This window comes from Bos taurus, chromosome 1 (genome assembly GCF_002263795.3).
Source record: "Bos taurus isolate L1 Dominette 01449 registration number 42190680 breed Hereford chromosome 1, ARS-UCD2.0, whole genome shotgun sequence".
NCBI lineage: Eukaryota > Metazoa > Chordata > Mammalia > Artiodactyla > Bovidae > Bos > Bos taurus.
In genome coordinates, this window is record NC_037328.1 from 82575742 (window position 1) to 82646344 (window position 70603).

General features: G+C 52.8%; 1 protein-coding gene across 1 annotated transcript; it reads right to left on the bottom strand.

Annotated features, from left to right (window-relative positions):
• Positions 1–35195: 35195 nt before the first annotated feature.
• Positions 35196–55770, bottom strand: EPHB3 (EPH receptor B3). The gene is made up of 16 exons (NM_001192796.2): positions 55656–55770; positions 46281–46345; positions 44514–45186; positions 41824–41979; positions 40701–41042; positions 40412–40536; positions 40093–40252; positions 39903–40011; positions 39480–39532; positions 38008–38130; positions 37647–37894; positions 36966–37181; positions 36705–36854; positions 36420–36613; positions 36174–36329; positions 35196–36069 (listed from the first exon to the last, which is right to left on the bottom strand). Exons 1-16 carry the CDS (start codon positions 55768–55770, stop codon positions 35961–35963), a joined length of 2994 nt encoding a protein of 997 aa, NP_001179725.1. The 3' UTR covers positions 35196–35960.
• Between the last annotated feature and the right edge of the window lie 14833 nt (positions 55771–70603).

The window sequence follows — 70603 nt, forward strand, 5'->3', positions numbered from 1 at the left end:
TAGTTCCCTGATCAGGGATTGAACCCAGACCCCCGGCATTGGGAGTATAGAGTCTTAGCCACTAGACCATCAGGGAAGTCCCTGAAGTGTAGTTCTTAGGAGGGTTCAGCCAAGCCAATAGGAAGTTTGTGAGCTAAAGAGAACTCTCGGGAATAGGCTTGTCTTAGGAACCCTGTCGTGCTCAGCGTTGGGCAAAAGGAGCAGCCCTCGGGAAGTGAGTCCTGAGCAACAACGCACAGCAGCTGGGGCCCTGGGTCAGTCACACTCCCCGAAGTAGGAGATCTAATCAGTGCATTTTCACAGCCACCACCCAAAGCAACGTGGAACTACCACCTACTTCATAGCCCAAGAAAGTCTAGGGTTTGAGGTAAAGACAATGAGTTTGGGCAGAGTTCACTGTGAGGCTCCTTCACTTACTATGTGATGCCAATTAGGTTTCTCACTAGCTTGATTTTCAACTTTTCCCAAAAAATAAGGTAACAACATTTTTCTTGGGTTGTTACAAAGATAATCTAGGACCCAAAACCCTCCCTCCCCAGCTCCAGTCGGGGGAAAACTAGATGGAACTGACTGGCTGAGAGTCTCGGTCAGAAGTCCAGAGGAGGAAAAACATGGAGAGAAAAGAAAGTCACCCTGAGGCCCACTCAAGGTAGACGTGGCACAGTCCCTTGAGGGGAAGCACAGACTGTTCTGCACCGTCTAGACGAGAAGTGCTTCATAATCTCGTAAAAAATGTATAGGTTCTACAATTATCTCCAAAAGTTTGTGGATAAAAAGTGTATTCACAAAATTTATCCGTTAAGAATGTCTTTAGTTGCAGAACACCCAACTAATTGTGTCGTAAGGGAATTCCCTGGCAGTCCAGTGGTTAGGACTTGCTGCTTTTACTGCTATGGCCCAGGTTCAATCCCCGGTCCAGAACTAAGATTACCCCCAAGCCATTATTTATTTAATAATAAATAATTTTGTCTTAAGCAGTAAAGTCATTGAATTACCTCACACAATAAGAAGTTTGAAAGTAGAGAGATCTGGGGTTAGTTTAACGCCAGTTGCTGGATCCCTGTCTCTGTTGTCTTGGCCCTTGCCTTGTGGTCACAAGGTGGATGCCATATCTCCAAACATCACACCCTCATACAAAAGTGTCCCAAAGAAGAAAGAGGAATATATAAAAGTGGGTATTTACCTCTCATTTTTTTCTTTTCAGGGAGAAAAACCTTTCCCAGAAGCCCCCTGAAATGAGTCCTTTAAGTCTCATTGGCCAGAACTAGACCACTCCCCAAGCAGTCACTGCCAGAATGATCTCTGGACACATAGATGCTTGAAAAAGAGCAAGATCTGTTAGCAAAACAGACTGAAGGAATGTCTCTTGAGAAGGCAACAAGAGCATCTTCCGTAGGAAAAATTTCTGGGAAGAGAATGAATCTTTCCATATTTCTGAGCATAGCTAAGGAGTTACACAAGCCCATAAATACATACAGTGTAATGGGAACAATGATAAATAATGTACAAGACACAGGAATCAGGCTAAGAAAGACATGTATTCAATCAATGAAGGGTGGGGACTCAGGGGTGCCTAGATAGTGGACACAGTCCATTATAGTGGAGATGACAGACTCTTTGTCCTGGGGGTGGGAACAGGTCAGAGAAACTGTCACAGAATCTACGTCTGAACGAGTGCTGCCAGATGAGTAGGAGTTCACAGCTAAACTGTTTTGGAGATGAGCAGACTCACCCACGAAGAGCTATGTTTGTGCAGGTGAACAAACGGTTCAGTATTCTGAAAGGCTAAGGTCAAAGGATGGGGAGTATTGGAGAGGAGGTCAGATCACGCCGGGGCCAGGAATTGGATAATGGGTAGCTGTTGAAAAGTTGTAAGCAGGAGACTCAATTAAATAAGTGTTCACTATTGAATGATTACAACATGGAAAGAATTTCAAAAACATGTTGCCAAGCAAAAGAGTACAAACTATATGATTTCACTGATGTGAAGTTTTATAGAATAGGCAGAACTAATCTACGATGAACAGTATCAGAGCAGTACTTCCCCAGGGGAACAGGGATTGACCGAAATGGATCACGAGGAACATTAAGGGATGATGGAAAACGTCTCTCTCTTCATTGGAGTGGTGGTTATGTTTATTAAATGTAATATGTTTATTAAAATTGTAATATTTTATTAAAATTTGTCAGATTGCATACTTAAAATATGTGCTTTCACTATACGCAAACTGTATCTCAAATTTTTACAAAGTATTGGTAAGAAGTATCCTGACGGGTGGACTATGGGAGAATCTGAAGGCGGGGAACCAGTGAGAATGCTGCAGGCACAGTCTAGGAGGAGCATCCCACGGCCTGACCTGGGGCAGGTGCGGAAACAGAGGAGGGATGGGGCTGAAGAAGGGACAAGGCTGGCTTTGGGAAGGAAGGTGAGAGACAGAGAAGACTCAAGATGACTTCTGGCTGGGGTGAATGACATGGGTCACTGAGACAGGAACTCTGAGAGGAGGTATGAGTTGGGAGGAAGGAGAAATGAGCTCAGATGTGGAAACACTGAGTTTGTGATGGAGATGTTTCTTGGGCTATTGAACATGTGGATCTAGATGTCAGGAGAGGGAAAGATGGGCCGGAGAGAGCTTAGTCCTCAAAATATGGAACTAGATGGGTCATCCAAAAGGAACAAACCGAGTGAGAAGAGGTAGGCAGAGGCAGGAGGGGAGAGGGCCCTGGGGGGTTTCAACAACTAAGTGCTGGTCAGAAGAAAAGGCGCCTGCTCAGGAAACTACGAAGGAAAGATAAGACGAGAGAAGAGCCAGGATGTAGGGTGTCCTCACAGGGGACAGAGGAAAGAAAGAGGGCAAGAAGGGGAAAGTGGGGACTTCGCTGATGGTCCAGTGTTGGAGACTCTGTGCTTCCACTTCAGGCAGCATGGGTTCCATCCCTGGTCAAGGAACCGAGATCCCGCATGCCATGCAGTGTGGCCAAAAATAAATCAATGAATGAATAAAAACTAACCAAAAAGAAAAAAATGAGAAAATTCTGAACAGAAAATATTAAAAAGAAGAAGAAAGGATCATGGAGTTCCTACTGTTAGAGACATTAGGAAAGGGAAGGGGTGAGGCCCCAAGCCTCCTGCCAGGGGTGCAGGGACACAGAGAAGCCAGGCTGGATGGAGAAAGTCTTCACTGTGAAGGCAAGTTTAGAGATGATAACACATGACTGGGAGCGCTGGGGCCTCTTGGAGAGGTCTTGAAAAAGGCCTTGGCAGGGCTGCCTGGACATGATTCAACCAGACCAGAGGAGGGTTGGGGAAACCACAGGCTTCATGGAGTCTGGGGGTTCAGCTTGTCCCACGTAGCCCTCTCTGCCCCGAATGCCCTACAACGCTCTTCCTGGCAAATACCTGCCTAACTTTGAACACCCTCAGATATGGCTTTCTTGGAGAAGCCTCCCCTAGCACAGAGGCAGAGCACATCACACACACGCTATTGTCTTCATGCCTTGCAACTGCCACCTTCTATGTCATTAACCTGATTTCAGGTCTGTGTACCTTACCAACTGGTGTGTTCCTCCAGGCCATTATCAACCTGACTGTCAGGAAGACTCACCCGCCCTGTGAGCCCACAGCTGGCAGGGCCCCAAACAAAGAGATTCTAGAGGAGATGAAGGCGTCCAAGAACAGCAAATGGGTCTGTGCATGAAGAGATCCCCACACAATAACCAAACACTCCAGTGAGGACTCCCCTCAGTCCAGTGTGGGCACCAGTGACCAGACCCAGGTGCTAGATGCCTCCCTAGGTGGTCACCCCAGCATGTGTCCTGGGGACCAGGTGCCAACTACGTGTGACAGTCACACACTAAAAGCCCTGGAGAAGGAAGGGTTTTGAGAAAGGGGACCACCACCTGAGAGAAAGGAAGAAAAGCAGGAACTTAAACAAGATTCCGAAATTGGCCTTTCTGAAAGCTTTCTGCACCAAGCTTTGAGAACCAAGATGAAAAGCACAAAAACTGAATTTAAGAATGAAAAGCACCCTCTAAGGAGAATGGGCCATTTCCACATAAGGCAACAAAATTAGGAGAAGAGAATGAAACTCTCCTGATGCATAAAACAGCTCAAAGGGACCCAGAGATTACTCATTAGTTATGCAGAAAGCTTCTCAGAGAACTAAAATGACTACTACGGCCGTGCCAAAGAAAGTGGAAATCAGGCCAGGTTACAAAGGAGGGGTACATACAAAGAAATAACAAAAGGCTGTGAAGATAAAATCAGAAGAGTCGTTCAGAAAAAGAAATGAGATATAACTTGTACAAGGCAGCAAAAGAATGAGAAAAACATTTTCTAACTCTAACAGGCCAACAAAAGGGGATAAGGGGATTGCTGGCTCATTTTGAGTTGGGGAGAGAAAGCCTATAAGCAATGACACTAAAAACGCAGAGGCTTTTAATTTTTTCTTAGCTTAAAAAGGTCAGCTGTGATCTAAAAGCTAAAAGAGGCACCGCATGGGATCATGAGAAGGCAGAAAGCCAAGGGGGAATGAGGGAAGAACTTGTGTATTCACATCCACGGTCCTGATGACTTACATGCTTAGGTACTTAAAGAATTGGCCCAAGGTGGAATCAGATCACTAGCTCTCACTCTAAGGGGATTTATGGGGAACTGGTGAGGGGCCTGGAGACAAGAGGGAGACCCAGGCAGCCTGTTCCTGCCTCTCTTTAAACCTGGGGGAAAGCAGATGCCTCTGCAAGTGCTGGGCCCATCAACCAAGCTGCTATAATAGAAAACTACTGGGACACGTCGTCAAAAAATCAATCTGCAAACACTAGGTCATAAGGAATTAGGTAATAACCAGCACTGCTTTCCAAAGAACACATTTTGTCAGAGTAATCCAATTTCCTTCCAGGACAGAATGATGGGCCTGGTAAATCAGGAACGGCAAGAGACACATAATCTTCCTTAACTTAAAGAGCACGGCATTTAGTTTCACCTTCCATGAGAAGTCTCAAAGGAAAAACTGGGGAAATGGGGTCTATGGTTGGCCTTTCCAAGGTTGGCCAAACGGAAAGAAGCTGAAGGGTTAACCCAAATAGCAGTTCTTTATGGTCTAAGTAGAAGGCAATGGCACCCCACTCCAGTACTCTTGCCTGGAAAATCCCATGGACGGAGGAGCGTGGTAGGCTCCGGTCCATGAGGTCGCTAAGAGTCAGACATGACTGAGCGACTTCACTTTCACTTTTCACTTTTCTACATTGGAGAAAGAAATAGCAACCCACTCCAGTGTTCTTGCCTGGAGAATCCCAGGGATGGGGGAGCCTGGTGGGCTGCCATCTATGGGGTCGCACAGAGTCGGACACGACTGAAGCGACTTCACTTTCACTTTTTACTTTCATGCATTGGAGAAAGAAATGGCAACCCACTCCAGTGTTCTTGCCTGGAGAATCCCAGGGACGGCAGGGCCCGGTGGGCTGCTGTCTATGGGGTCGCACAGAGTCGGACACGACTGAAGCGACTTAGCAGCAGCAGCAGCAGTGTGGATGGTTGAAAATGGGCAGAGGTAGGCATGGGTGGGGTAACTGCACTGGTGGTAACAAGTAACAGAAGAGTTAGGAGAGATGAGAGAGGCGGTGAAGATGGTACTAGTGACAAAGGCAGTGATATTAGTGGAGCCGAGGACGGCAACTATGGAGAAACTGCCAGTGAGGATGGAAGTGGAGCTGGAGGTCCTGGCTGAAATGACGATGACATGGATAACAGTGGCGCAGGTGGAGTTGGTGGTGAGAGTGGAGATGATGGTAAGCAGTGATGGAGATGCTGCTGAGGTGAATGTGAAGGTGTCTGTGGTTATGGGCATGAAGACGGGCGTGGTGCCTGTGGTGGAGATGGAAACAGTGATAATGCTGGAGACGGAAGTAGTGGCACAGGCGGCGGTGGAGATGCTAGCGGCGATAGTGGTGGTGATACTAGCAGAGGGGGGTGATGGCAGAAGCGATGTTGCCACCACGGTTGACGTGGAGATAATAGTGATAAGACTGACAGAGATACTGACACTGGTGGGTGTAGAGGTGGTGAAGACAGAGCTGGTGGAGACAGAGGAGACGGTGGTGGAGATGGAGGAGACTGTGGTGGTGCTGGAGATGGAGGCAGTGGTGGCACGGCGGTCATAGACTAGACCTGGTAAATCTGGCTTTCACAGCTGTCCCTTGTGATGGACACCCTCACTAGCGTGTTCTTTCCTCATCTTTCCTGAGAGAAGTGAGCACAGACTTTGGGTCGTTTGGGGCCCATCCTGATTCTGACCACCTCAGCACTGCCCTGTTAGTCCTTGGGCTAACAAACTGCTTCTCTGTCCAGATAGACTGGACGGCAGCAGACCCCAAGAAGTCTGTGGGATGGGAGGATTTCCTCCAACCCAAAAGGGGTAGGCATGGCATGAGAGCCCTCCCTGGCCAAGGAGAGGGAAAAGCTCCCAGGGCCAAGTGGAGAGACCGGCTGTCTGCGCCCTGTTGACTGAAGGCTATTCCCAGCTCGGGAAGTTTTGCAAGCTGGGGTCTGGGAAGGCCTTTTGCGGGTTCTGGTTTTTACACCTATTTCCAGCCTGAATGACTGCAGCCCATGGACTAGGGTTTCAGAAGGGTGAACTAAAGACTTCCCTCCACCTTGGTTTCCGCCAGGATGTGGCTGTTTTTTTGAGTGGAAATAAAATTAAAATGCCCCCCAGGTGTATGGGCCAGTGTGTCTCAGAAGCCCTGAGGTTGGGAGAGAGGTGGGTCATTGGAGCCTCTGGCAGGCTTCATGGGGTGTGTAGTAGACAAGGGGGCTGCCAGCGTGGGCTGGACTCCCGGAAAACATTCTTGAGACTGGGAACTCAGCTTCAGATTGAAAAATTCTTGCTCAGTTCCTCGCTATCTGCACAGTCCAACTGGCTGTGTGATTGGGGGGAGGTTCTTGAACCAATTTGGGCCTCATGATGTTGCCTTGTGCCCTAGAGAGTTGGATGAGATGATCTCTGAGATCTTGTCCCCTAAACCTGCTTCACACCCCAGCAATGTCCACAAGCCCATCCAACCCAGCCCATTTCACTCATCCTCTCTGCCCATAGGGCCAGGGCCCTTACCCACTGGTCCTGACCAAAGGTCCAGCTCAAAGCCAGTTTACCTACAAAGACCACCTAAGCTGGGCAAGAGGAAGCAACTTCTTCATCTGCTAGATCCCCATGGCCTTTGTCTACCCTTTGAATTGAACTATCAGACAGGAGGGGGCCAGACTCTGCCTTCACCAGTTTGCCTGGACCTCACAGACTTGAACATCATTCACATCCTATCCTTCTTGGCAACCAGCACATGCCTGGCAGAGAGAATGCTAGAAAAGTGGTGAAGAGTGTGTGAATTTTATACCTGGAGGAACCGAGGCCCCAAGTAGTTACGTAATCAAGACTAGAACCCAGATCTCTGGGCTCCCAGTGCATCGGTAGATACGGTCCAGGGCTGGAAGACCTGTCATAACAGAGCTTCCACCTGTCTAATCCTTGCTTCTTCTTCTTGCTGTTTAGTCACTAAGTTGTGTCCGAATCTCTGTGACCCCATGGACTATAGCCTGCCAGGCTTCTCTGTCCATGGGATTTTCCAGGGAAGAATACTGGAGTGGGTTACCATTTCCTCCTCCAGGGGATCTTCCTGACCCAGGGATCGAACCTGTGTCTCCTGCATTGGCAGGTGGATTCTTAAGTCTTCCAAATGCGTATGAACATACCTCTCAATAGGAATTCTCATAGATCCCGTCTATGAGCTCCCAGCAGTTCACAGACCCTGTTTGTGCCATCCCAACTTAAGGAACAGAAGTCCTAGACCATAAAAATGTTTAACTGCAAAGAGTTCTATCTTTATAACTGCTAAATTATTTTCATATATTAATGAAATTTAAATCCAAATTTAAAAAACATTCAGAGAACTTAGGGATTCTGAGAATCATTCACAGGAAGGTGTGAATGACTGACATGTCCTTTTTACTGTGTTGCTAGGTCCCAGGATAATCTGCATTTTCAAACATACCCTTGGAAAGGACAATGCGTTAACTTATCAGGGAGCCTTATAAGGTGAAGTGACTGTCTTTGGGTCAACCAAGATGGTGAGAGGCTCTAGATAGCCTTCAAAATAAGCTCCATCCAAGGATACCAGCTCATGCTGTGCTTAAGTTGGGGGTAGATATGTGTGTGTGTGTGTGTGTGTGTGTATGTGCTAAGAGGAGAATGTACGGGAGAAGAGGTTCCAGGGAAAGGATGACTCTGCTTCCCAGTCAGTCCTGCTGACAAGGGAGGGATTGGCAGACAGCCCCTTTGTCTGCCCTACCCACATACACACATATATACAGCTTCTCCCTTCTGGCTGCACTCACATGCAGAGATGAGGCAAAAATTTCACTCCCTCTAGAACAGCAGGAGCCTGGAAAAGTGCCTGGTTCTGAGATTCACTGAGTAACCTTGGACACGTAACAACTCTGTACCTCTCTTTCTCCATCTAAACGACTTGTTTTTGTTTCGTTTTTTTTTTTTTTTTTTTTTTGAGCCCAGGCCCCAGCATTTGAAGTGCCAAGTCCTAACCATTGGACCAACAGGGAACGCCCCCTTTCTATGTCTATAATGAAAGAGAATTTGGATTAGATGGTTTCAGAGGTCCCTTCCAGTCCTGACCACTCTGTGCTGCGTCATTTCTCCTCTCCTTATGTCATGAAGGTCCTGTGGTGACATGGAAGAGGCTGGGGCTTCAGATTCATATGCAAATTCTTCAGATACAGTGCAAATTCTGACTCTGGTTCTTTTTTAGCTGGGTGATCTTAGCCAAGGTACTCAGCTTCTCTGAACTTCACTTTTCTCATCTTTAGATTAAGGATAACACCTTCTTTTACATAGACTTGTTGTAAGTATTAGAGACAAAAATATAGTGTTCTTGGTTTACTCTCAGTTGCTGCTGCTGCTGTCACTTCAGTCATGTCCGACTCTGTGAGACCCCATAGACGGCAGCCCACCAGGCTCCCCCATCCCTGGGATTCTCCAGGCAAGAACACTGGAGTGGGTTGCCATTTCCTTCTTCAATGCATGAAAGTGAAAAGTGAAAGTGAAGTCGCTCAGTCGTGTCCGACTCTTAGCGACTTCATGGACTGCAGCCTACCAGGCTCCTCTGTCCGTGGGATTTTCCAGGCAAGAGTACTGGAGTGGGGTGTCATTGCCTTCTCCATACTCTCAGTTAATGGTAGTTATTATTATTATACTGGCTGAGGAAGGCTGTGAAAAGCCATGTGTATAATGGCTGGAAGCTTGGCCTCTGAAGCCCCATAACCTGAGTCTGAATTATAGCTTAGCCACTTTTGAGCATCACAACCTTGGGTAAACTCTATGCCTCCATGTCTTCATCTCTAAAATGGGGATAATAATTATACCTATCTCATAGAATTATTGCAGGAAAAAATCATTCAATAAATGGAAACACAAGTCAATGTCATATAATTAGTACTCAAAAATATCAACTATGTTATGAATACCCTAGGGATAGGTATGTACATAGGTGTATGTGTCTGGGGTGGAGGGGTGGTCCCACCATTCCCCACCTCCTCCTGCCCCCACTTTGGCTAAGTCAAGAATCTGAAGTCCTATTCTCTTTCCATCATTCACCTCTTCAGCCTATGGACCTCCCAGTTTCCATTGAGCACTCAGAACCTGGTGACCCTCATCTTCCCTGGCTCCTTCAGGAAGCTGAACTCATTCCTGGGCCTTTCCTGAAACCTGCCTTCCTCTGCCCGTGCAGCCTATTAGCTTGTTCCTGTAGCCTGGGCCCTGGTAGCCAGCCCTCAGGCTTCCTAGGTGGCCCAGTGGTAAAGAATCTACCTGCAATGCAGGAGATGCAGGCTTGATCCCTAGGTCAGGAAGAAACCCTGGAGGAAGGAAATGGCAACCCACTCCAGTATTCTTGCCTGGGAAATCCCACGGACAGAGGAGCTTAGTGGACTACAGTGCATGGGGTCGCAATGAGTCGACATGACTGAACGACTAAACAACACCAAGCCAGCCCTCACTCAGTGCTCAGGAGGCATCTGATCCACCCAGAGTACAGGAATGTGCTCAGAGAAAGGAACTGAGCTGCCTCCCTCATCTGGGTCCTGACAGCATTCACTGACGTTAAGCTCTTCTTCAGCGCTGCCCTACATCTCTGCTACTCATTCTTGAGCTTGTCTTCAGGTTTTCACAAACAATGCCTCCTTCAGCTAAGGGCCTCTGACTGAGCTGCAGAGAGTCAGGGAAACAGACATGAAAACAAAAGTGAAAGACTCTATTTTGCTCATTAGATTGGCAAATATGTATTATATTATATGATACTCAGTGGCAAGCCTGTGAAGGAATGGGGACGCTCATACTTTGATGGAGAGACTGTAAATTGATACAGCCTCTTTGGAGGGATGTTTAGTACTATTCATAAGAACTTAAAACAAGCATATACCTGATCCACTGATGCCACTTCTAGGAATCTATCCTGTGGAAAAAACTCTTTCTGCTCAAAGATATTCTTACAAAGATGGCTGTGCACTAAGCACTCTGATTGCAAAACTGTGGAAACAATAGAAACGTTCAATGGTAAGAAAAAAGTAAATAATAAACCGAATAACCATACAAAGGAGGAGTACACAACTTTAAAACAGGTGTATATACGGAAATACTAAGATAAAATGGCATTTTGCAGAAAAATATACATGGTTCAGTCTCATGTAGGGGGAAAAAAGCCCACTCTCCCCCCCCCACCCCACCCACCCCCCCATCTCAGCGGGGTGGAAGTTTCCTGCAAATTCAGCCAGTCTCAGGACAGACCTCACGAGTCGAAAGCCCAGCCCTTCCTTCCAGCCAAATGGGTCAGTGCCCCAGGATGGCCACACCTGGGGAAGGAAGGACCGCCGAGGCCTCAGGGTCAGAACTCCTGCCCAGTGGAGCAAAATGGAAGCAGCTTCCGGTCTGAGGCAGAAAGACCAGGGTTCAAATCAGGCCTTCATCTCTTACCAGCTATGTGACCCTGGGCAAAGATCCTCATCACTCTCAGCCTCCATTTCCCCGTCTATAAAAGGGGATTAATAACACCTACTGCTCTGTGTGGTAGGGAATTAAATGAAACAATGAACGGAAGGACATAAGGCGATCTCAGGAAACGCCAGTGCTCTCCTCTCTCCTCAAAGATTTACTTTGCTTTCAAATCCTTGTACTCTAACCTCAGCAGCATCCTTGCTCATTAGCCCTTCCACCCTGCCCACTCTACTCCCAATTCTGTCTCCAAGGTAAATTCTTCCCGTGTCCACGCTTACTCCTCACTAGATGACCACATTGAGGCCTCCTCCACCGATGAGCTGAGTAAGGCCAATGAAGCGTGTTCCCTCCAGGTCAAACAGCCTCTCCTCCTCCCACCACCTACCACCCCAAAGTGTCTCCAGTTCCTTCCCACTTGTGGTCTAGCTCCCACCCTTCCACCTGCTTCAGGACACGACCCCATCAGTCAACTCCCCTTTCTCTCCTTGGCATCTTCAATCCATCTCTCCCTTCCACCCCAACCTTGTATTTAAGCTCCAGCGGGTCCTACCATAAAACACCCACTTCTCCCTCCTGCCCAGCCCCCTCTCCCATCTTCTTTTACCACCGACACTCCTCCTTCTGACCTGCTGCCATCAATCCGGGGACCCTTGTTTAGTTTCCTTCCCCGAGGCCTGTCACTTTGACTTGTGAGCACGTTTGACAAGTGGCTAACAGTGGGGACAGTCAGCCACAGGCCCTTGGAAATATGTCTCTGGTTTTTATGACTCCGGATGCTCTGCAACGCCCAAGATTCTGCCCTCTGCCATGTACCTCACACGTCCCGAAACTCGTCCCCTCTCCAGCCTCCACAGCAACCTGAGGGCTGAACTTGTTGCTGAGAATGACCAGCCTGGGAAGAAATTTGACCCATATCCCTTTTTTCAGAAAAGAAAACTGAAGCCCAATAGCATCTTCAAGTAACTTCCCCGAGGCCACTCAGCCGGGTGAGTAGAGCCTTGGAGCCTTTTATCATGGAATCAAGTGCTTCCGGAATTTTCCTCTCTCCGGAACTTCTTCCCTTCTACACTACCTACTTTCTCCGCCCTAGAAAAGCTTAGCCAGGTGCATATTAGCATAAAAACGTCTCTAATTAGACTCCGTTTCCGCCTGAGGGGGTCAGACCCCGCAGCCTGGGTCCCAGCCTCTGGCCCGCGCACCACAACTCCATCCTCCCTTGGGTTGGGAAGCCAGAGTACCTGCCCCGAGAAGGGGCGGGAAGCGTCCATCGAGGCCGGGCCCCAGCCCCACCCTGACCCCCACCTCCGGCCCTTCGCCCCTCGCCGCCCGGCGCATTCAGCGCGAGCCTCCCGAGCCGGGGACGGCTTGATTGACCTTGGCAAGAGGCAGCCAGGCCCTCCAAGGCCCCAGCCCCTCGCGGCCGCCCCGGCGCCGCGGCTCCAGTTTCTTTTACCGCCAGCTCTGTTTCTCGCCCAGCCGGGGCCCGGGGGAGGGGTGCTGAGAGGAGCCCCGTCCGACCCCCGGCAGCAGCGCTCCGCTGCCGGAGACGAGATCTGATGAGAATGTCTTCCTGCAAATTAAGCCTTCTCGGGACTCTCCATCCGGTGCCGGCAGCGAGCCCGGCGCGCGGGCAGCCAGTCCAGCGTCGGCGGCCGGGGCTCAACACTCTTCCCAGCGTCTCCCCCTCCCCGCTGCACCCAGGGCCCGGCGGCTCCGGGTCGGAGGGTGGAGCCCACCTACCAGTGCTTCCCAGAAAGAGTGCCAGCTGTGCCCCTCTGCCCCGCGCGGCCTGCCCAAAGTGTCCCCGCACCTTTCCCTCTTCTGCCGGTGGGGAGACCTCCTCCTGGGCTCTAGAGGATAGACCCCTGGGATCCGGTCTAGTTTCTACTCCGAGATAGCAGTGGTACTTAGAAAATTGCTTCTCTGTCTCCCCGGGTGTAAAAGAGGCTAACAGCACCCTTTTCGGTTGGTTTTCGTGGAGATTCATGATCCTGTAGGCGAGGCACCCGGCTCTGCATCCAGGATTCTGTAAGCCGAGGGTCCTACCCAGAGTCAACCCTAGGGCTCAGGAACTCCTCCCACCCGGGTGTTTGCAAACGCTAACCACCTGAGCTCTTCCCTGAAAAGGATCTGAAGCCTTCTCTCTTATATAGAGGAGTCAGCAAGGGGTGCGAGAGTTTCAAGTGTATTTATAAAAGGAAGTAGAATTCCTGGAAAATGTTATTCTCTTGGAAAAACCATAGACTGCAAGATTTTCTCCAAGAAAATAAAAAGCAAATGTCCTAAAGAAAGAACTTCGCCTTACACTGACTATAGGCAGTTTTATAGGCAAAAAATTTCATTATTGTTTAATAATTATTATTATCCCCATTTTACAGGTGAGGGAACTGAGGCTCAAGTGATTCGCCCAGGATTACAGATTTGTTTAAACAATGGAGTTCCGAGTTGAATCTAGCCTAATTCCAAACCTTATTCTCTTCTTTGCTACCCTACTGCTGTCTCTGGACAGGACTCTTTTGTGCTATTTTTAGTTTCTGCACTTACCACCTTTTTTCCTTAGTGTTGGTGAATTATTTTAAAAGATTCCTGCTTGTTTTAACTGTTCTGAAGGAACACAAAGAGGAAAGTGTGTGTATGCACTTGCATCTGAATTCAAAATACCAACTGTGTTGAGGGTGTTGGGGTTGGGTGGCATTGAGCAAGTGGCAGGGAGGGTGAGATTCCAGAAGCTGGAGTGGCCAGGCATCTTGGGAAGCCCCTAGGGATTCCTCTGGCTCCAACCAAGAAGAGCTAGTGCCTTAAAAAACGGTCCTCCCACACTCCCCACACCCGGGATCCAGGTAAGTCAGCAAGCGCCCAGCCCTAGGCCTGCGCAGCTCTGCAGTCGGAAAGATGCTTGGCCCAGAGCGGGCCCAGCACCAGGCCGGCTCCCCTCAGGAGTGTCTGCCTGGCAGCCAGGGCAGGACGCACCTCTTGGAGGACAGAGAGGCATTCAGCGATTGAGACAGGGACAGACAAAGGTGGGGAGGAAGCAGCAGAATAAGAGAGAGACAGGAACCCAGAGGGGAACAAGGGAGCTATTCAGAGTTAGAAAGAGTGGGAAAGCCGCTGGGGGGAGAGAGAAAAGACAGAGAAAGAGGGGCGAAAAGAGAGACAACCAGGCAAGGGGGTGGTGGACACGAAAAGGGAGAGAGAGTGGAGGAGTGAGGAAATGGGCAGAAGCGGCAAAGCACGGAGATTCGATGAGGCCGGAGGAAGAAGGCGGAGGCAGAGACCAGAGCTGCGAGTGGGAAGACAAGAGAGCCAGCGGCGACGAGGACTGCAGGGTGGTGGGCGGGACCGTGCGCTAAGCCTTTTCTTTCTCTTTTTTTGGGGTGGGCGGCGGATCTCCGCCGAGATAACCCAGCCAAGCCCCCTGCCCCGCGTCCCAGCGAGGGGCCGCAGCTGTATAAATACCAGGGGTGGGGGAGCGGGGCTGCTGCAGAGGGGTCAGCGACACCGGAGAAGGCTTTGCTGTCATTAGCTAATTGAGCCCCAGATGTTAAGAAAAGGTTACGTCCTCCTCCGGAGAGTTTTTCTTTTTAAACACTTTACTCCGATTCCCCGGCCAAAATGGCCGGGAGGCGCCGCGGCCCTTACCCACCCGGTCCCCAGCCCCCTCCCCTCGTCCCGCCCCCCCAGGGCCCCAGCACCCCCCTACCCCAGAGCTCCCGGAAGCCGCTCGCCGCGGCCGCTGCCCCTGTAATCCCAGTGGCCTGCCCGGAGGCGCGGCAGGCAGGAGCGGGGACCACCGGCGGCGGAGCCAGCCCCTAGCCCGGGCCGCCGACTGGGAGGTCAGCCCGGAGGGAGGGCGGCGGCGGGGAGTGGGGGACCCCGGGGAGAGGGGCTCTCAGGCTCTTAATCCCCCTGAAGGTTGCAGATCAAAGACGCTAGCACGGAGGCAGAGGCGGTGCGGGTGGGGGTTGGGGGGCCGGCTCTGGCCGCAGCCTACCCCCTTGAGCTGCGGGCTGGGGCTCCCCGGCCCCGGACCCCAGGCTGGCAGCCCAGGGGGAGGGGGCTCAGCCTGCGGGGTGAGGTCCGCAGGCCCACTGGAAAGTCGCCCCAGCGCCCGCATATGCCTTCAAGAAACTTCCCCCTCCCCAGGGGCTGAGGAAAGGATGTGTGAGCCTTCCACACCCCCACCCCCGAGAACAAAACTCCAGAATACCAGTCACTTGACATGTATTCTTATTTAATCTCACAGCAATCCAATGGGGTTGTAGAAATTGTTATTATTATTGGTTCATAAATGAGGAAACAGGCTTCTGAGAAGTTACAGCCAATTGCCCAAGGACCCACACGACTAGAAAGTGGCGGCGCTGGAATGAACTCCACAGGGTTCAAGGCCCTGCCCTAGCCCTCACTACATTCCTCCAGCCAGGTTACCCTTCCCTCTTCTCTCCCGTCCTCTTCCTCTGTCCTCCTGGGCTCCTACCATCCGCCAGCAATGGAGCCACCCAGCTGTGGCCTTGGCAAGGAGGGCGGGGTCGGGGAACAGCCTGGTGCCAAGGGCGCGGCCAACGTGGCAACAGCTCCAGGCTAAATGTGCGGGATGGGGCTGGGCAGGCATGTGCCTGGGTTGAATCTGAGCTGAAAGAATGTTCCTGTTGCCCCTGCCCCAGAGGTGGGGCTCCCTGCTCAGAATAGAACCAAGCAAGTTAGAGCTGGAAGGGGCCTTCCAGATGATCTGATCCAACCCTCCCGTTTGACAGATGCAGCTGAGCACGAGAGGTGGTGTGTCCTCCCCAAGATCACATGGCTCGTTGGTGGCAGAGCAAGAATGAGAGTCTGGAAATTGCCCTTCACGGAGTGCCTCCTTGGTGTCGCACACTGGAATAGGTCTGTACACACGATCTTCAGCAACACTTATAGTGGAGATTATCACCTCCCTTCTGGAGATGGGGAAGCTAAGGGTGCTCGAGGTCTCCCATCTAGAACTTGCCAGAGCTGGTTTTGAACCCAGATCTTCCTAAAAACTTCCCCTTCCACACTCCCAGAATATTGGGGCTAAGGAGTGGGGATTGAGGGCTAGAGAGGGTGTTATGAGCTCAACATTTCTAGGGACACAGGGGAATGGGACACAGGCTGGGAAAAGTCCCTTCCTGTGACTTTAGTCTTGATTGGCACTCCATACCTCCCTGAGTGGCCCAAATACTGAGGTCCTTCAAGAATTCCCTTTTGAGTGTCCGTGGAAGGGGGGGAAACTTTGGCTGGTGGCCTTTCTGGGTTCTGAGGGTCTGGAGATGTAAGACAGGCTTGCATCCACAGATTCCCCCTGATTTCCTGCCCCAGGAGGAGGGGGTCAGGGGACACACAGTTTGAGTACAGGCAAGTGATGATGCCCCAGAGTTTAGCCACCACATGCCAGAGCCACACCTGGCTTCTCAGGGGCCAATAATGCCATCCCACCCAGCTCCATAGACAGACTGCAAAGCTTCATCCTCATACCTCTCTCCCTTCCTAGCCTCCTTCTGTGGCCTGCCTTACCTATTCTTAGCTTTCCACTGCCTCCAATTCACTCATTCGTCCATAAATATCTTCAACAAAAATTTGTCAAGTGTGGACTATGTGCCAGCATTGTGCCGGGCACTGGGGCGAAAGCAGAAAGCAGACTACCCTTTGGAGCTTGCAGTCTAGCCGGAAGACAGAATTAACCAAAGAGACATGTAAATAAATTTAAAATTACAAATTGGTGTTAGGAAGGAAAGTACAGGGTGTTTTGAGAAGTTATAACAATAAGAGGTATGGGAAGATTATTGAGACAATAGAAACTCAATGATTATTACTAATAACTATCCAAACAGGAGGGCTGAGGTAGTATCATGCCCCCAGAGCACCTGCAGTCCTAGGGTGGGTCTCCAGTCCTCCCCCAGCAATGACTACCCAGTCTGTCCCTGAGGGCCCAGCTAATGTGGGCGGAAGTGGAATGATTACACGGTGGTCCCAATACTGAGCGTCCCCTCTGCCGCCCAGCTTACACTGAGGGAGTGCCCAGTCCAGAGGTGAGGGGGTGAGGCAGCTGGGGGCAGGGGTGGGCTGAGTCTGGACAAGGGGACAGTGTGCCCAGCTGATGGGGGTGTAAGCTTCTGGCATCACTCCAGGGAAAAGTCCCTGCACTACCTTCTAACCTGGTTCCAAATAGGAAAAGGAGTACGTCAAGGCTGTATATTGTCACTCTGCTTATTTAACTTATATGCAGAGTACATCATGAGAAACACTGGGCTGAATGAAGCACAAGCTGGAATCAAGATTGCTGGGAGAAATATCAATAACCTCAGATATGCAGATGACACCACCTTTATGGCAGAAAGCGAAGAACTAAAGAGCCTCTTGGTGAAAGAGGAGAGTGAAAAAGTTGGCTTAAAGCTCAACATTCAGAAAACTAAGGTCATGGCATCTGGTCCCATAACTTCATGGAAAATAGATGGGGAAACTGGAAACAGTGGCAGACTTTATTTGGGGGGGCTCCAAAATCACTGCAGATGGTGATTGCAGCCATGAAATTAAAAGCCGGTTACTCCTTGGAAGGAAAGTTATGACCAACCTAGACAGCATATTACAAAGCAGAGACATTACTTTGCCAACAAAGGTACATCTAGTCAAAGCTATGGTTTTTCCAGTAGTCAGTATGGATGTGAGAGTTGGACTATAAAGAAAGCTGAGTGCCAAAGAATTGATGCTTTTGAACTGTGGTGTTGAAGAAGACTCTTGAGAGTCCCTTGGACTGCAAGGAGATCCAACCAGTCCATCCTAAAGGAAATCAGTCCTGAGTGTTCATTGGAAGGACTGACGTTGAGGCTGAAACTCCAATACTTTGGCCACCTGATGTTGAGAGCTGACTCATTAGAAAAGACCCTGATGCTGGGAAAGATTGAGGGCAGGAGGAGAAGGGGACGACAGGATGAGATGGTTGGATGGGATCACCGACTCAATGTACATGAGTTTGGGTGGACTCTGGGAGTTGGTGATGGACAGGGAGCCCTGGCGTGCTGTGGTCCATGAGGTCACAAAGAGTTGGACATGACTGAGCGACTGAACTGAACTGAACTGAACCTTCTAACCAGGTCCTGCCTACACACGTCCTGCATATACACTTACGCTTGTGCACTCTTGCACTCTCCCTGACACTTTAGGGACAGACTGGACCAGCCTGTGAAAAGTATGGTAGAGTGGGATGGGCCTTGCCTTCAGGTCAGACAGCCTTGGTATCAAACCAAACTTCAGCAGGTTCCTGATCAAGTGATCTTCAGGCAAGGCTCTTGGGACCCTTGAGCCTCCTGTCCCTTCTTTGTTCCCGGAGAAAACAAGAGCCTAGACATGTATTGAAAGCTCAAAGCCGTGCTTGAGCTCATGCATGGAAAGCACTGAATATAGTGCCTGGCCCCATGGTTCACCATTAATAAATAACAACTGTCACTCTGATTATATAACATGATGATTAATATATAATGGTAATAAAAGAAACCTCACTCCTGCCCCCTGGGCTCCCACCTGGTTCCCTGAGCCTCTCTGGGAGGTCACTCCCATGGTTGACCTCTTGTGAGAAGGAGTTTTACAGGTCTGTGAAAGTCATCTCGACAACCCCAGAACCTCTTGAAGTCAAGGCCAGACTCACCTGAGGTGCTCAGCATTGACTGGGGCAGTGGAGGGGGGGCGCTGGGGGGCACTGGGGAGAGGTGGTGGAGCAGTCTGGGAGACGCCCATGTGTGCACCTCCTGGCTCTGAACTCTAGGCTCCTGAGCACAAGGTGGGCTGTCCCACCATACTGGGTAGCCCTGACCCCACTCTACATTCTTCACAGGCTGGAGGGTCAGGTTGGAAAGGTCTGGCCCGGTTGAACCCCCAGCCAGCCGGGCAGAGTCACAGCCACAGCCACCGTAGCTGCTTCAGCGGCTGCAGGGCACACTGCACACCTGGAACCCATTAGGTCCGGCCAGGAGCTTGTTCCCTTTCTGCATAAATTGAGTGAAGGGTTTGTTTTGACTACTTTAAATTGTACAGATTTTAGGGCCTGAGAATTGGAAGCCCTCAGTGCTCTGATGGACAAACAGACCATGAGACAGAGGGCTGAGGCAGTGGGAAGCGAGTCCAATCTGGTTCTGGTTCCTTGTCACTGTCTCCAATCAGCTGGGATTCCAGTAAGGATACAGCCACATTCTATGGATGGGTGTGATGCTTGCTCAGGTGTCTTATCTCCCCAGCAACCTCCAAAGTAGCATAAGCGGCCCTTACTTGTAGATGAGGAGGGGCAGTGAATTGCCCAAGGTCACTGGGCCAGTAAGTGACAGGCCTGGATTCCATACCAAGCTTCTCTGACGCCAAGACCAGTGGAGGTCTTTCCAAGGACCACCAAGATTGCCATGGGGGTGGGGTGGAGCTCTGGGTAGGTGTCAGGAACTCCAGACACATAGAACTACAGTTGCTCAGACCCTCAGCCCAGCCAGAGGACAGGAGTCTGGACCTCTGCACTGGCCTTCTTCTCCCAAGTCACCAACTCCTGACCTCAACTGCCCCAGGCAATGGTGCCCCCCAGGTCAGGGTCAGGTTGACCTTGGCGGGAGAGAGAGTCTGTGGGCTCTGGGCTGCTGCCAAGGCCTCACGAAATGAAAGGGAACCTTGTCCAGACCCACACAAGGCCCATTCTCTGAGCATCTCGCACCAGCCCAGCCCCCATGGACCAAGACCTGATCCCTCTTCGCCAACTATTCATAGACTTGTGGAAGAGCATCCGTTGCCAGGGGCAGAGCCCTTAGAAGTCCCCAGGCCCAGCCCATAAAGTTTGCATTTAGGGAAACTGAGGCCCCGGGAAAAGGACTCCCTCATTAGTTAATGGTGAGCAAAGACTCAAATCCTGTCCCTTACTTCCCAGGCCTAAACATTTTCCCCAGGATTCACCCTAAACAAGCAGCCTGCCTTATCTCCCTCCCTCACAGAGACATCCCAGCTGTGCTCCCCAACCCCTCTTCACTTCCACAGAGGGACCAGCCTTGAAGGCTTGTCAGACGCTCCATTTCTAATTTCTCAATCATCTCAACCACCCAACCTGGAAGGGGCTACCTTGTGAGTTGCCCAGTCCTTGGGAATGGTCAAGCAGAGCCTGGTTGCCTGCTTGTTATGCAGGTTGCAGAGTGGGGACCCTGCTGTCTGAAAAACGGTCTCTCGAGACATTCCTAGCTGAGCTGGCTAGACTCCTTAGAGCTCAGGGGCAACTCATGTGAAAATGAGGCCTCTTAAGGGCAGCGGCCCCAGCAGGCCAAGGTGCTCCCACAGCATGCCTGTACTGACCCCATCCTCCAGCGGAGAAGACAGATTTGTCAAGGTTCTCTCTGAGAGCCTGTAAGCCAGCCCCTCACCTCCAGGCTTCCTTCACCATGGAGAGTCCACACCTTCCGATATCAGAGGTCTGGTCCCTACAAGAGCCATTCAGTGAAGTCCAGGCCTTCTTAGGCCTCTGATTCCATCATGGTTCTCCTATCTTGGGGCGTGGACCCTTGGGGCTGAATTAGGGTATGAAATCCCAGAGGAAGGCAGGGCCTCCTGGGAAAGGGGAACCCCCTCCCCTCCCAATTCTTCCCAAGCTGAGCCCTTGGCTTGGCCCAGTCTAGTGTGTCTGTTCAGACTCAAGAGTAGAGACCTGGAGTGGCCTGGACCATTGTCTCCCCACTCCCTAACCATCCAAAAACACACTTTGTGGGTTTCCCTTGATGAAAGGGTCTTGCCACCTGGAGAAGAAGGTGAGCCTGGGAGTGAGGAGGGGAGCTGAGGGTAGAAGACAGGTTGGCCAAAATGATTTTCCTGGGGAATAATCATATAATATAGTCGCAAAGAAAATACTACTTTCTAAGATATAAACATACTGCTGTCCCTCGGCATTCTCACAGAGGCACATACTGTACATCAAAAGTCGGCCCGTTTTGCTGGTTGCAATGTCTCCATGTACCATATCAGGGATCTAGTTGAACCGGGTAAGGCCTAGGTCCAGTTGGGACTGGAGGGCAGCCCAAAGAGATCCCCAGGGGCTCTGACAGTAACCAGAGGGGGGACTTCCCTGGTGATCCAGTGGCTCAGAAACTGCATTCCCCAAGCAGGGGGCCCAGGTTCAATCCCTGGTCAGGGAACTAGATCCCACATGCCGCAACTAAGAGTTCACATGCTACAACTAAAGACCCAGTGCAGTCAAATAAATATTTAAAAAAAACACAGGGATCTGAATGGGGATGGAGTAAGGACCAGAAACAGGATATTGAGAGGAGTACCTAGAGAGGAAGGACTGAGAAAATGGCATTGTTTCTTTGCAGGAATAGGCCAATGACCAGCAGGACTAAAGCTTAGGACAGCAGCTGATGCTCAAGGGCACGTGCTTGGCTGCACCGTGCTGGCGGCATCATCCTGCCAAAGCCAAGACCTTTGGTGATGGCCCATGAGGCACAGCCCTGAGTCCCTGTGTCCTGAGTGCAGCAACGAGTCAGGAGGGCACCAGCCAAGTCAGGATGGCAGGGGAAGTGCAGAAATCTCAGGAGTCCTTGGAAATACTGAGGGAGGCAGGTTGCAAGGGTTTCTGTGTCACAGGTTTGGAGCTGGGGCCTCTTGATAGTTATCGTTGGAAGGCTAAAACTTGCAGACACTCGAGGTGGACACAAAATAAACAACAGCCTTTAACGAACAAGCTGCCATCCCAAGCACTTAACATGCATTGTTTCACTCACTGGTGTTAACGGCCCCTGCCAGGGAGGCATTATTAGGCCCATCTGACAGATACAGAAACTGAGGCTCTGAGAGGTTATGTGTCCAGCCCAAGATCACAGCTATCAAACAGCAGCACCTTGACTATTGTCTATTGTCGTGCCAGCTCCCGAGCAATATTCTTTGCTCCACACAACAGTACCGAGAAGAGCTGGGGTGCAGTGTCAGGGCTTGGCAGAGTGGAGCCAGACCACTTCCCACGCCCATCACACACTCTCTCACATCTGAGGAGACTGAGGGGCCTGGAGAGGTCAAACGCTTGTCTGAAATCACACCGTTCCTCGGGAGCTGAACCAGGCCAGAACTCAAGGCAATAAAAATGTTCTGAATAGCTGACCAGAGGGAAACCCCCATACCCATCAATCTGTCACAGCCACCCTGGTTCAGCTCCTATACTTGTAACTTGTTTTCTCAGACTCCCTCCTTCACACACACACAAACACATACACACACACACACACACCTGTTGTTTTGGGGGGCCTGAGGCAGGGCCTCTGAGCAGGATGCTACCCCTCATTTCGGCCTTTTCTCCTTCACAGCCCCTCAGATGGCTTGCACCCCCTCCCCTCTCTGCCCCAGCCCCCAAAGGACCCTGGGTCTCTGGTTTTTGTCAGGCCTGAGAGCTGATGGGATTGATTTATGAGAGGAGCCCCTGCCCCCACCTCACCCTGAGCCCCTTGTCCTCCTCCCCCCTTCTCCTCCTCTTCCTCTTCCAACTCCTCCTCCCCTGCCTGACTGCCTGCTCAGTTTTCCACAGAGTCAGGATTTCCCTGGGGTGGGGGGCTCCAAGCCAAGAACAACACAAGACCGGTTCCCCCACCTCCCCTGCCCCTCCCATCCCCCTCCAGCTCACACACCCGCCACAGCAGCCCCCTTAGTCGAGAGGAGGGGTTGAGAAGAGAGGTCTGGGCCCAGCCTGATTCCCCAAAGGAGGAGCCAGAAGCCGAGGCCCCTCCCATCCTGAGCCATGACTCCCCAGCCCCACCCCGTCCTCCCCAGTTCCCTCAGAAGTACCTTTCTTCAAGGACTCCTGTTGGAGAGTTCATGGAGGAGGACTCTGGGAGTCTGCACTGGGCTGAGGGGGAAACAGAGAATTCTGAGAGCTCGCTGAGATGGGGGGGTACCCACACTTTGAGGGGGCAGGTCAGTGAAGACCCCCAGAATCTACACTGAGGGCAAAACAGGAAGGCATCCGGTGCCTCTTGTTGGCTCTGGGAGGGGGCGGGCAGGGCAGAGAGGCCTCCAAGACCCCACACTGGAGGTGATGGGGAGCAAGGTCTCTAGAAGGTGAGTGGGCTCAGGTAGGAACGGGGACAGGGATCTCCATCAGTCTCTGGTTCCCTCTCCACAGCTTGGGACTTGAGTCACAGGGAGGAAGGAGACAGGGACAGAAAGTTCGACAAAAGCAGAGGCCGGCCTAATGGGGTAGTGTCAGAGTAGCAGCCAGCAGACAGACCCCAGGGTGGGGATCAGGCTAGCGGAGAGTCAGGGCAGAAAGGGGGCCAGATCAGGGCTTGAGTCCAAGTCCTCCTTCCATCCCGTTCTCAGACTTGATTTTGGCCCTTGACTCTGGACCAGGAGGTATGGGAGTTGGGGGTTGAGGAACCTTGCTTCCTCCTGGAGAAGGGGTCCAGACACCCAGACCTCTCCCGAGAAGAGCGCTCCCTGTGGGACAGGAAGCTGGCGCTGGAAGAGCAACCTACTGTCCCGCCAGCCAGCCGCTCCCTCCCTCAGCCCATCCTCTAGCCGCTCCCCTACCCCGCCCCCATCAGACGAGGCCTTCATGCCTCTCCAGGCGGCGTGAACCCGGGTGACCCCTCGAAGGTTGCCTCTTTCACACAGCAGCTCTTTGATGGGTCTCTGAAGGCCTTGGTTTTTCCTCACTGTGTGCCCCCGCCTGGCCCCGCAGTGAACCCCCCGTTGCCCACCCCTCCCCTTCTTTCCGACCCATGCCTGGTCCTGGCTCTGACTGGAGAGGAAAGGCCCTTCCCCAGACCTCCCAGGGCAGCTCTGCTCTGTGAGGGGCACCCCCAAGACACCTCCCCAGTTAGGACAAGGAATGAGAATCTGTTTTTTAAGTCACACCTCAAAGCCTTAAGCAATCCACTCCTTTGCGCTGGGCTGAGGGCTCAGCCAAGTTCATCCGTGTACCCTCAGGCTTAGAACAGAGCAGGAGGCTTAAAAAGGGAAACAGAAATTTTGAATGAATACTTGGTAAGACGGGGAGTCACAGGGGCTCCTCTGCTTCAGAAGTAGAACAGGAGCAGGGACGGGGCAGGGAGGCGGCAGAGTCACAGCTGCGCGGTGCTAGAGAGTGGCAATGGTGGCCTAGCCTTGTCCCCTTCAGGACAGGCGCAGGGGTGGCTGGGGCACCTGGCTTCTCCCTCCTGTGTCACAGCAAGCCGCCCAGGGGACGGCTGCCCCTTCTCCCCATCACAGCTCAGGCCTGGGCTCCTCCTGGGAACACACATCCGAATCCTGTCCAGCCCCTCCCCCCTCATTCGGGGCCCAACCTCCTCCCCTCCCCTGGTAACCCCCCTTCCCCTCAGGCCAAATCTGGCCAATTTGTTCTGAGACAGGGTTCTGGTTTCATAGCCTCATTTGAATGATTTCCAACCAGAATTCCTGCCTCCTCCTTTGCAAAGCTCTGCCCTCCCCTCCCCCAGTCTCCCTTCTGCCTGAGCGGCTGGCTCAGCCAAGGCCTGTGTGGAAGAAGGAATGACCCCCCCACACACACACTGACCCCTGAAGCCTAACACCCCTTCTCTGGGCACTCCCAGCCTCCACACAACTTGTGGCCCCCAGAAGGAGGCTGGTCGCTCAGACCTCTGCCTCAGGCCTGAGAATGTGGGCCTGAGAATGTGGGCGCTGGGGCTCTGCCAGCTGTCCTTCCTGGGGCCTGGTTCACCCCACCTGTGCTGGGAGCAGAGGGTGTTCTAGAGCTGAGCCCAGAGCCCAGCCCTGCCCTCGGTAGAACTTAGCTGCCAAACTAGATGCAAATCTCCACCTTACTAGCCACCCCTGCCTGCCTCAAACACCTTCTCTAGTCCCCTGGAGCAGAAAAGCTCTATGTTTCGGGTAGTGCAGCAGGGGTATCAAGAGGAAGCTGGCCCTGTGCACAGCTAGCCTTGTGAAAAAAATCATAGGCAGACCCCCCGGGGTGCTGGTTCATGCTCCCTAACTGTCTTCACCAGCAGAAAGGTCAGGCGGAGAACCTCTTCAACTCCCACCATTCCCAAGACTTTGCTCTGGCCCAGAGTCAGACCCCCACAGCGTAGAAGGTCTCTTCCTCCAGGCCCTATACCCAGAAGGTAGGCAGAAAAGGTTTTCTTCCTTTGTTTATAAAAAAAGGAGTTTGAGGCCCAGAAATATTTAGTAATGTGTCTAAGATCACAGCAGGACTTGAGCCCTGGCCACCGCCGAGGCTGAGTTGTCCACCACCCTGCACTGCTGGGTCTGGGTCAGCCTGGAGGCCACTCTTCAGCCCAGGACACCTGGCCCTCATAGGGGCTGCTGATCAGCCATCTGCAAACCCCTATCCTGGGAGATGATCCTGGAGATGGGTCCAACAATCTGTTCTGCCGTTCAGGTGTGTCATTTCCTGAGCCCTCGGGTGGGGGCTGGTTTGGGTACGGCCCTGTTGGCACTGATTCAGCATCTTCATTTTGCATATGCAGAACTAGGCTCCTAGCACAGAGAGGCACGTCAAGCCGCAGCCCTGGTGCTAAGCCAAACGGAAAAACACGCCAGTATTCCCTGTGCCGCTGGAGCCTCCTGCCTCCTCTCCCAACCCCTGTTTCAAGGGCCCCTTTCTAAGTACCACTCTTGTCAACTGTCAGGTACCCCAGGGTTCAAATACAGGCTCTAACCTTCAGTGGGCATGTGACCTTGGGTGAGTTACTTCCCCGAGACTGTAAAATGGGGTAATAACGTGTTCCTCATAACCTCATAGGGTTGCAGTGGGTGTGAAAATACATCAAGTCTAGCACAAGATGTAATCATTTGCTTTTCCTCCCTTCATATATTCTGCCCAGTACAAGCCTAGTTTAGGAGGAGAAAGTGCCCCCAGCTGAGTCGAGTTCAACTATTCAATATGAGAGCTCTCTGTGAAACCTAAGGTAAGATGCCCAGCCTCTGTTCTTCCACCTGAAAACATGTCAACCTGGTGGAGATAAGATGAGACAAGAGAGGGGAAAGGAAGAACAGTGGGAAAGGAAAAAGGTATAAATCTCAGTTTCTCGCTTCCTTTGATCAACATGCTCCCCACACACTCACAGGCTGTGGGAGAAGGCCCATTCCTGGATCGGAGGGGGAATCCTCTCCCCTTCCTTCTTCCCCAGGCCATTCTAGGGCCCCCATGACTCATCCTCCACAACAAGCAGCTCTTTTTCATTCAGCATGGAGCAGGGTGCCCTGCCTGCTGGCCCCTGGCCCAGAGAGGGAGGCTCGGGGTCTGTGGGGCTGGTCTGGCTTCCTCAGGGGTTCCATATCTGGATCCACTCCCACCTGTACCCCGATGCCACTGCTCAAGCCTTGAAGATTCCCAAGGAACTGAGCTAGTGGGGGCAGAAAGCAGGAGAAGGCTTCACCAGGAGGTTCCCATGACGCTATGCTGGTTCTCCGAGGCCACAGGGACCTTATACCCATGACGTCAATTATCCCCCCAAACCTATACTTCTTCCTAAACAGACACAGAGCAGGGAGTCCTTAGCTTATCTTCCCCAGAAAAACTGAAACCATCACACATTATTACTTCTAGGAAGCATCTGTTACTGTGTGCTACACATTTTCTTTGCATCATCTTGTTTCATTTTCTCAGCGACCATGTGAAGCGGCTGCCATTAATTCCCCTGTGATAGAGCTAAGGACTTCTAATTGAATGTCTTCAGAGATGGAGCCTGCCTCATTCCTTCTAGCCTGCCTGACCTGACTGCTATTCTGAAAACGCCTTCTCTACTTAAGAATAGATGTGGCTGTCCTGCCAGCCCCAGAGAACACTCCTTTCTCCCTAACACTGTGCCCCTAACACCTTCTGAGATGCCTGTTGGTTTCCCACTTTAATCTCAGCCTTCCATCCTGGCATCTGCTTGTGTCCTGGGGCTCTGGGTTGGGCCTATTAAAGAGACCACACAGGGGATGGAGCGGGGAGCACCCATCACCCCCATCCTCCCCCTCAACCACCACTCGCCTTCTTTCTAGGCTGGTTATTTGGAAGGTGCTTTCCCTGGACATCAAGGCAGAAGACCAGGAAATGAATCAGGATTGCTGGAATCCATTCCAGGATGTCTCTGTACTGGGGGCTGTGGGGAGGTGTTTAGGACCAAACTTTGGTGCTTGGCTGTGGGTTTGCAGAGGGTGGGTAAGGACAAGATATACTCCATACACCAATGTGGAAGAAATGGCTAAGAGAAGTCATAGCTACATGGAGGGAAAAGGATAAAGGCTATAATTTGTGGGTTTTCTTATTCTCTTTTATAGCCCCAAATATAAGAATTCATTCCTTTATCCAGCCAACCATCTAAACATCCACTCATCCATCCAACCATCCAATCATCCAGCCATCTAATCATCTAATTATCTGTCCATTCATGTATCCTTTCATCCATAGGCCCATTGTCTTATCCATTCATGCTACCATTAATCCGTCTTTCCATTCATCCATTCATTTATCCACTCATCCATCCATTCACCCATTCATCTGCCTAACAATCTTCTCATCTATGCTTTTGTATCCATTCATCTTTCCATTTCTCCTTCTATCCTTCTATCCACTCACCAACTCACCTATTTTTTCATCTCTTCACAGTCATTCATCCGTCCATCCATCCATGCATTCTCTCATCCATACACCTGCTGCCTATCCTTTCATTCATCCTACTATTAATCCATCCATATATCCATTTATCCATTCACCTACCTGTCATCCATTTATTCAACAATTCATTCATACAGACATTTACTTATCTATCCATCTATCCATCCTGCCACTTATTTTCCACTTATTTTTTCCTTTACTCATTGATTCATTAATCCATAATTCATCCACTTGTTTCATGTATGTGTATATATATATGTACTACGTATTTTACTCCATCCACTGAAACATTTATCTATTCATTCATTTAAATAGAAATAAATTAAATAACCTAATAATGTTCTTAGCACAGTGCCTGGCACAGTAAGCATTCAGTAATGGCAATCAAGAGTAGGTGATTTTATTACAAGATTTTATTTGAGAAGCAGAATAGTGTGGGAGTAAAATGCATCAACTTTGGACTTAGACTACCTGGATTCACATCTTAACTCTTACTTCCACTTGATCTCGAACAAGTTAGTTAACTTTTCTTAGTCAAGTTTTCCCATGTGTAATATGGAAATGACAAGAGTACATTTCCATTGAGAGTTGGAAATGTTAAGTTGTCCTGAAGATTAAATGAATTACTAAATGTAGAGCACTTAGAAAGGTGCCTGGCACATAGTAAGCCCTCTGCATACTACTCGGAGAAGGCACTGGTGACCCACTCCAGTACTCTTGCCTGGAAAATCCCATGAACGGAAGAGCCTGGTAGGCTGCAGTTCATGGGGTCGAGTCAGACACGACTGAGCGACTTCACTTTCACTTTTCACTTTCATGCATTGGAGAAGGAAATGGCAACCCACTCCAGTGTTCTTGCCTAGAGAATCCCAGGGACAGAGGAGCCTGGTGGGCTGCTGTCTATGGGGTCGCACAGAGTCGGACATGACTGATGCGACTTAGCAGCAGCAGCAACGTACTACTATAATCATTCTTCCATCCTTCAGGCATTAATGAGCTTCTGTCTTGTGCCAGACCCATGTATATCTTCCTGGGAAATATGCGTTGTAAGGATGTGTTGCCTCCTTCAAGGAGCCCACATCCAGGGAGAAAAGACAAACAGATAATTCATGTGATAAGAGCTCTCAGAGAGGCATGAAGGATGCCTAGGAGCAGTGAGGGGGCATTCCCCACATACCCACCTCAACCTCTTTTCTCTTCTCTGTACAACTCTCTTGGGCAATCCTGCCCACGATCTGAACTTCATCCCTGGACTCCACGCTGTGCCTGGTACTCCAATTCAGACCTCTCTCCTGAGCTCCAGATCCATATATTCAATGGCTTACTGGGCACCTCTCTTTGAAAGCTTCAACCTGAGCCCATTGTTCTCCTTCTCATATCCTGTTCTTCTTCCTGTACTCCTGAGTCCTTAAATGGTACCAAAGAATGCCTGATTGCCCAGTCCTCAGAATCTCCCAGGCTCAGACATCTACTGTATCTCCCCTTCCACACCCAGTCACTAAGCGTGTTGCTACTTACCTTTGCACCTATCCCTCACACCTATCTTCTCCTCATCATCTCTGCAGCACCTCCTCACCCCATCTCCATCGAGGACTTACTATCCTCCACCTAGACTGTGGCCTCCTCCCCTGTCTATCTGCCACCATCTCTGTGTCCTCCAATACATCCCACACTGGCCTCACTTCACTTCCCAGACACTGTGCTCATGATGTCATTCTCCCCTTCAAATTCCATCAGTGACACCTGGAATATCCCTATATCACTCTGTCACTTGCCTTTATATTCCCCTGCTGGAGGCTTCTTGAAGGCAGCACATTTATCTCCATTGCCTGCAACTCAGTGCCTGGCAAGAATGCATTATTTTAGTCAAGTAGGAGGGAAGAAGGGAAGAAGGTGCAAGTGTGGGCTCAAGTAGCATAGAAAAGTCTACACAGCCGCTGCAGAGGGAATTTTATTGGAAATAAGCAAAACAAGAAAAACGTTGCTCAGAAAGATCATGGTGGGATTGTTTGGGAGTGGGAATAGTCCAGGTTGGGCTGGGAGAGAAGTTTATACCAGAAGGCCCCCAAGTGGGGAGAAGGGGTTTGGGGACCAAAGATTTTGAAACTAGGCAGAACAGGAGGAAGTGGTGGGAGCCCAGGGTATCAGACTTGCAGTCTGGAGGAGATGGCTAAGTGATATAACCAGGATCATAGCATAGTCCAGTGTGCTGTACTAAGTGGAGGCCAAGTAGGAAGGAGGAGGAGGTCACTGTAGGTGAGAGGTCAGCATCTGGGTGTGAAAGCCAAGAGGCTGGAGCCAAGAAGAGTCTGGTTGGCCAGGTACCAAGACTGAGAAGAAGCCTAACTGTGAACCTGAGGCTCAGAAAGGTCAAGGGGGGTGAGGTTGGGAGGAAGGTGGGACAAGGGAAGAGTGCAGTGGTGACTTCAAAAGTAGGTGGAGAGGATGTGGGAGGACCATGCCTGGGAGCGGTGCTGGGGTGGCTGAGTGGAAGGAGTGGTAGGCTTGTGGGAATCAGGGGCTTCAGGGGACAGCAGCCTCCTGTACACCCCCCACGGTCCTGCAGACACACCCTTCCTGGTCCCCTCAGGCAAATGCCACCTCTTTGATTCACATGCCCCAAGTTCAATGCCCAGGGAAGGGAGAGGGGTTCAGGCAGGGTTGTCTCCTGCCTTTCTCCTTCTCCCTGTCAGGCCAAGACAAAGTGGGGAAGGGGGTCTTCCCCAGCCTCCAATAGTCAGGGTCAGGGCAGCCACCTCGGGGCTGATGTCACAGCAGGCCTCCAGCCAGATCTCGAGTCTGTTTTCATTCCTGCTCCATGAGACAGGAATAATTAATGAGAAACAGAGAGGGGCAGGGAGGCAAAGTGTAGGGACAGAGCTGCTTGCCTGTCAGACCCACCCCCCAAGGTGGAACCCTATCCCACTCTTGGACTGTACTCCTGACAAGGGCCTTCAGCACCTGGGGGCCTAGCTCTCCTCCTCTTTCTTTCCCTCCCTTCTCTGAAGAAGGAATACTGAGGCAGCCCTTGTTCATGAGTGCAGACCCCCCTCCAGGGTAGGGTAAAGGGGAAAGAGTGTCACTCTAAAGTGGTCCAAGTGCGTTTCTAGGTTCCCTCAGGCCCCCTTCCAAGGGATCTTGATGTAGTGGGAAGAACACAGAATCGTGGATGGGTTAAGTCTGATTCAGATCCAGGCTTTGCCATTGACTGACTCTGCGACTTCACCCAAGCCACATCATCTCTCCTGTAGAATGGGGATAGAAGACAACAGGTGCTCAGAAATGCTGTAGACAGATGTGCTGTGTGTAGCAGGGAACAGGCAGAGCAGAGGGCTACAGAAGTAGGAGAGGAGAGGATGCTTGAGTTGTAGACCTGCTGGAACCACATGCCCAAGACTAGCCAGCCCTCGGGGCTGTGAGAAATGGATGGTCTGATGGAGAAGGAATCATGGCAAAGGGGAAGTCTTGGTCAGTGTCATCTTTCCATGGCCCTGTTCCTTCCTCATCCTGACTTGGAATGGCCTCTGTGCCCTGCTCTTACCTAGCCTGGGACCTTTGTATATACTGCTCCCTGCTCCCCTCTTGCTAACTGCAAACAGCCTTCAAGGCTTAATTCAAGCCTGGGTCCCTTCCTCCAACCCCGGGTGCTTACACAGCTGTGGTACTTACACACCACATTGTATTAGTTGGTTTATATATCAGTGTCCCCCTGTGAGCTGTGTCCCCCACACCTTAAGGGAGTGGGAGCTGCACCAGTTCATCCCCACACCCTCAGCTCCATACACTCAGGCTGGCATATGGAAGGGACCAGTGAAGGTATGTTGAATAAATGAAGTGAGGCAGGGACAGAGTGAATGAAGATATACTCAGAGTCAGATACCAAAAGGCTAAATAAAGGGACCTGGAGAGTCATGAGGGCCCCGGCTTCCTCTGCGGGGCATTAGAGGACGTTCGGCTTTGCACTATACTAGTTCAGGTCACTAGAGCTGGGATTTGATCCTGCACCAGTAACATTTACCTTGACTTGTAATTATATACATTTTTTTTTTGCATTATTATTTGAAGAGCATCTATACCCCTATTAGACTAAGCTCTTTGAAGCAGCATCTGTCTTTGTTCTTGTTCATCACGGTATCTTAGTGCCCAGCACAGTGCCTGACACACAACAAATATCCAGTAAATGTTTGAAGAATGAATGAATTATTGGAGGGTAAGAATCCCCTCCCCACCCCAAACACACCCAGGATCAGTGCACTAAGGGGTCACATGCAGAAACCACGGTCCCTCAGCCACTTGCTACATTCTCTACCCCTTAGTGAGCTTCAGCACCCTCACTCTCATTCCTTTCAAACCACTCGGGCCCCAGTAGAACTATCCCAGGAAGTGGTCCAGCCTGGGCTAAGCCTGCAGCAAAATGCCAATCATTCCCGTGGCTAGAATGGGGTTGGTGGATTTCCCCACCCCGTGCCTTAGTTTACTGGATCCCAGCTATGCACCAAACACTACTCGGCATTTTCCTATCTGTTCTTATATTTTATTCAAACGTCATACTAATAAAAATAGTAGCTGACATTTTTGAGTACTTGCTATGATCCTGGCACACACTTTACATGTATTAACTGATTTCATGTTTGCAACAATCTCATGAGGTAGAAATGATCACTACACCTTTTTATAGATGAGGACATGGAGGCACAGAGAAGTCAACCTGTCCAAGGTCAAAGAGCAAAAAGCTGGGCTCTGAACCCAGGTCTGCCTGTACTCTAAATCTGCAGCTGCCCTGCCCCAGGCGCCCCAGATCTCCGGATTAGAATTCAGGGTCTAGCCACCCAGGCTTAGATCTAATAGTTCCTTGTCCAGGACCCTCTCCCTGGGGCCACTGTGGAGGAGGGGGATACTGTGGGGGGCCGAGTACAGCCTAGAGTAGCTTACTGTCTTTACCTGTCCCTACTCTCTGGACTCAGGCACAGAGAGGGGCATGACATGGGTCATTTGGGGCTGCAACTGCCTCTCTGGGGCAGATGGGATGAGGGAGGTGAGGGGAAGCAGCCCCAACTCTAGGCTCAACACTCTCCCCCACCCCAGCCCTCTGGCTTCCCTTTTCAAGCACTAGCTTGGGAGATCAAATGTTCTGCCCCCAGGAGTGTGTAATTAATTAAGGAAGACTCTAACCAGATCAAGACCTCACTACATCTCATTCCTTCCCTGCCCCCAGGAAAGCCAGACTCCTCCTGAGTATCCTCATACTTCCTTTGCCCTAACCACGCCCCATCCCTCTACATCACTTCTCAAGGACTGAGAACTCTTCTCAGACCCCAGTGAGACACAGGTTGTTAGTAGGGTTATGAGGCCCAGGTAGGAATGCACTGGGGGAGGAGCCTTCAATGAAGGGGATGGCTTTTGTTCTCCCTTCTTTGCATCCCTTCCCCCACCTCTTCTCTATCGTGGGAAGCTCTTAGGGTGTGTGGGCTGGGAGGTGGGGCCAGGCAGAGTATTGTAAGGGGACGTAAGAACACGGGTAAGGACGTGACTTGGGGACACGGTGTGCTTGCAGAGGAATAACAAATCCGGACACAAGTGAAGGGAGGTGTGTGTCCCGTGCTGCACAAGGCACATTCAACAGAGTACTTTATGCCCCCTTGAAATCTTCGTCCTGGAGCGCACCCACCAAGTGCCCCCTCACTGAGCGGCTCCCAGACCGCACCCCTCCCTTGGCGTTCAAAGCCCACGGTCCCGCCCTCTCTGCCTACCCACTGCGGCGACGCCCTACCTCTTCGGGCCGAACCCTCATCCCAGAGTCCCGCTAAAATGATAGAGTGAAGGAATAAGTGAGGGGGTCACTCCAGGAGACGCGGGCCACGGACCCTCCCCCATCCCGGGGCCTCAAGAGTAGGAAGGGGACACTTGAGCAGGAGCTTGGAACACCCCCTCCCTTTTATCTGAGCCCTCAGCCCGGGAATGCGGCGCAGGACAGGATGCGCAGGACGCCACTCAACACCGCCTCCCCTCCTCTGGCCGCCCGCCACACCTCGCGCCGATGACAGCGGCGGCGCCTGGGTCCCCCACCTTGTCCCCTCTAGCCCCCGCCTTCGGCAGAGTTCCCAGCTAGGGAAGAGAGGAGGGCTCTGTCCCAACGGGTCTCGGATCCCCGAGGCTTCCCGTCCCACCTCCCCCGCCCCCACCGCCCGGGGCCCGAGCCTCGCGGGGCGCTCCTCCCCCGGGCAGCCTCTGCAGCGCCGCTGGGCTCCGTGGGGGGAATACTAAGGAGCCGCGCTACGGGTGCAGCCCCAGCGCGGGAGCGCGCGGCGAGGGGCGGAGCGGCCCCTGCCCCTCTCCCTGTCAGGCTTTGGGCTCGCGGGTCGAATGCCTCCGCTTTGGACCAACTCTACTCTCGCCGGCCTGGTCTGCCTCCCAGGGTCTGGCCCCTGCACCTGAAATAGCCGCCCGTTGCCTCCAGCCCTTCAGCATCGCCAAATCCTAGCTACCGCCTACACTTAGAATTCCGCTACGGAGCTCTGCCCTGCTTGGAAAGAAGTGCGGGACTGCTCCGTGTGAACCAGGAGATCCACAAGGCTTTGCCTACACTCCCTACCAGGGCCAGCCAGACTCTAATTTGGGATCGACAGGTTCCTTGGAAACCTGTTCCATGCGCCACAAAGGTTTACTGCCCAAGGTTCCCTCCTTCTGACACTGGGAAAGTCACTGCGTATGCACCGCCCCCCCTCCCCCCCACAACACACACACGTTTCTGCATCTAATGAGTCCTCATTCCCACTCCACCCCCTTTTTCCTTTGACATTTATTTCCAGAAGCTGTTTTCCTAACCCTCTCCCTGGTTCTGGTTATTTATCCTCTGAACCTTTCGAGTGTGCAGGCAGTCTCAGGGTGGGAATCCCAGCCTCGGGCCTCACTTACTGGCTCAGCGACTTTGGGCAAGTTACTTAACCTCTCCCCTTCCTCCTCTGTAAAAAAGAGATAAAAATACTTCCTTCCCTGGCTCAGTTGTTGTGAGATTAAATAAGATCCATGTATAAATGGAGCATTTTAGCCCAGTGCCAGCAATATGGGAATTGTTCAGTAAAGAGTAGCCTTACTTCTCCACTGACACTTGCTGAAAAGGACTGCCCTCTGCATCTGAACACCAGTGGGGTCCCATCCTCTTTGTCCTGGGCCCTGTGACCCTGGGGGCTGATCAACGCCCTCTACCCCCAGCTCCTTCTAGACAATGAGTGTGAAAGGGCTCAGTCTATGAAATTGAGAAGCGAGTGTCTGCCCACTTGCCGTTCTGCCATCCAGAAGCGAGTGTCTGCCCAGACAGCCCCTGGAATGGGAATGGCTGGGCCTTAGAAGGAAGGAGCTCTGGGGGAGTTTGCTCTATACTGTTATCACCCCACTTCCAAGAAGTTAGGTGCAACAAGGCTGAAACAGAAAAAAGAAGTTGAGCCTGGGGAAGCCTGGATTTGGCCTCCCAATGACTCCTGGGAATTCTGAAGGGCCAGGGCTGAGGGGCCATGAATTTGGGGTGGAATGAGGAGGGGCAAGAGAATCATCTTATTGCCTTTATTCCGCTGACGGCCCAACTGGCCCCACGGCAGGGCACAGGGCCAAGCCTTTACACACTCACCCATGCTCTCTGACATACGCTCACACACACACTCTCACACACACACACACACACACATCCGACCTCTGGCTCTGAGAGTCAGTCTCTGGGGGGCAAGGGGCTGCTCCTCAGCTGGCCCCTGCTTGCCCTTTTATGACAGCACCAAGGGCGGGGGTGGGGCAGGGCCCTCAGCCCCCAGAACAAGTCCCTGTGCAAACTGGAGGTGCCAGCTGGCTTCTGGGGGGGGGGGGGCTTACGTTTCCCCATTCCCAGGGTTCCCTCCTCCAGTTCCTGAGGGAGGGACTGCTCTCTGCCTACCTGGGGGGCCGGACCCCTGCCAGGGCTGGGCCCTGGAACCCAGGCTTATTCCCCACCTGACCATGCCAGGACCTCCAGCACTGATGAACAGCCAAGTCTGAGGTGGTGGGGATCCCCCCACCGGCGAGCAGGAAGGCCTGGGCCCCGAGGGGCTGGGGAGGGGTCGTCACCCCCTCTCCTAATCCATCTTCAATATGAAGAGGTTTGGGGCACACTTCCTGGGGAGGGAGCACAGGCCTGGAGGAGAAGTCCCAGCTTGGGCCCTTCCCAGTCTTCCATCTTCTGGGCCACAGCCTAAGGCTGAGCAACCAAAAGTCCAAAAGTCCAGTCGGCTGGTCGGAGTTCCTGCACGGTCCTTGGTGAGCACACACCCAGTGGGAGTCGGGTGTCAGACCTGCACAGGCAGCGTCTGGTTCATCTGCAGCCGCATGTCCTGGATACTGCTGAGGATCTTCTTCTGGTGGCCCGCCAAGGTGACCCCAATCCGGAGCAGGTCTCTGCAGAGGGGCCAAGGGCAGCGTCAGTGCCTCCCCTCCTGCCCACCACTTGGGCCCAGCTCAGAATCCCCAGCCCCAGCCCTCCAAATGTGAGGCACACTCACTCTGCAGTCATCTGGGCCACCAGGTCAAAGGATGCAAACCCCGCGCTGACAAAGCTCTCCTTGTACCGCCCCATCTTGATGGCATCTAGCCAGTCACCAACTGTCGTGAAGGTGGTGTAGTCGGGGACCGTGCGGTCCAGGAGGGGTTGTGACATGCTGTGGGAAGAAGAGGGGAACTGATGAGTCCTGATGTCGGGGGAAGCAGGGTAGGGCTGCTGGCTCGGGAGCAGAGGCTGAGGTACTGACCCAGACTGGGCACTGGCGATGACTTTAAGGCTGGCAGCATTACGAATGAGCTTGTCCAGGGTGTTGACGATCTGGGAGAATTTGGGCCTGAGGTTCCGGTCCCGCACCCAGCAGTCCAGCATAAGCTGGTGCAGTGCTGTGGGGCAGTCCATGGGTGGGGGCAGCCGGTAATCCTGCTCCACGGCATTGATGACCTGAGCCAAGAGCCAGGAACCCTGGAGTGAGCCACCACTTGGCTCCCCAGCAGCTCCCACCCACCCAAGCACTCTGGCAGGTCCAACTCACATCCTGGTTGCTCATGTCCCAGTAGGGTCGCTCGCCGTAGCTCATGACCTCCCACATGACAATGCCATAGCTCCAGACGTCACTAGCAGAGGTGAACTTCCGATAGGCTATGGCCTCTGGGGCGGTCCAGCGGATGGGGATCTTCCCGCCCTGGTGGGGGGGGCACACGCCCTTCACCCTATGTCTCGGGGCTGGTCCCCAGCCCTGAGCCCCTGCCTGGTTGGCCCCGCCCCCAGTCTCCCTCCCAGCTGGTTCCTGTACCAGGGAGCTGGTGTAGGTGGGATCAGAGGGGTCATCCTCCAAGAAGCGGGAGAGGCCGAAGTCTGAGACTTTGCAGACCAGGTTGCTGTTGACGAGGATGTTGCGGGCAGCCAGGTCTCGATGCACATAGTTCATCTCAGACAGGTACTTCATGCCAGCAGCAATGCCTCGCAACATGCCCACCAGCTGGATGACCGTGAACTGTCCATCGTTGAGCTGGAGACAGTGAGGAGGCTCAGGAGGCAGCCCATCCCCTGCTGCCCGGCCCTGGCTCCGTCCAGGACCTGCCTGCCTGCCCACCTTCCCAGGTCCTTCAAGACCACGCCTCATCTACCCCCTCTGACCATATCTACCGTGCACTGAGAGTAAGAAGCTGCCCTCCTGTGTGGCCAGCATCTGTATATATCACCCGATGAACCCCTGTGAGGACCCAAAGAGCTCTTCCACTTCTATTTTACAACCAAGGCAGCTGAGACTCAGAGAGGTTAAGTAAAGCCTGAAGTCATATAGGCAGCAGGGGGCAGTCAGGGTGAGAACTCTGGTCTTCCTGGCTCTGAAGGTCCAGCTCTCTCCCTGCACTGTGCCACCTCAGCAAATATTTGGGCTTGTATAGGGTCTAACTTGTGGGACCAGGTGGTTTACCTAACCTAGCTGTCTTAGGGAGTGGAAGGGGGTTCTTACCCGAAGGAAGGAGTCCAGGGCGCAGTTCTCCATGAACTCCGTGAGGATCATGACTGGCCGACTTTTGGTGACCACGCCCTCCAGCCGGATTATGTTGGGGTGGTCAAACTGACCCATGATGGAGGCCTCGCTGAGGAAGTCCCGCCGCTGCCTCTCCGTGTAACCCACCTTCAGGGTCTTGATGGCCACAAACACCTCCCGGCGGCCAGGCTGTTTCAGCCGACCCCGGCACACTTCTCCAAACTCCCCTGCACAGCACAGGGCACAGGTACTAAGCTATTTCTGTACCTAACTGGCCTCCACCCTCCCCCAGGAGTAACCCTCAGCCTCTCCTCCCCACTGTGTACCCCAACAGACTCACCAGCTCCAATCACCTCCTCAATCTTGACGCAGGACACATCAATCTCCTTAGCAAATTCCCGCACGGCCTCATTAGGGTCTTCATAGGTAAAGGGGTCGATATAAACCTTCATTCCAGGAGCAACTAGAGGAAGAAAAGGTGGGCATGAAAGGGAGCCAGATCCTTGGGCTGAGGACAGTGAGGGAACTCTGCCACCCGGATCCTGCCCTAGTCTTCCTCCCTATCCCCCACCCCCATAGGAGCACATTCCCAATCTCCCTGCTAAGCCTGCTCTGTATTCCTTTCTGAAGAAGCTAGAGCTCCCCCGTTCCCACCCCACCACTGTCCCCTTGGTGAGAACTAGCAACCATAAAGGCTAGACACCTAGTATTCTTCTCCTTCCTCCCTCATCTCTCATCACGTCAAAGCCTGTTTCAGACCCATCCCTCCCCTCATTCCCTCAGCCCCTGACCTTGCCAGGCCATCAACACCCAGACTACTGCAACAGCCGCCCAGCTGGGCTCTCTGCCTCTGGACTTTTCTCACCTATCTAGCCTGCATACCTGTCTTCCTACAACAATGCTTTCATTGTATTGCTCCTCAGCTTGAGAGCCTTTCAGATTACCTATGGTGCAGTCAAGTCCAAACTCCTCTGCCTGCCTTTCACGACCCTCCAAGGACTGGCCGCAACTACCGGCCTGGCTTCCCAGCAGCTGTCAAACCAGTCTTCTCACTGCCCCCACAGTTGGGCACTCTCTCCACCCCACCCACTACCTTCCAAAGGCTCCTCTAGCCCAGAATGCTCCCCCTTCCACCTCTCTGCTGCTGCTACTGCTGCTAAGTCACTTCAGTCGTGTCCGCCTCTGTGCGACCCCATAGATGGCAGCCCACCAGGCTCCCACATCCCTGGGATTCTCCAGGCAAGAACACTGGAGTGGGCTGCCATTTCCTTCTCCAATGCATGAAAGTGAAAAGTGAAAGTGAAGTCGCTCAGTCGTGTCTGACTCTTAGCGACCCCATCAACTGCAGTCTACCAGGGTCCTCCATCCATGGGATTTTCCAGGCAATAGTACTGGAGTGGGGTGCCACTGCCTTTTCCTTCCACCTCTCTAAACCCCGCTAAATCTCACCTGGCTCAGCTCAGCCCAAGGCTACCTCCTCCAGGAAGCCTTCCTCTCTTCTGAACGCTCACTGCCCTCTGTAGCAGGAACCCCCGACTTAACTCTGAATTGTTCTCTCATTGTTTCCTGTGTGTACATATGTTGTCCTTCTCACAAGACTAACTACCCCTGAGGACAGGGGTCACATCTCACTCATCTCTGGGGCTAGCAAGAGTGAAGTAGGGGCTCAGGAAATGGCACTTAATTGGAAGCAGGATGGGGCAGCCAGGGGAGGAGTTAAGGGAATGAAGTCCCAGCCAGGGAAGAGGGTATCCCCAAGCCCTGCAGGGACCAAGGGAGCTTTGGGAGGTGGGAATGAATAGACAGACTCACTGTATTGCTGCAGCTTCTCCGTATACTCTGAATCAGAGCTGTGCCGCTGCTTCCTAGGGGGAAGGGGAGAGGGGAGGCCTGAGACAAGTCCAAGCTCCCTCCGTTCAGGGAACCCTTGGGCTCATAGGAGGGGCAGAGTGCACAGGGGACAGCCCAGTGCCTGGTCCCATCGTCAGTGGTTACAGCTGCCTCTGGGTCTGTGGGCAAGGGGCTCAGTGGACTTGATCCCGGAGGGAATTTGGAGACAGGGAGGGGATAGAATGAAGACATGGGTGTGGATTGGAAAGGGCCTCTCCAGCAATGACACCCTGGGCCTAGGAAGGCTGTGGTTCCAGGTCTGATGTGGGTGATGGTCACCTATGTGCTGAGAGGGCTCAAGGGCACTAAAGGAATGCTCCAGTGGGCCCCTGAGCCCATCAGTACCTGAGGCAGACGACAGCAATGACCACCACAGCCACTACGAAGACCAGCCCAGCCGTGGCTGAGCCCACGATGAGGGGGAGTTGCTCCTGGAGCTGCTGGGCACCGGAGCCTAGAGACGATGGGGAGGCACAGGTGAGTGGAGGGGTGGCAAGCGTGGGCGGGGCGGGGACAGGTGTGGGGGGACATGTACCTCTCTCGCTTGTGGTCTCAAACTCAGCTGGGTGGCTGTATTGCCCATAGCCAGCTACCGTGCGGGCTCGGACCTGGACCACATAGCGGGCATCGGGCCGCAGCCCGTCCAGCTGCACGGAGTTCTTCTGGCTGGTCACGGTGGAGGCGATGCCCTCACTCTGCAACACCAGGAGGACACTGAGTCTCAGTGGGTCCTGACGTCCCTTGGCCCCTGCCCACCCTCCTCAGTACCCAAAGCTTCCCTCCCAGGGGCCCCCAACACTATCTGGGGTGATCTTCTTGCCCCAGGGCTTCTTCCTGCCCTGTGAGACTCTGACCTTCTCAAAGTACTTCATCTCGTAGTCCAGGATGACTCCATTGGGCCGCTCTGGGGGTGCCCAGGACAGGGTCAGGCTGCTCCCGGAGCTGCTGTGCAGGCGTAGTGTCGGCACTTCGGAGGGGGCTAGGGAAGGGGTGGGGCTCAGCACAGGCTTCTCAGCCTCTGGCATCCTCCCCAAGGACCCAGGTCCCAGGGGCCCCCCGGTGGTCCATGGGCAGGCCCCAGGCAACTCCGCTCTGGGTGGGGGAAGATGAACCAGGCCCTACCCTCCCATGTGCCCTCCTCACCAGCCTGGTTGGTGGTGATATTCACAGCTGCGTAGCGGGGGGGCAGAGGGCTCTTGCCCGAAACACCATTGACCGCCTGCACCTCGAAGGTGTAGCGCGTGTGGGCCAGCAGGTGGCTGACGTGCACCCGTCGCTCGGTCAGGCCCAGCTGCCGAGGCACAAACTCCACGTTGTCATCACAGCGTGAGCAGGTCATGGTCCCGGGGCCCCCGTGGCACTTCTTGCAGATGACATTGTAGAGGAGGTCGTCCCGGCCACCCAGGTCCCGGGGCTCACTCCACTCAAGGATCAGTGAGGTCTCATTCACATTAGAGATCACACCCCGGGGCGGAGATGGCACCGCTGTGGGGAAGATGAGGGGGAGAGCAATGAGCTGGGGTCCGGGGACCACCCTCTGCCCGGAGCGCCTGTGTTCTCCAAGCTGCTTCCTACCTCTGCTTTTGTCTTTGCTTTCCTATGCAGAATACCCTTCCTATGCCTCTTTACACTCCTATTTGGGCACACTCCTATTTGGCCTTTAAGGCTCAACTTGAGAGGTCATCTCCTCTTGGAAACCTTCCTTGATTCCTCCTCTTCCCATCCTCTGTACTCCCGTAACCATTCCTGGGCATTCCTCCAGCCTTGCATTTAGCACATTATACGGTTGTTATCTATTTCCACATCTGTTTCTCCCACCAGGTTGCAAGTTCCTAGGACAGTTGACTGCATCATTCCTGGTGCCTGGCAATGCCTGGCACCAAAGGCCAGAGTAGAGAAAAAGCAGAATACCAGGCTGCCCCAGGGATGTGAGGCCCCCTCTCTGGTTAGAGCTGGACCAAAAGAATAGCAGTCCTAGACAGAAGCAGCAGCAGTAAACTGGAGGGTCCTAGACAGTTCCTGATACCCAGCTAGGCTTATTAAGTATTAGTGGAGGGCTAAGCCTTTCAGTTCACCTGGATTCTGGCTCAGGGGCTGGTCACTTCCTACCTGCGCTGTGGTTGAGTACAACATCTAACCCCCACCCTGAGCCTCAGTGTCCCCATCTGCAAAGTGGAGATATTCATAGAGACTGTTTAGGCATCCCCAGCCTGGCCTGCAGAGGGAAGGCCTGGAGTAGAGAACATGAAGACGCGCCACCACTCACTGGTACAGGCACTGTCTGCGGAGTCGGAGTCTGCGCGGTAGAAGTTGTTATGGCAGGTGCAGATGCCAGCGGCTGGTGAAGTGGTGCGGCTATTGGGTGGACAGGGCAGGCAGGGCCCTTCTCCCTGCTTTGCCTTGTAGCTCCCGGGGGGACAGGCTGTGGGGGAGAAGAGGATGGAAGTCTCAGCTCCCTTCCCTGCAGACACAACCCTCCACACCTCCATGGGAATCTGGCCCTTCCCCAGCACAGGTCTTGGCCCCTCCACCTCCCAGACTGTGCGGGCCATGCTAGTATTGCCTAACTCTGGCTGCAGCTACAAAAGGCCCTTCTGCCTCGTGGAAACCCCATGTCAGCGGATTCCTCCCCACCCCTCCCCCTCCCCCACCCCTGGGGCCTGATAGAAGAAGACGTCAGCTCCATCACCTGGACAGCCTGGACTTGTCGAGGCAGGGAAGAGAGAGGGAGGAGGAGGAGGGGGATGGGAAGAGACCACTAGCAGGCTGGCAGCACCCTCTACTCTGCTGGGATGCCCCCACCCCTTCTTGAAACTCAAGGACAATTACTCCTGAAGAGCCTCAAGAACACTCCAGAATAACCAGCGGTGGGGACTCTGAGGACTCTGAGTTTCACGGCCCACCTCTCTCCCCGCCCACCAGGAGCAGGGCAGCAGCTCCTTTCTGCCCTGGGGCAGGGGTGGGGGCTGAGAAGGGGTGAGAAAAGGAGAGAAAGAAACCAGGCAGGAAGGCTGAGGTCACCTGGAGTTCAGAGGCCTCAAAGTGTCCACGAGGGGAACCCCAATCCCAAGAGGGAGCCCAGAGCTCGGTGCCTGAACACCTGGCACCTCTATCTGGACTTGGGTTTCTGGAGATCCCCTATATCTATGATGGCCGTATGATTTATTACTCAAACTGGACTGTTTTGAGAGTGAAAGGGGTCACAAGTAATAATCACGATAGCTTGATGGGCGTAAACCAGGGCTGCCCTAGACACACTAACACATATGGTCACCCTGTCCATACACAACTGCTTTCTAGAAGGTTATCCTGAGTGTGGGATGCCCGGAGTTGGGGCTATGCCTTCTCTGGGGTTTAATCTCCCCTGACTAAGGTGATATTCCATCCAAGCTCTTTTGAGCCAGTGGGAGAGGGGGCAGGGGCCAGGCCAGCCTGGTTGTCATGGGAACCAGCATGCATTTCCTGCCAGGGACCTGCAGAGTGTTAGCCCCTCTTCAGGCTGTCAGGCTCATCACCCCCACCCCCTTTCTCCACTTAGGAGGAGGAAGTCTGGGGGCAGGTTCCCATAGTGAAGTGGAGAGGCGCCGGGCAAGGCACTGTTCACCTTCCCATGACAGCACAGACATGAAGTCTCACAGCCAGGTTGGGCCACCAGCCCCCCCACACCGAGGGCTGTGCTAAGAGCTGGCTCCCACCCTTTGGGCGCTTCAGGCTGCAAGCCCCAGGAGGGCAGACAAGGCCCTTAGCACCTTGACACGCATGGAACAGCAGCTGAATGAGGCTGTGGTCCCAGTGCCCACATTTCGCACCATGAGACCTGGAGAGCAGAACCTCTCTGAGCCTCCTTATTGGCTAAACAGAGGAGGTAACTGGAATCTACCATACAAGATTGTGGTGAGGCTCAGATGAGAGAACCTCTCGTGAATGGGGATTATAGCTGGAAAGTCTAGTACTCTGTGAGGTCTTATTGAGTCTTGGCAAGCTACCAGAGGCAGGCCCCTACCCTCCTTGTATGCCTGCATCTGCATGTGCTTAGCTGCTCAGTCGTATCTGACTCTGCGACTCCATGGACTGTAGCCCTCCAGGCTCCTCTGTCCATGGGATTTCCCCAACAAGAATACTGGAGTGAGTTGGCATTTCCAAGGGATCTTCCCAACCCAGGGATCGAACCCACATCTTCTGCATTGGCAGGTGGATACTTTACTACTGTGCCACCTGGGAAACCTGCTCTTGTGTATGAATCAAGGACAAAACAATCCCTGTCCCCTTCATCCCAGGACTCCTGCAAGTCACAGCAGACACTTACATGGTGCTCTGCTTCCCCATGTGCCAGGCACTGTTCCAAGGGCGCCCATGCATTGACTCAGTTCAGCCCCATTACAGCTCCATGAAGGAATCACCACTAATGCCCCCATTTTGCATATAATAAGGAAACCAGGGTTCAGAGTTCAGTGACCTGCCCAAGGTCTCACAGGTGGTAAGTGGCAGAGTCAGAACTCAGGAGTTCAGAGACTGGGCCTCTGATCTCTGTACTATAAATGTAGCGTCTTAAGATGCAGACGAGACCCCCAGGTTAAAGGGCCAAGCATGAGGTGCCTGGAGCTCCAAGGCCCACCTGATATTTCCAGGTGACACATACACTTGGGCCTGGACAAGCGGGCATCTCTGCTGGCCTCACGAGGCTCTGAGCACGTTCTCCAGGTGCCTCTTTGTCAAGGATTCCCCATGGCTTCCTTCCTCTCTCTTTAGTTTCATTATTTCTCTTATGATCCTGGTGTCTCTCCTCATTTTCTCTCATCTCCCTTCTTGTACAACATTTTTGGCACCTGATACCCCTCTTCCCTTTCCTCCCTCTGCCCCAAATCTGGCAGGCAAGAAAGTGGTGGTTAGGGGGCAGTGGGCAGTGGTGGCCCAGGCACGTCCTCCATCCCTTCCCCCAGGCCAGTCCTCACTCACGGCGGCACTGGGACTCCTTGGCGGCTGGCTCGTGGCCGGTGGCACAGGTACAGGCGCCAACAGGCACCATCCACTCCCCGTCACCGTTGCAGTAGAGCTTGAGGGGCACAGACACCTCCACGGCATTGGCAATGCAGGTGCCAGGGGCGATGACCAGTGAGGTGGGCTCAGCCCCAGTGAGGGTCTCAGGGAAGAGTGCAAAGCCTGCGGTGGTGGACGCACACTTCTTGTAGAATGCGCGCACGGAGATGAGCGACATGCAGGCGCCCTGGTCCTGGAAGGCCAAGTAGAAGCCAGCCTTGGAGAGCGGCCCAAAGCTGCGCACCTTGGTGTTGACACGGCCAGCATCGAGCCGGGAGAAGCTCTCATCCGGTGCGATGGTGTCCACCTTCACATAGGGGTTCTCCATCCAGAAGGGGGAGGAGGCTGAGGCCACGTCACTGTCAGCCTCATAGTAGAAGAGGTTGAAGGTCTCCTTGCAGGAGCCAGGGATGTTGGGAATGCTATTGCAGTCCCGCACAGTGAACTTGAGCTCCACGTAGACCCGCTGCACATCTCGCCGCCAGATGAACCCTGTGCGAAGCCAGTTGTTCTGGCTGGACTCCCGCACGTTACACACCTGGTACGTACGGATGGGGTTCATGGCTTCATCATAGCCGCTCACCTCTTCCCACTGTGCAAGTGAGAAAGACGGACAGTGAGACCAGCATTTGCCGGGTGTTGATCACAAGCCCAGATCTGACCTGTTATATTTACTTCACAGAGATGCTTCCGTGGTGCCGTGGTTGAGCATATAGACTAGTGGGCTCCAGTCTCAGTTCTCTGCTGTGTGACTACAGGTAAGTCATTTAACCTCCCTGGCCTCCCTTTCCCCATCTGGAACATGGTAAGAATAAAGATATTTAAGGAATAAATGACTTTAACTGAATAAAGCACTTAGAATGGGGCACCTGATAAGTACTTTGTAATTATCAGATATATTACTTATTATCATTATGCCTCAGTTTCATTGTCTATAAAATGGGACTGATTGAAAGTAAATGAGGCTGTGAGGAATTAAATAGGTCCAATAAACACTGATTACTACTATTACCATCACATTTAACCTTCACAGTTCCTTGGAAGATACATCTGTTGTTCCCACTCCAGAGAAGAGGAAGCCAAGACTCACAAAGGCAGGGACTTGCCCAAGGTCACAGAATCAGGTCTGGTGACTTGAGGGTCTGTAACGTCACCCAAACCCAGTGTTCCAGAACTTAGTACAGTTGTGAAGGCCATCGAGGGAGGTCAGTTAGAACACTTTAGAGATGTCAAGGACTATAGGAATGTAACATTCAAGAAACAGAGGCCCAGAAAGGTAAACTGTCTTGCTCAAAGTCACAGCAAGTCAGAGATCTGGAACCAAAGCTTCCTTGTTCCCAAGCCAGTGCTCTTCCCAAGGACCCAGGAAGGAGGGAGATGACAGACATGCAAAGGGCTGCCAGGTAGAAAGGGATGGGAACAGGTTGAAGACAGGCTGAGGGGCGGGCAGAGGGAGAATGGGACAAAGATGGTGTGTATGTGGGAGGAAGGACAGAGGCAGGCTGAAGGGTCAGAGAGGAAAGCATTTTCAGAGATGGACCAGCAGGTAAGGAGGAAGGTGACAGGTGCAGACGATGTGGATGCCACAGGTGGGGAAACTGACAAGTAGGGCACAGAGGCGGCCTTGCTGAGGCAAGGGGGCTAACTGGCAAGCAGCACTCAGGAGAAATGGAGAGGAGGTCTTACCCCACTTTCCGGATGAGAGGTCCATGCCAACTCAGATGTCACCCATTTTGTATCCATGAGGGTCTCTGTGGAAGCAACAAGAGAAAAAAGGCCAGGGGCCAAGCTTAGGATACGGAGAAAGAGGAGGCTGCCCAGGAAAGTCCAGGATGCCAGACATCAGTTCCCACCAGGTACTCCCAGGTTCCCAAAGCTCTCAGCTCCCCAGGCCCAGAGGAGACCCTGCAGCCACTCCCAGAGATGTCACAGCCTCAAAGATGTCTTGTCAGGCCAGCTGGGAGTGGGTGTTAGTTGCTGACCCCAGGTCTGGGTTAATGAGGCAGGATCCAGGGCCGGTTCACACACCTACAGGCTCTGCTAATCTCCACACAAAGGGGCTGGCAGGTCCTTTATCCTGGAACAAAGGGCCGTGTGCTTCAGACCCTGTTGCCCAGGCCTCCCCTGACTCCATTCCCAACACAAAGGCGCAGCCCCACACACGCCCAGGGGAATGGGAGAACAGTCACAGGCCAGAGCCCACACCCACCCAGCCTCCTACACAACCAGCTCTGGTGGACAGGACAGGAATGCTCTTTGAGAATGGGGTAAGGACCACCAAGGCCCAGCCAGCTCCTCTAGAGCTAGTTCAGTTGTTCCTGAAATCCTTGGATAAAAGTACTGTTGGTGTATCCCTTTTACAGATGAGAAAACTGATGCCTGGATACAGTATGTGAAAAAAGTGAAAGTATTAGTCGCTCAGTTGTGCCCGACTCTGCCATCCCACGGACTGTAGCCCACCCAGCTCCTCTGTCCATGGGACTCTCCAAGCAAGAATACTGGAGTGGGTAGCTATTCCCTTTTCCAGGTGTTCTTCCCAACCCAGGGATCGAATTCAGGTCTCCTGCATAGCAGGCAGATTCTATATAGTCTAAGCCACCAGGGAAGCCCAAGTACAATATATATAGGACCTAAGAAAGCTGAGTGCCGAAGAATTGATGCTCTTGAACTGTGGTGTTGGAGAAGACTCTTGAGAGTCCCTTGGACTACAAGGAGATCCAACCAGTCCATTCTAAAGATCAGCCCTGGGTGTTCTTTAAAAGGAATGATGCTAAAGCTGAAACTCCAGTACTTTGGCCACTTCATGCGAAGAGTTGACTCATTGGAAAAGACTCTGATGCTGGGAGGGATTGGGGGCAGGAGGAGAAGGGGAAGACAGAGGATGAGATGGTTGGATGGCATCACCAACTCGATGGACGTGAGTTTGAGTAAATTCTGGGAGTTGGTGATGGACAGGGAGGCCTGGCGTGCTGCGATTCATGGGGTCGCAAAGAGTTGGACACGACTGAGCGACTGAACTGAACTGAAGGTAAAACTGCTAGAATTTGAGGTGAAAAGTTTCGAAACGTGTCTCAAATTCAAGTCTGACTCCACAACCAATCTCTTAACCAGGGTACTGTGACTGCAATACGCCCTTCTGTAAAGGGAAAACAGAAAGCCTGGAAAGCTCCTGTGTATACTTTGTCTCAACCAAGCTGTCACCTCCTCCAAGAAGCCTACCCTGAACCCCCAAGTCAGTGTTAGATGCCTTTCTCTGTGTATCCAGGGTCAGGGGCTTTGTTGCAGCACCAATCCCATTCTAAGCTTCGGGGTTTTTGTCTGTTTCCTTTAGCTTGGCCATAGGATGGGTCTATTAATGCTTCTGACAAACTTGCTCCCCTAGGAACTGGATCTGGGTTCTGGCTTAATAACTCTTCTCTCAGCAGTGTAATCCCAACATTACACCTAGGAGTGGGAAAGAGGTCCTGAGTCTTTTCTCATAGCCTGGAAGACAGCCAGTGGTTCTCCCCTCAACCCCAAGCTGGAATGGGGCAGGATTGCCCCAGAAGTCCTGGGGGCCTCTACATCAACAGTGGGGGCAGGCTGGAGGTACTTGGAGAAGGGAAAGACCCAAACCCTACAGACTCCCGGCTTATGGTCTTCGCCAGTTTCCTGCAGTCTGGCTCTGAGCTGGGGATGGTGGACGAGGCAGCTGTGGGCCCAGGCCCTCACGTGAGGCAAAGGGCCCCCCCCATCGCCAGCAGCAGCCATTCACTTGGGAAGCGCGGCTCACTCCTCCTTTCTGCAGCAGCAGCTGGCCCCTGGAGGCCAGGCTGAGGGGTGAGCCATCCCAGCTTCGTCGTCGGTGGCCTGACAGGCCCCTCTGGCAGACAGACAGACAGACACCACGTTCAGCGCGGGGGGTGGAGGGGTTGGGGAGAGAAGAGGGGGTGGGCAGAAGCAGGGGCCCAGAGACAGGCAGGGAGGGGCGGAGCGGGCGGATGGTGGGCGGCACCCAAGCTGGAGGGATGTGCGGGGCGGCGGGCTAGGGCCAGACAGCCCGGATGGCCGGCGGTGGACTACAAAAGACAGCGAGATGGAGAGACAAGGAGGCCCAAGGAGACAGACACGGAGAGGGAGTTGCCAAGTAGCCTCTTCCACAGCCAGCAGCCCAGAGTGCTGCGGTCCCTGGGAGCCCCTGCGAGCCGCGAGCCAAGTGCACCCCCTCCCCCCAGCCAGTCCGCCTGCTGGTCTGCCCGCTGCCCGCTGCCCGCTGCCCGCCACCGAGCCGGCCAGGGCTCCCACCGCTCCCTCGAGCTGCCTCCCTCCTCCCTCTCCCTCACTTCCTTCTGCTCAGCCTGTGCCAAACCCATCTGGAACTGTTTAAACCCAAATATTCAGCCCCCTCCCCCCTCCAAGCCAGATTCCTCCACAGTTTAAAACAAGCCCTGCGCTGGCTCTGAGAGGCGGGAGGGAGGGGGCGCTGGGGAGGGGGGCGGGGGGAGGCTGGTGAGGGGAGGCTCTTCATTTCTGTTTAATTTCTGGGGAGCGAGAGAGGGAGGGGGCGGGGGGATCGGCCCTTGGCCATCGCTCAGCCTTGGCCATCGCTCAATCTCGGCACATTTTTCCCATTAATGAGGAGAGGACTTAGATTTCGAGTCATGTGTGCCTGAGGAAGGGCTCGGTCACCCTGGTGGGGAGGGGCTTGCTCTCTGGGGGAGGGGAAGGGCCTACTCCCTTCTGCAGGAGGGAGACCCTGAGGTGCCCGTGTCCCAGCCTCAGGAAGAAGGTGGGGTGGGGGTGGGGGTGGGGTGAATCTATCTGTGGTGTTGAGGGGGAGAGACTCACCTCTCCAGAGCCCACATTTCCTATGTGTAGGGTGTGTGTGTGTGTAAGTACACACTTGCTGGAGTAAAGGATACAGGTACAGGGGACAAGGACAAAAGAGGAATGAAGGCGCAGTCTCCAAACTCCCCAGCTGCCCACCTCACGCCCACCCCCTTCTGTCCCACCATGGCTGCTGGAGGGAAACCAGAGGGCGGTGGACACTTGCAGATACAGGCTCTGTTGGGCAGGGAACCCCACCACCACTCCCGCCCCCCCCACCCCCACAAGAAAGCAGAGGAAGTGGCCACCAGGCCTTTCTGGAACTCTCTGGGACTGGGGCTTCAGTGCTCAGAAGGAAAGCAGCACCCCTTTCAGGTTTCACAGGGCCAACGGGAATGGCCACGTGGCAGCAGCTGTGTGGCTCTCGCTTGTGCACACAGAGGCACACACTTCACCAAGTTCTCAGTGGCTGGGCTCCTTCCCACCACTGGGGCTAAAGAGCGACCAGTCCCACATATGGTGGACAAAAACACACAAGGCCACAGCCACCCGCAGACACACACGCTTTCACACAGTCTGCCTTTCACAGACACACGGATGCATCTGGTCCAAATAGATCAGTCTTCCTGAGACATCCATATACAATGAATCTTTCCTACACACAGATTCGGCATGCCTTAGGCAAAGACTCAGTCTCTCAGCCTTCATATGTGCGGATTTCCTGAGACATATGCATCCGCGAGGGCGTGTGCAGCCAACAGTGCGTTCTCCCTACACACCCAGCCGCACGCTATTGCCAACCACACGTCACAGTCTTAAGTGTAGTCAAGTGCAAACACAAACACCAGTTTGCCTGTACAGACGCTGTGACATGCTCTTACACAGTCACACACAACTAGCATCAGCTGCACACGCGCAGATGCCCACTTGCACTGAAACATTCCACAGGAGCATGCAGACATAGTATACTATCAACATCTAGAGGTGGCGTAAAGCCTCAGAGTTGCATTCTCGATGCACATGCCACACACACACATTCTGCAAGCCCGTTCTTTCTGAGATGAGTTTTCAAGCGAAATGGAGAAGAGTTGGGAGAGGGCACTCTTCTGCTGAGAAAGCAGAGAGACTGGGGCAGCCTTGACCAGAGGCACAGGGAAGGAACAAGCCCCAGACTGGCTTCCTGTGGCCCTGGCCCAGGCAGGAGCTGTCACAGGTCACGAGGCTGGGGTTGGGGCCCGGGCATGAAGATGCTTCTGGGTGTGGCAGGGTGCAGCCTCCCCAGGTATAGCCCTTCACCAAGCAGCAGGCCACTTCCCTGCTAGCACAATGGTACCATCCCCAGCTCTGGGGCTGTGGTAGGGTGGGGGCGCTAGGATGAAGGCAGGTAGCCTCAGGAGCTTCAGGCAACACGTCCACGCATAAGTTGGGGGCCCAGGAGGAAAACATCATCGGCAACCAGCATGTGTCTGAGGGTCTCACTGGGCCATACTGGTGTGCGGGGGGGAGGAGCCTGGCACCTGCCCTAGTGAAGGGCCAGGGGCACATGACTTTATGGAGCTACTAAATCCCACAGCATCCCCAAGCCCCAAGTCATACAAAGCACCCCACCCTGCAAGCAGGTGTGCCAGTGAGACCCAGAGAATAAGAAACAATCTAGAGAACAGGAGCAAGAAACAACCAGCCCAAACTCCAGACCACAGACTGTGAGGCGGCAGGAAAGGTCACACTCCTGGACCGGGCCAACAGAGTGTGCAGGGGCAGGAGGACAGAGACACAGGGTCTGAGCAAGGAGGCACGCCCTGGGACCCTGCCTACAAAAAGAGGGGGAAGACTCCTCCAGAGTCGGTCCCCCTCTTCCGCCTGGGATCCCTACCTCAGCCAATCCACCTGAGTGATCTGTCCTGTCTTCCCCCCTCCCGCCCCTCCCCTGCGTCTCAGCGTGTGCACATGCGTGTACCAACCTGCACACCCAGGGTGGTCAGCCCAAGGAGGAAAGGATCTGAAGCAGACCCTGCCACAGGACCTGGAGGACCTCCTCTCCCTCCCCCTGCCATGGCCCCAAGGCCCTCAGGTCTGGGTCAGAGGGGAGGGGAACATCTCAGAACAGGGAACACATTTTGTTTTTCATTCTTCCCCTCAGATCACGGGGATTTATAATTAAATAAACCTGAGAGGGAGGAGAAGGGAGGAGGAAGCAAGGGGCAGGAGCCCAAATGCCTCGTGCTCATCCATGGCCCCCACCCTGCAATGCAAGAGACCCGGGTTCGATCCTTGGGTTGGGACGATCCCCTGGACAGAGGAGCCTGGTGGGCTATACAGCCCATGGGGTTGCAAAGAGTCGGACACGACTAAAGCGACGGACACTAAGAGGACTAATGGCCCCCACCCCAGTTGAGGCCCTGCCAGCCAGCCAGAAGGCTGATGCACAGCTCGCCTTTAAAGGCTTCCCTGGGATCCTGGCCACAGCTGGTCTGACCAGGAGTCTAAGGGCAGAGAGGCAACAGGAGACCGGGTGCCAGGGCCAGCCCTCGGGGCAGGGGGACTCTCCCACCCCATCAGGTGCCCAGCTGTACCCAGTCTCCCTCCCCACCACCCCCAGCTGCCCAATCCCGACAAACCAGTTTGACTCAGCACAACAGGCAGGGCTACAATTTTCAAACTATGCAGGCCTGGTGATTCAGCCTCTTCATGCTGTTTAATTAGTGGAAGGCCGGGTGGCAGAGGCCTTGCCCATGGCAGCTTTGGGCTAGCTCGCTGCCGCTGAGGCCACAGTGGTGGTGGCGGCGGCAGTTCTGGTTAAAGGGAAGACGGTGATGGGCAAGCTGGTTCCCTCGAGTACCTGCCACTGTCCCTCGTCACAGCTCTGATGTGCCAGCTCAAGACAGACGGGTGGGGGGCACCAGAGGCCACAGAAACCCCAGCCCGCTGTCACTTTTCAGCTGCCACCTCCTCAGTGGTCACTGCCGCTGAGAAAGAGGTGGACTCACACACGCCTCTCTCCCCAGGGAGAGTCTGCCACTGCAGCAACAGGGCTTGCCTGGGAGAAGGCCGACCAGCCCCCACCTCTTATATCTGGTAACTGTTTCTCTTTTCTCCAAAGGGTCTCTTCCTAGCAGGGACCTCCCCATCCTATCTGAGGTAGAAGGACCCTGTGGTCTGGACATCCTTCTTCATCCCACGCCCCGTTCCTAGTCCGCTCACCTACTGGACTCTGCTCATGATCCCCAAGGGGAGAATGATCTTGGCTTGGGGGACTGGGGAGCATGATACAAAAGAAGAGTGAGCAACCAGGTGGCCCTGTTTCCCTGTGACTGAGGGTAAATTCGAGGGCAATTTGTGTGCATGTTGGGGGCGGGAGAATCAATCAGAGGGCAAGGAAAGGTGTTTCTTTAACCAAGGAGGACAAGCAAGAACTCTGGCTCTATCTTCATGGAAAACTGAAATATTTGGAGGCAGAACCTTGGTGAACCCCAAGTGTGTAGATGGAAGAGCAACTAGGTGCTAGTTGGCATCTAACCAATGAGACCATGAGGGACAGCACCCACAGCTCAAGAACCTGGCCTAAATATAACGACCCCAGAGGCCAAGGGCAAACCAAATACTAGCAAAACCAAAGGGAAGGCTGGAGTAAAGGGGTGAGACCCTCCACCCATAAAGCTTGGGGATGCTGAAGAGCTCTTCGGTGCTGGGTGTCCCACCTAGCCCTGCCCTCTGGCCTAGCCCAGGACCCCCAAATCTACCCATCCCCCATTCAAGTTCCTGAATAAGGATGGGGTACAGGCAGGAGTCAAGGTCAAGTCTCTCCCTACCCCATCCTTTCCCTCCCAAAGCTGGAGAGAAATGGAGGTTGGGGGAGGAGGGGGATAGCAACTTCCCCAGACCAACTTCTCCTCCCCCATCATTGCTTCCTCTAAGCTCCCTCCTGCAGGACAAGTGTACACACCAGTTTCACTTTCTGGAGCTCCCCAAGGAGCAGACCCTAGGGTAATAATAATAACAACAGTTAATCCTTGAATAACAATAGCTATGTGCTAAGCACTTGACACACATGAAGGATTCAATCTTCATAGCACCCCCTAGGAGGTGGGTTCCACTACTATCCCATGTCACAGTGACAGGGGCAGGAGGGTGGGTAGGGGGACCACTGGGCTGGGGTCAGCGCCTGCGGCATCATCTCTCTTCTTTCTTTCATTCTCACACTAACTGAAAACCCTAAATTCTGATATATGGCAAACATGAAGGAATTAATGAAAGCCACACTCGGGAGGCACTGCCACCTTCTTAGGAGCGCCCCACACTGGCCTGGCCTCCCAGCTACCACCCACGCAGTCAGGGAAGAGCCCCAGACCCCACTTCACAGCTGAGGGAGGAAGGGACAGAGGAGGGGCCACAGCCCCACTGCCCTCTCTTTCCTGGGCTGCTGCAGCTCACCAGGCTTCTGCCTCCTGGTCTGCCCCTCACGTCCTGGGCCTGGAAACCCGGATGCCAGCTCCCAGCTAGGGCCTGCCAGCTAGGGTCTAAAGGGACCAGCAGATTGTGAGGAGTGAACAGGAGAAATAAAGGAAGGGAAAGAGGAAGAAGGGACACAGGGAGGGAAGAAGGAAGGAAGAGGGTGAGCCTTTTCAGGTAGCCCTTGCTCACCTGACCCAAACCACCCTGCTTTGCCCCCCTCTCAGCATCAGCACCCACCGCACCCCACAACAAGGGCTCTGGGGCCTGGCACACACAGCCCCGTAAGCGAGTGTGCCGGTGTCGCCTCTCCTAGGCTAAGACACAGACCTGAGAACTCCAGCAGGCTCACACCCTTGAGGCGATCAACAACAAAGCTCCACACTGGTTTCTCACGCCTGTGATCCTATCATACACATGTGGGTGAGTGTGCGCCAAGTGTGGGTGCGACCTCGGTGTGTCTGTCTGGATTTGCATGTGTCCACCCGTGTGAATCAGTCTGTCAGCACCAATGGGCTCAGAGATAAAAGACGATGGGGATTCAGAAGAATGTTTTCTTTTTTTCCTCCTGGAGAAAATGAAAAAGCACCAGAAGATGCCTTTCTCTCGTAACTCTGTTCTTTTTTTCCTTCCGACCTTCAAGTTTACCGACTGTGAACATGCGAACAAACTAAGTCACACAGAATTCATGTTTTTGTTCTTAAACTAAGAAAGTGACTAGATCGGTTAAAGATACCGAATAGAAGTACTGCCTGTCATCTCAGTTTCCCCCAGTCTGTGGTGTCCTTCTCTCCACATTCAGGAAGATTTTTATTCCCTCATTTAATGGCTCCAAAAATTTTAGAAAACCGTGTGTGTATGTATGTGTATCTGTCTGTCTGTCTATTGTTTGCCCGGTGTCAGTGCCTCTGTCCCCGCAGGCTTGTGTCAAGTGGATGTATGTATGTGTCAAGTGGATGTATGTGAGCTCTCCCACGGGGGCCAAAACCACTTAGGCTGTTCATCCAGGCACAGTCCTGTGGAAGTTGCAGCAACCCTTCCCCCCCAGCAGCCCTCTCTGCAGGTTTCACACAACCCACGGAGAAGCCTGGCCTTTTCCACTGGATAATGGGTAAGGCATCAGCTCTAGCGCTACCTGAGACAAACCCCACAACCTCTGGAGTTCTGTGGAGACCTCAGCACTGGGGGTGGGGGTCCTGCAAGAAGGCAGAGGGGGAGCGCCAGAGCAGTGTGCAACGGCGGTGCACACAGCACCTTGCGGGTAGTTGGCGCTCGGTAAACCGTCAACAATAACAGGCTCCCGCCTCACCATCCCCGCAGCCATCCCCTGACAAAGCGGAGTGCACGCACTAACACTCTCACGGTTAACTCCAAGAGGTTCCTCGCCGACGCAGCCCCTCAACCTGGGGAGCCCAGCAGCAGCCTAAGAGCCCCGGCCTTGCCTGGTGGGAGTCGCGCACACTTCCCTGCAACCAGAAGGTGCGGAGGGCCCCGCTCCTCTGTCCTGAGTGCCTGGCACTCCTACAGAAGCTCACCGCCGTGCCGTGACTTTTCAGGGACGCTCACCCAGGTCGTGCTGCCTGCGATCCCACAACCGGCACACAGCCGGCAGCTGGAACCTACGAGGCGGCGCCCAAGGCGTCTCCGCCACCCCAGCTCCAGCCTTTGGAGAGGGTGCGGGTGGCCGAGCCTCCTCCGAAGTGAGCCTGGACCGCATCGGACCGACACCGCGGACCCACCCCCGGCCCCCACTCGGGCGACCCCGGACACCTTAACCCTTGGACGCACTCCCCCGACGCCGCTTACCTTCCAGCGCCCGGCAGCCGGCGGGCAGCAGCAGGGGCAGCAGCAGCAACGGAGAGAGCAGCGGCAGGAGCCCCGGCGGCAGGGGCGGCAGCGGCGGCGGGCGGGCTCGGGCCATGGCCGGGGCTGGCTCCGGGAGCCGAGCCGGGCCGCGCCGGGCCGCGCCGGCGGGGCTGCGGGCACCCGCAGGAGGATCCGCTCGGCGGGCGCGAGAAGGCTCGCGCACGGTCCCAGGAGATCCAGGCAAGGAGAGGGTGCAATCCAGGCAGGCGGCTCCGGGACCCAGGCGGTGCCCTGAGCCGGGCGATCCTGGGGTAAGCGGGCAGGTCGGTCCTGGGGGAATCTGGACGGACCGGTCCAGGAGGATCCCGGGCGCTTGGAAAGCTCGGAGCCAGAGAACTCGGGGAGGCGGGTCGGGGCGGGAGGAAGCGAGTGGTGGTAGTTCGGTGTGCACAGTAATCCAGCGGTCTCCTGCGGGCCCGACTCGGATCTGAGACTCCGGGTGCGCGCGCCGTCCGGGGTCCGAGCTGGGTTCTTGCTGCGCCGCTCACGTACTCACTTCTGCTGTCCCCAGCGCTGGCGCGGCCGCTCTGGACGAGAGGGGCGGGGCTGTCCGCCTGCCTGTCATCGCGGAGGCCCCGCCCCTAGCCACCCGCCGCCCACTCACAGACCGCCAGGCGCGCTGGTTCGGCCTCAACAGCACTCCGCCGGAGTTTAGTTGGCAGCTGTTCCATCACGCCCACTCTCAGGTTCTCTGAGGCCTGGGGTGGGCAGGGCCAAGGAAAAGATGAATTAGATTGGGCGGAGCGATACTGTCCATCAGAGGGAGAAGCCCGCCTCCTGCCCCCAGTGGAGATTAGTAACCGAACCTGAGTCCGAGGTGCCATTCACGTAAAACGAGCCGGGGGCGCCCCCGTGTGGTCTGTGCGTGCCTGAGGCCGCCCCCATGTGGCTGTCTTTACAGGCATGTCCGGACCCAAGCTAATCGCGGCTTACGCACTACCAGGTGGGCGTCCTCCGCGACACATCCTGTGACCAGGACCTTCTCACTTGTTTATTCATTCATTCATTCGTGTATTTCATCATTCTTTGAGCCAAAGACTGACTAGAGTTTTCTGGCGGTACAGCAATGGATAAGACAGAGGTTTGTGTTCTCTGGGAGCTAACATAGCGGTGGAGGCAGGCATGAAGTCATCACCGCAGAGTGTAACAGTTATTATTATGGAGGAAGGACAGTTGCTGGAGCACATGTGAGAGGCATGGCTATGTCTGGCCCTGAGGAAATGACATTCAAGTCGAAATATGAAAGATGAATAGTAGGCGAAGAATATATGTTTGGGGACCGGGGAGGGCAGTTTCAAGCAAAGCAAACACGCTTTGTATGAAGTCCCAGGGGCAAGAGAAACTGATATTCATTGGAGGAAATGGAAAGAAGTTCAGAGTATCTTAAATGGAGAGTTGGAGGCTGAGGGGAGCCAAAAGGAAGCTTGGGAGTAGGTGGAAGCAGAGGAATTTTTTTTTTTTTTTTTTTTTTTGACTCAGAAGGCCTTCCTAAGAGCTAGGGTCTGAAGCAGGGGCATTACTTTATCAGATTAACATGGCTTCTCTGGGAAGGATTGAATGAGAAGAGGCAAGGGTGGAATCAGGGAGGTCAGTGAGGAAGCTGTGCAGTGGTCAGGCAGAGGAAGATGGTGGCTTGGACCAGATTGGTGGCTGTGGGGATGGAGAGAAGTGGGTAGGTCTAAGATATTTTAGGACACAGAGCTCAGGAGAATTGTGATTGGGTGGTTGAGAAGCATGGGGTAGATAGAGACATTAAGAAGAATCCCCAGGTTTCTGAATTGGGCAAATAGACTCCTACCCCATTTGCTCAACAGACGTTTGTAAAGTGCAAAAAACACTCTGAAAAAAATCAGTCTAGTTTATTAAGATGTAGATGTTATTATCGGAGAAGGCAATGGCACCCCACTCCAGTACTCTTGCCTGGAAAATCCCATGGACGGAGGAGCCTGGAAGGCTGCAGTCCATGGGGTCGCTGAGGGTCAGACATGATTGAGCGACTTCACTTTCCCTTTTCACTTTCATGCATTGGAGGAGGAAATGGCAACCCACTCCAGTGTTCTTGCCTGGAGAATCCCAGGGACAGGGGAGCCTGGTGGGCTGCTGTCTATGGGGTTGCACAGAGTCGGACATGACTGAAGTGACTTAGCAGCAGCAGATGTTATTATAGCCCCATTTTACAAACAAAACTGACATCTAGAAAGGCTTAGTGACTTGCCCCAAGTCACAGTGCTCATAAGTAGCAGGGTGGGATTTGAATCAGAGCGTATAGCTCTTTTTTTTTTTTTTTAAGGATTATATAGCTTTCAGACTCACTCATTCTACTTCATCAGACACCTTAGGATCACTTAGGTGCCTGCTAAAAACTCAGAATTCTAAGCCACCCATCCACCTTGGATGTTGGGACTCAGAATTTCTGAGGGTATGGAGGCCAACAGTCTGCATTTCAAATAAGCATTCCAGGTGATTCTGATGCACTCTAAACTCCAAGAGTCACTATCACCATGCAGCCTCTCACTGTCCTAACTGGAGAAACATCTGTTCCTCTGAACTTCCCCCAGATACCATGAGATTTCTCAGGACAGAGAGTAAGAGATCAGATTCTGAGCTGCCTCAGAAGCAAGATGGTCACACTTAATCCTTTGACCATGAAGTATCCTAGATCCAGTCCTAAAAGTTCCATTAGTGTAAATGAGGTCATGGATCCAGTGCTCAGGGACATTGCTCTAGAGAGGTTAGTCCTACTGGCCAGAGGCATGTGAGGGTACATGGGGCTGGAGTGGGAGTGAGGGGCGGGGAAGATGCCATGAGATTCCCAGATTTCACCCCTTCAATCTGTTCTCAAGCCCCAGAGACTCCCAGAAACATTGTTCAAGGTTCTAGGTCACAGAAGGGATCTTGGAGATCACCTTGTGCAACTCTCCCGTTGCAGAGCTGGAAGCCTGAGGCCCAGAGCCAGGAGGGCTGGCCCTAGAGTCCCCTCTGCCCTGGGGTGCTGGTTGCAGCAGGACAGGGTAACATTTCGGCAGGTGGCCTGGCAGCAACGCCTCCCAGCTGAAGTCCTGCTCGTAAGGCGGATCTGTGAGGCTGGCAGTCCTGTTTGCTCAGCATCTGTGCCAGGGTAGGCCTCGCCCTGGACAAACACAGCCTGCCTGGCGGCAGGCACCAGGTTTCTTTGTTCTCGGGCCTGATAGCAGAGGCTGCAGGGCCAGCAGGTAACGGAGGGCCCGTCCTCACCGGATGTTGGCACTATGGTTCCCACGGGAATGGCTCCTGATCAAGAGGCCGACAGGCTGGAGGGCACCTGAGTACTGGCCACAGCAACCTTGGGCAGGAAGGTGACCACCTGGCAACAGAACAGACGTGAGCAGAGGGCAGGTGGAGGGACAGGAACTGAGACAGGCCAGATAAGGAGGGCTTTCATCTCTGCAGGGCTAAGTGAGCAGACGGTCTTCACTCTCTTATCTTTTCAGGCTGATGAAGTACCAAGGAGCCCAGGAGCAGGCTCCTCCAGCTTTTGATTTGGAGTGAAGGGAGAACGTCCAGACTGAGGTCAAGATGCCTGTCTCTGGGCCCATCATTCTTTGCCAGTTTGTTTCTAGGAGGGAGATTAATGTAGAAGCAAAACCTTGGACTTTGGCATCAGAGGGAGCTAAGTCTAAATCCTAGCTCAGTCATTTACCAGCTGGGGGACTTATGATAAGAAGCTGAACCTTTCTGAGTCCAAGTATCCATGGGAATGAAGGTGGGACAATGATCATACTGCCCTCACAGGGCTATGATGATGCTCTGGCCACAGGGCCGGGAGCACTGCAAATATCTAATAAATGCAGGTGCCATATAATAATTAACACTCATGCCCCAAAACCAATCTGGACACACAGTCAGTTTTGGGATAATTATAATAGAAGAATGTATGCGAATTGAATTGGGGCTGGGACCAACTCCAGATTCTCTTTTTAAAAAATAATAAATGTGTGTTCCTGGGTTTGTGGTTTGGGGATGGTGGTGAGAAAGACAAAACTAGGAGAAGAGGGCTTTGGGGAAATAAGTGATGGGGGATGAGTGCTTTTTGGGCTTCAGTTAAGAACTAGTGTGGAGGCAGAGAGTCCACGAGGAGGGCAAGAAGTGACGGTGATAGGGTTGGCTTTGTATAGCATGGTAGTCTGAGCAGTGGGATGGGTGGTCATTTATAGGAAGAGAAGTAAAAACTTGAGGAGGGGCAATTTGGTTGGGGCAGGAAGTGGGAACAGGGACTGAGGATGTCATTTTGGACTGGCTAGGCTTGGGAGGCCTGTCAGCATTCAGATGGGCTCATGGAGCTGACAACTGACACCACTCCCACCTCCTTCGCTGACCCTCTCCATTGCCACCTAGGCAGCCCCAGATCTGATCTCCCTCTGTCACTTGTAGGCACCACCTCAGAACCTTTGCACTGGCTGTTCCCTCTGCACACCATCACTGTCTCTCCCATTGCACTATTTTATTAGTTGAGGTTATATTACATAGTCATTTGTCTATGTATGCATTGTCTGTCTCCCTTTCTAAAACATTAGCTTCCTGAGAGCAAGGGCTTGTCTTATTTTCCACTGAATCTGCAGTATAAGGACCACTGACCTGCATGAAGTAGGAATTTACTGAATCAATCAGTAAGAAGGGCAAATATATGGGATTCCTACTGCCACTTCCTCCTCCCAAGCCTATGGCAGACGTTGCTCATCAACTATGGGCTCTTTCCTCAATGCAATGCTGCAGACAGCCCTTGTCCTCGTCAATCTCTGAGAGTTGGCATAGGAAGTTCCACCAACCTGCCATCCCTGTAGTAGACAAAGGTCCTCTGCTGGCTACCATGTGATCATGTGTGAGTCTTTTAAAACTCCTTGGGGGGCTTCCCTCGTGATCCAATGGCTAAGACCTCGAGCTCCCCATGCAGGGGGCCAGGGTTCAATCCCTGATTGGGGAATTAGATCCCACATGCTGCAACAGTGTTCACATGCAGATCCTGAGTGCCGCAACCAAGACCCGGTGCAGCCAAATAAATAAACATTTTTAAAACGTAAATAAAGCTCCACGGGCTTCAGTTTCCTCATCTGATGTCTCATCCGAGAGGTAGGGGAGACTCTCCACTCTTCCTTTATGAGCAGGGCTTCCTGTCAAGAACTGTGGTCACCTGCAGACGTGCATTGAGTCACAATTACTCCTGCACTTTTCTCGATCTCTGCTTCCTCCGTTTTCTCACCAGCCCCAGAAGGCAAGCCTAGAAATAACCTTTGACACCTGGCCCAACAACACCCTCATGTTCGGATGAGGAAACTGATCTCAGAGAAGAAAAGTCAATGGAGCCAGAAACCTAACAAAGCTTAGTTGTCCACACACAATGCTCTGGCAACAGCCATTCCTCTCCTCTGATCCCCGCAGGGCCGGGCACTGGCTGCCATCAGCACCTCGTCTCCGGGATGGGAGCCGGGGCCGCAGCTTCCTTTATTCTCGGGCTCATTCCCAAGCCCCAGGAGGCGGGCAGCCTGGCTTCCATCCAGGCCCTGGGCAGTTGGCGGAGGAAAAGGATGCCCCGTGGATTCCTGGCTCCTTCCCCCACTTCCGAGCTGCCCATTCAAGGAGGCAAGAAAGGTACAGGCCTCTTCCTCCACAGTTGCTTTCGGAAATTGGAAATTGCCTCGGGGTGTTTGGACCAGGGTGAAGTTCTCAGCTGTTCCAAAGCCAATTAACGCCCTGTTGGCAGCTTCTAGCCTTCATCTTCTTCCGATCCAACCTGGATCATCCCCTCCGCTTTCTTGAAGCTGTTCTACAGCCCGTATCTTCTCTGACAGGAGCTCAGTTCTGGCTTCCCTTGAGGAAGGGTGGAGGAGGAAATAGAGGAGTATTGACTAAATCTCTCTGTGATCTTAAGTGGAGGTGCTTTAAACATCTCCCAGAGAGGGGGATGCCTCAGTTGCCGCCGAGCCTGCCTGCGCAGAGCTCCTGTTTGCAAACTGTCTTTTCTTGTGGAGACACTGCACTTCCTTTTTCTAGGAGCTATTTGGGGAAACACTAATGTTTGCAGGAACAGAGAGCCGGCTCCCCGCTCAGGAGGACAGTGAGGACCTAGAGGAATCCAAAAGTGCTAATTAAAGACCAATACCCATAGCCATTTGGGGAAAGTTAAAAAATGGAAAAGACTGAGGCTTTCATGTTTAATTAGGAAGGAAGAAATATCAGGGACTAAGGATGATTTTTTTTTTTTTTTTGGCTGCACCTTACGGCTTGCAGGATCTTAGTTCTCAGACTAGAGATGGAAACCTGCGCCCCCTGCAGTGGAAGTGCAGAGTGCTAACCACTGGACTGCCAGGGAATTCCCCAAGGGTGACTTTTAGGGAGACAGATTTTGACTTGATATTTATCATTTCAGCCATTTATTGAATAGCTACTGCATGCCAGGTGTGAGGGAACAACTGTGATCAGGTCCCCTGACCTCAGGGAGGTCACGGTCAGAGGGGGAAGGCAGGTGTCCAGGAAACACAGGACAAGCCCAGGACAGTAGGGGGCCCAGGCACAGACACGCACCCAGCCCACCTTGTCAAGAACACCATGATGGGAGTGAGGGAAGTTTTCCTAAGGAGGCAGACATGGAGCTGAGACAGGGCTAAGGCCTGGCGAATAAGAGAAGCTGGCCAGGAGAGGGTGACAAACAAGAAGGCTGAGCAGCAGGTGTTCTCAGCTTCGACACATTGGAATCACCTGGGCAGTTTTTAAAAATGAAGGCTGCTCATGTCTAGGGATCTCAGAGCGGGGCAGGGCCTAGCACTGATGTGTCTTAAAAGCTCCCCAGAAGGGGGGTTTAGGGGAGAATGGATCCACGTATATGCATGGCTGATACCCTTTGCTGTTCACCCAAAATTATCACAACATTGTTAATGGGCTGTACCCCAATACAAAATAAAAGTTCGATAAATAAATAAAAAGTTGAGCCTAATGTTGGAGGGAGGTCGGGAGAAACACCAGATCATAAAGTAGGTGTTGGGGGTGGTGACAGTCCAGGTGTCACTGGTGGGTCAGCAGTAGCCACATTGCAGAGGACTTCAGCAGCCAAGTGAAGGAGGTTGGAGTTCTCCCCAAGGAAGATAGGAAGTCCCCATAGGTTTTAAGGTTTCAAGGAGAGAAGTCTATCAGTTACATTTGCTTTACAAAGTAATGCCTTTGCGTCTTGCATTTCCCCTCCTCTTCCCTTCACCTCCACCTGATGTGAAAGGATCCCTAGAGAGGCCCACTCAGGACCACCAGGGTCAATGGTACACCCCCCACCACCAGGGGCTCTCCTTTCCTCTGCAGAGCTCAAGCCCTCGCCAGGCCCTGCCTTGAGTCTCTGGGTAGTGCAAGTCCTCTGTACCTGCCCCGGGGGGCGGGGGGGTCACTGGAATCCCCAGCTCCTTCTCCCCGCTTGTCCCCGCTCCACAGCACCTGCCCTGATACTGGCTCTGGCCAGTTTCATCCAGTGCCAGCCCAGCTGAAAATGGCCCCTGACCTGCCTGAGTTCTGTGGTCACTGGACAGGGGAGGCATTTGCTTCTCCGTTTGCCAAAGCTACCATTCTGGGGTCAGACCCAATAGGTTCTTCCTTCTGGGAATGTGTGTTGTCAGGCCTGTCTGGGTCCCTGCTACTACTCTCAGAGTCCCCACGGCACCTCTTGCTCCCAGCTGGAGGGAGAACAGTACAGCGGTGAAAGAACAGGGCTTCAGAGTCCGTCAGACTTGGCTTACGAACCTGACTCCACCTCTCCTCAGCACTGTGACCTGAGCAAGTTGCTTCCTCTCTCTGAATCTCCACTTCCATATTCCTAAAATAACAACACCGACCTCCTAGGACAGTTGGGAACTTAAATGGGATAAACATGTAAAAGCCTGAATGGAATACCAAGCCCACAATAAGTCATCAATAAATGGTACGGTCATTTACTATTATTAGTCAATGCTAATTATTATTGCTAGTGCTGGACGCTCTGCTAGATGAAAAAAAGTTGTAGGATAAGGAGAAGACAGGACACTCAGCTTGTAGAGTTACTTTGAACGCAGAACACAGGCAATTTGAGAGACTTTTATCAGAGCTGGAGGCTACTCATGGGCCAAGGAAATGCTACCTACCTAATCGGCCCTTTGGACCTTTGGACTCCTGCTCCATTCTTGATATTCATACCGCTACTTGCTGGTAGACCGACAGGGGCCTTTCAAAAATGTGTCAGGATGAAGCCTGGGACTGTTGTAATGTCACCGTTGTCTGACATGGTGTGTGGACTGTGTGCACAAGGGCACTGCCCAGGATTTGCATTGCATTCAGAACTCCGAGACTGATGCATCTCTGTCTCCTGTCTCCCCATGGACAGAGCATCATAAACGTCTGTGATTGGAGGCCAGAAGCCTGCTCTGGTCTGTCCAGATCTGCCTTCCTTCTTTCCCTGATTAAATGAGGTGAGGGGTCCAGTAGGTGGCCAAATCTTGCCCTCCCATCAGCCTCCCTTTCCATAAAGTTCCCAAGGCACTGAGGATAAAAATAAGTGAGAAACCAAGGTTCCTCTTTATTATTAATATTAGCTGAGCGAGTGTATGAGACATCCCAAAGCCGGTGTCTCTCTGAGCCGATGGAGCACTTCCTCAGCCTCACAGCCCAGACCAGGGCCTTATCAGGGGCACTGGCCCAAATGCAGAGCCCTCCCAGGGGCCCTGTCCTTGTGTAGAAAAACAGGAGAGGAGAAGACACCAGCTCCCAAGATAGCCTGGCTGTCCATGGATTCAGGGGCACAGGTGAAGGAAGAGGGAGAAGGGCCACAGGAATGTGAGTGAGTTTTAATACATGAAACCTGGTCCCCATCTGAGCCTTGGAAACTAACCACGTAAATAGACATCCCTGGAAAAGGGCGGGGAGTGTCTCCACCTCCTACAAGGATACCCCAGGGAGACAGGCATGGCTCCTGCCTGCATGGAACCTCAGGTCTAGCAGGGCAAGTATTTACTGACCTGATTAAGTTGCTATAATGTGGTAAGTGCTGCAGCGTCACAAAGCGCACTCGGCAGGCCAGACCAGGCTCTGCTCAGGAAATGCTCTGGACATAAGGACTGACTTACAGACTGGGTGAGGCACGGTGGGGAGAGGGGGCGGGGCAGAAAGAACTGCACTGGTGGGCAGTAATGAATGAGAGCCCTTCCCTGATGTTTTCTCATGAAATCCAGTCCCTGGGAAGTATTCTGAATGGCCCCTAAATGCTGCAATCCCCAGGCTTGCCTTTGGGAGTCTCATGCTACCTGATGCCCTCGGGGGACACCAGCTATGCCAGCGGCTCTTTCCCACACTCAGACCCCATCTCCACGGGCTCCCCATCTCCTCTTGGGGTGTTCTTCAGGCATCTCAACTCCAACATGTCCAAAATTAGACTCATCTTCCTTCCACCCTCAACCCCCTACCTCCTCCTCTGGGTTCTGCTCCAGGAAGGACAGTGCCGTCCACCAGGTGCCCACACAGGACACCTGAGCGGCTGCACAGACTTCTCTTCTTCCTTCTTTCCTTCATCCCATTCGTTATCAACTGTGACAAGTCTTAGCTCCTTAACATTCCTCTTCCTGCTCTCCAGTCATTCATATCCTCCCGTCCATCTTAACTCTTGCCTTGATATAAGTTAGTCCTTCCTCTCTGGCCTGTTTGATTGTGATTCCCTTCTAACTGGTCCACAAACTCTCCACCACTATGTTATCCTGTTAAATTACTGTTTCTGATCAAGTGAAGTATCCACCCCCGCCACGTCCCCCATCCATGGTATAGAGATTAAGAGTGTGGGCTCTGCAGCCAAGAAGTTTGGATTTAGGTCCTGTCACCATCACTGTGACCTTGAGCAAACCATTTAACCTCTCTAAGCCTAGAAGGTGGAGATAATAACAGCATCCAGACGATACATGGCTGCTGTTTTTGTCCCCCCCCCTAGTACACCACCTGGGCTTCCCAGGTGGCTCAGTGGTAAAGAACTTACCTGCCAGTGCAGGAGACATAAGAGACACGGGTTTGATCCCTGGGTCAGGAAGATCCCCTGGAGGAGGGCAGAGCAATCCACTCCAGTGTTCTTGCCTGTAAAATTACATGGACAGGGGAGCCTGGCAGGCTACATACAGTCCATGAGGTTGCAAAGAGTAGGACATGACTGAGCACACACTCACGCAATACATTGCCCTCCTTCTCACCCTTCCTTTTGGGTGACCTCCCCTTCCTCAACTCCACAGGGAAAGGTTGCCAATCACAGAACCTGATCCCCCATCACAGAGATGGGCATCGGCCCAGGTCAGGTCAGTCAGAGCCTTGTTCTAGGTATTGGAGTCCTGAGAAAAGTCGCTGGGACAGAAGGTAGCTGATGCTGAGCCCGTGGAGCAGCACCCTCTAGAGTCCACATACAGCCACTGCAGGCCCTGGTTCCATCCCTGCTAAATTGCTTCAGTCGTGTCCGACTCTGTGCGACCCCATAGACGGCAGCCCACCAGGCTCCCCCGTCCTGGGATTCTCTAGGCAAGAATACTGGAGTGGGTTGCCATTTCTTTTTCCAATGCATGAAAGTGAAAAGTGAAAGTGAAGTCGCTCAGTCATGTCCGACTCTTAGCAACCCCATGGACTGCAGCCTACCAGGCTCCTCCGTCCATGGGATTTTCCAGGCAAGAGTACTGGAGTTGGGTGCCATTAAGCGGGGCTGTCCATGGTTTCCTTCTGCTTGGTGAACTGACTGATTCTCTCTCTCTTTCCACCCTCGCATTTCCTCTCTCCTGTTTTTTTTTTTTTTTTTCTTGAGTTAGGACCTGTTTCTGACTCTAAGGCCTAAAATCTACAGCATAGCACTGTTGCCAGAACAAAATGGGTCTGTGCTGTCAAGCCCAGTTCTGAGAATGTTGGCTGTTGGGAAGTTGGCCCCACCCCAGTCATCCTGGAATCAAAGCCTGCTAGGAGGTGAGACTCAGTGGAGACGGCTCAGTGGACATAGCCGTCAAATAGATGGCCAGCCATGGGAAGGCAGGGGATGTGTCGGGCTTGCTGACCACTGAGCGCCACCCCCACCAGGCCTGCATGGTGTTGGTATTGAGCAGGCCCTCAGTTAACATCCACTCACTGTTGACTGATGTCCAGAACCTGCAGGTATGACAACTTGTTGTGCTTGCAGAGGAGATGTCCTTGTAAAACTTGGCCAGGCGTAAGCTCCTTGGCTGTGGTTATTAGCGGCTTCCAGAGTCCTCTAGCTCTGAATCTCTCTTCCTAGGAATTCCTCAAGCTTCAGTGCTATGCTCTGGATGTCCATTAACTCTGTCTTTTCAGGACCACCTCAATCCCCTCACTTTGGGGAGCTGTCTCTCCCCAGTGCAACCGAAGGATTCTAGTGGGCTTTCCAGTCAGAGGACCGCCCCCCACCATGGCCCCAGGGGTGGTTGAAGGACTATGGGAAGCCTATGGAGCTGCCTTCTTTTCCCAGAGCAGAAATGCTAAGAATTAGGGCTTGCTGGTGACCATCCTCCCCGAACATGGAAACAGTCTGTCTGCACAACAGAAACTGAGACAGACAAAAATGAGGAAGGCGAAAAAGAGACTTGACCTATCATTTGAGTTCCTCTATCCAGTCAGCTTCCGGGATCAACCCCTCTAGGTGCAGGATTGACTCGTTTCTTCATTCAGGAAACTTGTACTAAGCGCCTAGTGCATAAAGGGGAATGCAGAACTAAATGAGATCCTGTCACTGTCCTTGGGGGAATAATTTTGCTGTGTTAGGCATGTGTGTGTGTGTCTACAGTCATCATGGATCATGGGGGAGGCACAATTGCAAGAGGGCACTCTATTATCTGGGCCTAGGTGGGGGTGGGGCGGCTCAACAAAGACTTCATGGAGGTGGTAACCCCAGAGGCGTCTGGAAACGCCACCGGTAGGAGTCATCCTCAGTGGGTCTATTCTTTAAAGTAAGAGACTCAGCTGCTGAGGCGGCTCAGTTGGAAATCCCACGTGGATAAGCCTTTGTCACATGAGCATGCTGCTAAGCTGGTGGCCTGTGCTTGGGAGGTGGCCCAAGGCTGGAAGAGAACCCCTGAATGCTGGTGCCCTGAGCTGTCTCCCACCACAGGTCTCCCATTGTGCCCTGTCATTTCCTCCGGAAGCTTTAATGCTGGAAGGCCGCCCTGACCTACCTCTTTAGGTTGATCAGATGGCCCAATTATCCATCTAGGATCCCAGATTGTCTGAAAGTAAATGGACAGGAGTGAGGGGGCTGTCTAGAAAAGAAAGCGCCAGGGGGACTCCAGCCATCCACAAGCTGTTAGCTGGAGCCGGCTGCCCACAAAGGATCTCTTTGTAATTCCAGGAGGTGGTGTCACAAGAGCTTGGCCACAACTCACGAAGCACATCCAGGAACCGTTTTTGTGAACGGGCTGGCAGGGAGTGCTGTCTGGTGGCCTGGAACAGATTCCGATCTTGAGGAGCCTGGGAGGGGGAGGGCCTGCCAGGCTGCCCAGCACCACCTGCCCCTGAGCTGGCCGTCCCATGGGCAGTGACTGGGAAGCAAGGCCAGGCCTCCTTGATGAGCACACCAGACCTTCTCAGGGGAAGGGGCTGTGGTCAGCTCTCTGAAAGTTTCTGAGGGCTTGTACCTCCATCTTCAATCTTGTTTTTGCAGCAACAGTGGCGGCTCTGGCCCCAGGATTCACAGCCCCCAGACTCTCAAAGTCCTCCATCATCTCTGCATCAATCCCAGCAGAGTATCAAAAATCAGAACACTTTGGATAGGAAATTGATCTGAATTGTTGCTCTTATAGCTAGGGTGACCGTGTAATTTATCTTTCCAAGCTAAGCACTTTGAAGAGTCAAAGAAGATGCTATTAGTACTTTTGCTGGGACAACTGGCATGAACTAGGATCATGCCAGGCAAACCCAGAAGATTGAGCTCCCTGTGTATTCCCTCAAACACAAGGTCGAGACAAAAAGATGGTGCCTTGAAGCAGATTGCTGGTGGAGATGGCCAACAGGCACGTCCAAGTTCCCAGCACACTCCACGTCTCTCACTCCATGTTTCTTAACAGGATGTTCTTCCTGAATTAATAACGGCACAGCTTGCCTTAGCGACCTCCATCCAGACTTTGCTGAGGACTTAACAGCCAAGAACGTGGTCTAGATGCATTCCCTGTGTAACTGTTCCGTTGTTTTTATCACAAAAGGCTATTCAGCCCAGAATAGGAAGGTAAGCTTGTACATGTGAAATCTGGCTCCACCAAATGTGGGGGAGGGCATAGGGCACATAGCTGGCACATAGACTGCAGGAATGAAGAGCACAATGCCCTGAGCCCAGGAGCTCCACTCCTACATGTACACCCACCCTTGTGAAACTCTCCCATGCCTGCACAAGGTCACCCACACAGAAATGTCTGTGGTAGCATTGTCTATAATAGCGGAAAATTGAGAGCAACCTAAGGGGCCATCAACAGAATCGTGACTTTTAAAAGGTGACTATAAAAACAATAGAAAAAATGGGCAGAGGATCTGAGTAGACATTTTTCCAAAGAAGACATACAGATGGCCACAGGCACATGAAAAGGCTCACAGCCATTTGCAACAACATGGACGGACTTGGAGGGTAATATGCTAACTAAAATAAGACAGAGAAAGACAAATACTGTGTGATCTTGCCAACATGTGGAATCTAAAAAATAAAGTAATGAATATAACGAGAAAGAAACAGAGGAGTACATTAGGAGTAGGGGATTAAGAGGTATAAACTATGATGTATAAAAGAAGCTGCAAAGATACATTGTACAGCACAGAGGATACAGCCAGTATTTTGTAATAATGATAAATGCTGTATAACCTTTAAAAATTATGAATCACTATGTTGTACACCTGAAACATATATAATATTGCACATCAAGTATACCTCAATAAAAAAATGTTTAACGCACTATGTACAGGGTGCACTAAAGTGAAGCTCAATAAAATGAAGTATGCCTGTACCTTTAAAAGAGAGAAAAGGCTCAACATCACTAATCACTGGGCAAATGCAAATCAACATCGAAATGATAAACCACTTCACACCTGTTGGAATGGCAATTATGAAGAAAAACAAGAGATAAAAATGCTGGTGTGGAGAAAAATGTAAATAAGTGCAGCCACTGTGGAAAACAGTGTGGTGATACCTCAAAAAACGAAGACGAGAACTACATAGAGAACTACCATATGACCCAGCAAATCATGTCATTCTGGGTATTTATCCAAAAGAAATGAAATAAAAAAACTCAAAAAGATATCTGTATCCCCATGTTCATGGCAGCATTATTTTCAATACCCAAGACACGAAAACAAGCTAAGTGTCCATCGACAGACCAATGGATAAAGACAATGTGGCGAATATACACGGTGGAGTGATATTCAGCCACAAGGAAGAAGGAGATTCTCCCGTTTGTGACAACATGGATAGACCTTAAGGACATTATACTAAGTGAACTGTCAGACAGAAAAAGACAAATACTGTGTGACCTCGCTCATATGGAGAATCTTATTAAAAAAAAAAAAAAAGCAGAATTCATAGATACAGAAAACAGATTGTGGTTGCCAGAGGAAGGAGATGAGGGGTGGGCAAAGTAGGTGAAGGTGGTCAAAGAGACAAACTTCAAGTTATAAGGTAAGTCCTGGAGATGTAACATACAGTATGATGACAACAGCTAACCAGACTGAATTACATATTTGAAAGCTGCCATAAGAGTAGGTATTAAAGGTTTTCATCAGGAGTTCCTGGGTGGTCCCATGGTTAAGTATCTGCCTGCCAATGCAGGGGATATGGGTTCAGTCCCTGATCCGGGAAGATCTCACATGCCTCTGAGCAACTAAGTCCGAGCACCACAGCT

Excerpts from the sequence above, each read along its gene's own strand:
- EPHB3 (NM_001192796.2), bottom strand. The coding sequence starts at position 55,770 with ATGGCCCGAGCCCGCCCGCCGCCGCTGCCGCCCCTGCCGCCGGGGCTC. Across the intron at positions 41,043-41,823 it reads CGCAGACAGTGCCTGTACCA|CGGTGCCATCTCCGCCCCGG; the intron begins GTGAGTGGTGGC and ends TCTTCCCCACAG. Across the intron at positions 40,012-40,092 it reads TGAGACCACAAGCGAGAGAG|GCTCCGGTGCCCAGCAGCTC; the intron begins GTACATGTCCCC and ends CATCGTCTCTAG.